General features: G+C 35.1%; 9 protein-coding genes across 10 annotated transcripts; 5 read left to right on the top strand and 4 right to left on the bottom strand.

The window, feature by feature from the left end:
* Positions 1-3,528: 3,528 nt before the first annotated feature.
* Positions 3,529-8,494, top strand: LOC145627498 (putative inactive purple acid phosphatase 16). The gene is made up of 5 exons (XM_081679906.1): positions 3,529-3,912; positions 5,545-5,769; positions 5,911-6,187; positions 6,645-6,816; positions 7,791-8,494. The coding sequence occupies exons 1-5, from the start codon at positions 3,669-3,671 to the stop codon at positions 8,127-8,129; spliced, it is 1,257 nt and encodes a 418-aa protein (XP_081536032.1). The 5' UTR covers positions 3,529-3,668; the 3' UTR covers positions 8,130-8,494.
* A 318-nt stretch (positions 8,495-8,812) lies between these two features.
* LOC145639814 (MLP-like protein 34) lies at positions 8,813-10,160 on the top strand. The gene is made up of 2 exons (XM_081691146.1): positions 8,813-9,068; positions 9,656-10,160. The coding sequence occupies exons 1-2, from the start codon at positions 8,885-8,887 to the stop codon at positions 9,934-9,936; spliced, it is 465 nt and encodes a 154-aa protein (XP_081547272.1). The 5' UTR covers positions 8,813-8,884; the 3' UTR covers positions 9,937-10,160.
* Positions 10,161-11,301: 1,141 nt separating this feature from the next.
* Positions 11,302-20,750, bottom strand: LOC145639806 (uncharacterized). The gene is made up of 4 exons (XM_081691142.1): positions 19,407-20,750; positions 14,475-15,046; positions 14,162-14,381; positions 11,302-12,723 (listed from the first exon to the last, which is right to left on the bottom strand). Exons 1-4 carry the CDS (start codon positions 20,619-20,621, stop codon positions 11,383-11,385), a joined length of 3,348 nt encoding a protein of 1,115 aa, XP_081547268.1. The 5' UTR covers positions 20,622-20,750; the 3' UTR covers positions 11,302-11,382.
* A 3,284-nt stretch (positions 20,751-24,034) lies between these two features.
* Positions 24,035-32,172, top strand: LOC145639840 (DNA repair RAD52-like protein 2, chloroplastic). 2 transcript variants are annotated; one of them, XM_081691171.1, is made up of 5 exons: positions 24,035-24,194; positions 24,542-24,976; positions 25,077-25,114; positions 30,891-30,982; positions 31,837-32,172. In XM_081691171.1, exons 2-5 carry the CDS (start codon positions 24,657-24,659, stop codon positions 31,969-31,971), a joined length of 585 nt encoding a protein of 194 aa, XP_081547297.1. In that variant the 5' UTR covers positions 24,035-24,194; positions 24,542-24,656; the 3' UTR covers positions 31,972-32,172. The 2 variants fall into 2 exon arrangements, with proteins under 2 accessions (XP_081547297.1, XP_081547299.1); XM_081691173.1 differs by having other exon boundaries at positions 24,044-24,194; positions 24,654-24,976.
* A 905-nt stretch (positions 32,173-33,077) lies between these two features.
* On the top strand, positions 33,078-37,054 carry LOC145639828 (uncharacterized). Its single transcript, XM_081691157.1, has 4 exons — positions 33,078-33,676; positions 33,763-33,928; positions 36,101-36,513; positions 36,661-37,054. Exons 1-4 carry the CDS (start codon positions 33,175-33,177, stop codon positions 36,834-36,836), a joined length of 1,257 nt encoding a protein of 418 aa, XP_081547283.1. The 5' UTR covers positions 33,078-33,174; the 3' UTR covers positions 36,837-37,054.
* A 2,213-nt stretch (positions 37,055-39,267) lies between these two features.
* Positions 39,268-41,026, top strand: LOC145639833 (uncharacterized protein At4g14100-like). The gene is made up of 2 exons (XM_081691163.1): positions 39,268-39,855; positions 39,965-41,026. Exons 1-2 carry the CDS (start codon positions 39,363-39,365, stop codon positions 40,132-40,134), a joined length of 663 nt encoding a protein of 220 aa, XP_081547289.1. The 5' UTR covers positions 39,268-39,362; the 3' UTR covers positions 40,135-41,026.
* A 374-nt stretch (positions 41,027-41,400) lies between these two features.
* LOC145639821 (protein NRT1/ PTR FAMILY 6.1-like) lies at positions 41,401-44,243 on the bottom strand. Its single transcript, XM_081691153.1, has 4 exons — positions 43,904-44,243; positions 43,414-43,631; positions 42,715-43,295; positions 41,401-42,403 (listed from the first exon to the last, which is right to left on the bottom strand). The coding sequence occupies exons 1-4, from the start codon at positions 44,139-44,141 to the stop codon at positions 41,569-41,571; spliced, it is 1,872 nt and encodes a 623-aa protein (XP_081547279.1). The 5' UTR covers positions 44,142-44,243; the 3' UTR covers positions 41,401-41,568.
* A 1,761-nt stretch (positions 44,244-46,004) lies between these two features.
* LOC145639846 (uncharacterized) lies at positions 46,005-49,835 on the bottom strand. Its single transcript, XM_081691177.1, has 7 exons — positions 49,550-49,835; positions 49,283-49,454; positions 49,139-49,188; positions 48,154-48,454; positions 46,816-47,004; positions 46,499-46,681; positions 46,005-46,398 (listed from the first exon to the last, which is right to left on the bottom strand). Exons 1-7 carry the CDS (start codon positions 49,726-49,728, stop codon positions 46,153-46,155), a joined length of 1,320 nt encoding a protein of 439 aa, XP_081547303.1. The 5' UTR covers positions 49,729-49,835; the 3' UTR covers positions 46,005-46,152.
* Positions 49,836-51,509: 1,674 nt separating this feature from the next.
* LOC145639853 (uncharacterized) lies at positions 51,510-55,199 on the bottom strand. The gene is made up of 5 exons (XM_081691183.1): positions 54,779-55,199; positions 53,223-53,586; positions 52,944-53,014; positions 51,926-52,024; positions 51,510-51,791 (listed from the first exon to the last, which is right to left on the bottom strand). Exons 1-5 carry the CDS (start codon positions 55,103-55,105, stop codon positions 51,705-51,707), a joined length of 948 nt encoding a protein of 315 aa, XP_081547309.1. The 5' UTR covers positions 55,106-55,199; the 3' UTR covers positions 51,510-51,704.
* Between the last annotated feature and the right edge of the window lie 1,379 nt (positions 55,200-56,578).

A 56,578-nucleotide genomic window follows, 5' to 3' on the forward strand; every position in this document is an offset into this window, starting at 1 on the left:
TGATATACAATTCACAAATGCTTTTTTTTTTTTTTTTCCTAATCCATTCTTCGTGATCAATCTAATCCATTCTATATTAGTTTTAATGATGATTATTATGTTCTTTTCAGTCCAAAGCCATGAGCCTTTCAACGACTGCCCCATTTTTCTTTGATTGCTATGTGTTGATTGAGCGGTTGAGCCACTTGAAAGCATCCAAACGACTGCCCCATTGTTGATTATTTTAACAACAACTATCAATTTAAGTACGTGTTTTGAAAGCAATTACCTATTAAAAAAAATAAACTACCACAAAATTGTAAAAAGTTTAAGTAGCACTACTACTCTAACAATTTTGGCTAGAATCTCCAGCATTCAGGACTCACTTTTTTATCACTTTTTACCTTTATTTATAAAGGGTAATTTTGTCAAATTAGATAGTGATTTTATGAGGTAGAGGTAAAAAGTGGAATCTACCTGCCGAATATTTAAGTTGGAATTATTAGAGTAGTATCTCTACTTAAACTTTTTACAACTTTGTAGTAGTTCTTTTTTTAAAAAAAAAAAAATATTAATAGGTAGTTCTTTTTCAAAACACGCGCTTTAATTGGTAATTTTTTACAAAATTTCTTTATCAAGAATTGATTTTCCGTAGTTGTATTTCTGTACGCATAAGGTTTATATATACAACCTAAAACAAGAGACTAGGCCGTTAACATTGGCCCATTAGCTAAATACAATATTAGGGCTTAATACCCCCTTCAAGTTGGAGTACGCAAATCACAAATGCCCAACTTGCCAAGTAAATACAAAAAATCTTTTTTGCTTAAGGCCTTAGTTGATATTTCCGCGAGTTGATCAGTTGTCTTCACATGTGACGGACTAATAACCCCTTCCTGAATTGCATCCCAAATATAATGACAATCAACCTCAATATGTTTAGTGTGTTCATGAAAGATTGGATTCCTGCGCAATATATAACGTTGATTGACTATAACAAAACATGATCATCGCGCGTGGATGAGAGACCCCCAAACTGTCAAGTAGCACCTTCAACCATTTGAACTCTGAAGTAATTTCTGCCATTGAACATTCTCTGCCTCCGCAAAAGAACGAGATATCGAATGTTGTTTCTTGGTCTTCCAAGAAATCAGAGAGCCACCATGAAGCACCAACCAACAAAATCTGGACTGTCTCGTCAAATTAAAGGATCAACTAGCCTAATCCGAGTCACACCAACCTATCAAATGTAGATTGTTATCTGAACTCAAAAGGATCCCTTAACCCGGACAACCTTTCAAGTAGCGAACCGTACGAATGGCTGCCTCTTAATGATCTTGTCGAGGTTGTTGCATGAACTGAGATAATATATGAGCGGTATAACCCAAATCTAGTCTAGTGAAAGACAAACAAATCAAACGACCCACAAATCGACGTTACATTTCGGGGTCATCAATAAGAGGTGTCTCCGATTTTGCCAAAGTATGGTTTTGCTCCATCGGAGATCCGGCCTAATCAGATTTCATAATGATATCGAGAGTATATTTCTGTTGACATAAAAATATATTTTCAGGACTTCGTGCAATTTCAATACAAGATACTACTTCAAAACACTCAAATCTTTCCTATGAAAATAGTCACTCAAATATGACTTGAATGTTGAAATCGTAGAAAAATCATTCCTCAAAATTATTAAATCATCATCATACGTACACAAGAACACTTAGATGAACAGCCCCATGATTCAGAGTGAATAGAGAGTAATTAGAGTATGATTGCAAAAATTCGTACTTTTCTAGAGAGTAGACCAATTTAGAAAATCAACAACGAGGTGCTTGTCGTAGTCCATACAAAGACTTTTTCAGACGACACCCCATGCAGGTTAGGTACCATGGAATTCGGGAGGTGACTTCATATATACCTTCTTATCAAGGTCGATGTGGAGGAAAGCACTATAGTCTATAGACATCTGTTTGGTGCGATTCCCAACTTTTTGCAACAACAACAACCAGAAAAGCACGACGATGACCAGGAGAAATTTCTCGTTATAATCGATACTCTCGACCTAATATAATGATTATCGAATATAACAAGACGAGCCTTCAATTTTTCAACTGTGCCATCTGAATTAAGTTTGACCTTGTAAACCCATCTGCACCCGATAGCTTTCTTTTCCGGAGGTAATTCTTCCATTACGCAAGCTTCATTATCTTCCAAAGTAGATATTTCTTTTTGTATCGCCTCTCTCCACCCCTCATCTTGCATAGCCTCTTTGAAATTACGAGGCTCAACTACCATATCTACAACTGCAATAAAATACACGGTGTCGCATGGAAAATTTATCACAATTTACAAAATGTGTTAAAGGATAGTGAGTATCCGAGGAGATTGATTTTCTCCATTTTTGCATTTAAGTTTTCTCCATAACGCCTAAAGTTACGGATTTCGAGCATTAAACTTAGGTAAGGTTAAGCCTATAACTAAGATAAAATGTCGACGAGACAATAAATAATAATAATAATAATAATAATAATAATAATAATAAATAAATAAATAAATAAATAAATATTACTCTGTATTATGAGGTAGCAACACGTGTCCCTAATAAGTTATTTACATAATTACCCTCTAATTAAACGAGAAACTTGGATAAACCCTGAACATATTCTCGTCTTAATGAATAGAATAAATACTAGTAAAAAGATGATCATAGCCATTTTTTCAGTTTTGACTTTGTAAACACAAAATTTAAATCTATAAAATATAGATTCAAAATAAATGCAACAAAATGTTAATTTTATTAATTTGATAATTTATGGGTACAATCTCTAATTTGATCCTCTGATTCGATCTTCACTTTGACTTTGACGTAATTCACGGATTGACTTGATTCTCAAACGAGGGTCGTCGATGGTGCGAAACTTGATCTCGATCGAAGATTTGATGCAGAACTTTGACTTATGTTGATGTAGACCTTTGACTTGCTGTTGATGTAGACCTTTGACTTGAATTCTTGATTGAGGGCCGACGAGGCTTGATTTCAATCAATGACTATTTGACGCAGAGGTTGAACTGATGTTCTTGATGATTTGAGGTTCTTCTTTCCTTCATGTCGAGGGCCGTTGAGGCTTGATCTCTTCCACGGGTGATGTTCTAGAATAGAACGGCACGTCGAATGCTTGTTGTTCTTCCTCTAGGTTTTGAGAGGATTTCTTTGGAGAATTTTAGAGTATTTGATGAGAAGTTTTCTCTGGAGAGGTTTTAGAGTATTTGAGAGGTAACCTTTATTTATAGAGAAAGACACCCTAGGGTTAGGGTTTGATGTACAATGGAAGTGGGCCTGCTTGATTATTATAACCCATTTTTAATGGGTTTCAACTATTAAATAATCAATTTAACTAAAATAACTAAAATGGATCAATTTAATTAATTCACCCAATTTAATTAATTTTAATTAATAGTCAAATTAGCATCAAGTCAATAAATTGACTTTTGACCCATATAAATCCAATGTGGCACTTATATAAATTTTTCGTGCCTACAGACTTCCCAAACGTTGATCATGAATTCATGATGATGAATTGATCACTGAACTACTTCCTTGTCAATTTTCTCCAAACTAAGTTCATCTTTCTCAAATTCCACTATTTTCTCTCAATTTTTATGGGTGTAATAATGAAAGAAGAAGAATGAAGCCATCCTACTTTTTTCTGTTCTTCAATTTCCCTCAAATTTTACTATTTTTACTAAGCACCCACTTCCACTTAACATTTGGATTGATCAATTTGCAGTTTAATAAGACAAATTCATCCTTCAAAATTGCAATTTTTGCAGACTTGCATTTTGGGGAGAATTCCTGGACTGATTGGGGACCCCAACAAGATGCCAACTCTATCAATGCCATGAACTCTCTTCTTCATCACGAAAACCCAGGTCCTCTTCTTTCTTTCTGTTTTTTCTTTATTTATAACTTATAAGTAAATACTTTAATTGAAGAAAGTTTGGAATTTTATTTATTTCTATTTTTGTAATATTGTGGTATTGTTGTGTTGCTGAAATTTATGAGTGGGTTTTTTTTGAGTTTGGATCCTGGGTTTTGATTGATAATTTTGAATTATATCTGGGTTTGTTTGTATTGAGATGAGTTTATTGATGCTAACTTCTGTAAATTCTTGGATTGGTAAAGGATGGATTAGTTTGACTATAATAAGAAGGAATAACCTGTTGACTATCTTGATGTTTGAAATTAGAATACAGGGTTAGAATTGATGTCAAGTTTTTTTTATACATAAAATATTTCTTGAGATTTTTCAACTTATTGGTTAAATTTTAGAATTCACTCGGCTTTGCAAATTTTTTGCCTGGTTAATTGATGCTTGAGCTCATGTATGATATTATGTTTGTTTGTTGATTTGTTGAGTTTAGTTACACACATGAGAATTGAAGAATTGAGTGCAAATGAACCTCATAGATAGAATGTAAGCCTAAAGATATGAAAGAAAACTTAGAGTGATGTAATTTAAGCTTAAAGAGAGCATGAAGGAGCGCGTGAGTTAAAGTTATTGGTATAATGGAAAAGGATATGGGATGGCGTTATAGTATCCCCAGTTCCCCACAACACTTGATTTATGTTTGTTTTCCTCTTTGGCATAGTATTCCAAAGGAGATTTAGTATTATGGTTGCTGGTTGCTCAGTTTAACATGCTAATGCTATAACCCTTAAGGATATGTTAGTATGTTACTTTATTGTACCGAGAGCCACAAAGGAAATTGGTGTTGATGAGATTTGAATCATTCAGTGCTAGGGTGCCAGCTAGCTTAGTTGACGTTAACACCCCTAAATTTGATCATGTAAACCTTAGCTTCAGGTATATCCCTTCCATATCAACTTTTTTTTTTAGCAAGGTTGATTTTGTGGTTGAAAGTCTTAAAATAGAGTTGCTGTTTTTGACTATAAAATTGGCTCAGTGATCTTTGAATTGTGATAGTGCATCTGAGCTTAAAGGCATATAAGTCCTAACTGAATTTGTGGAGATGCAACTTATATTTGAGTGGCATGCTAATATTAAATTATGATGTTTGCCTCGAAGAACATCCAAATACAAGGCCTGTGGTGTTGCATTTGAGCTTCAAGGTAAATAACTCATAAGTCTTACCTGAGTTTGTGGAGATGCAACTCATGTAAGTCATTGTCATAAATATGACTGTTCCTAATGGTTCCATAAGCTTTTGGGGTAATAAAGTTTGCAAAGGACATGGTTAGGATTTTTAGGTTTCTTCTTTTTGAGTTATTAAGACTTAATACTTGTACTTGACCTAGTATGTAAATGTTATACTCTTTCAAATAAGTCTGAACCAACTATGCTTTTTTACTCTGCTGATACGCGATAAGTAGATCTGGTCATTGTTATGGATGCAAATTCAAGCTCCTCCTCCTCTTTTTGCTAATTAGTCCTCTTTGATTTGTTGCTATTAGTAATAAGTGACTATGAGTTTCATGAAAAACTTCGATATACCTTAAAGTCTGTTCTTGTTGCTTTTAGCTGATTGTGAGTTGCGTGCCAGATTTTGTTGTATATCTCGGAGATGTCATCACAGCCAATAATATACCTATAGCAAACGCTAGCCTATACTGGGATCAAGCTACTTCACCCACAAGAGAACGTGGCATACCTTGGGCCGGTGTGTTTGGTAATCATGATGATGCCCATTTTGTGTGGCCCAAGGAATGGTTTTCAAAAGAGGGGATTCCCCCTTTGCATTGTTCTCAGCCTAACACATCTCTCATCGGTACACATCCTATATCTTCTCATGGTGACAAGTTTAAAATAATTCACTAAACTAATATCTAACTGTAGTTATAACCTTTATTGATGGAGAAGACAGGAACATCTGTAATTGTTGCATTATACGAATTATTATTTATTTCAGGTGATGGAAATTGCAGCTTCATGGGTACAACAAGATTGGAGTTAATGAATTATCAAATTGGAAATGACATGCTTTCATTCTCTCAGCACGGACCCAGAAATCTTTGGCCAAGTGTATCTAACTATGTCCTGCAAATCTCGTCGTCAGAAAACCCAGAGTTACCTGTAGCTTATATGTATTTTCTTGATTCTGGAGGAGGTTCTTATCCAGAAGTAATTTCAAGTGCTCAAGTAGAGTGGCTCAAAGGCATATCTGAAGAAATTAATCCCGATTATAGGTACTAAAAACTAAAAACTGGAAGCTTAGATCATCCTTTCATACATTGCCCAAATTCTGTATGAAGTGTAAATAATGCAATTTTTATGCTCACTAGTCACTACTTCACCTACAGATATGAGATATATGGTATAGTGTATAGGGCTCTTATGTTGAATCCATTTTCAATGAAATCGGAAAACTTACTTTTCGTTGACTGTGGGTTATAATCCTCTGAATTTAAAATAATACTTAAAATATTTGTGTTTCTTTGTTATTGTGTAGTACTATGTTTTTCAGATCAAAAAGTTTAATAGAAATAGCTTCTATTTTTATTATTGCAGGGAGGCTGTATAAATTTGATCCCTTACCCTGCCTTAAGCAAAACTACAGAAGTGTTTATGAAGGCATTGGGCAATGTTAGTTTTGTTTTTCTTTCATTAGATGGGAATCAACGGAGCTTTGTAAAAACTTTGCAGGGTTCCTGAAATTTTCTTTTGGCACATACCTAGTAAAGCGTATCAGAAGGCTGCCCCTTGGTTGTTTTTCGTTCCTCAGCCTTGTGTGGGATCAATAAATAAGGAATGGGTATGTACTCAAGAATCTGAGGAGGGCATCATGAAAAATTTGAAAGGTCGGCCTTCAGTCCAGGTAATGTCATGTATACATGATTGCTTTTCATTATACTTGATACAAAATGGCAGTTGGTGCTCTGGGAACATATTAATATATATGCTTGCTTTGCCTGAGTAATGAGTTACTAATATATAAGAGGTTCATTCAGAGTATTTATGTCTGCAAATTTTCTTTGACCTTTGTACTTGGAGCAAGGTACATGTTGATAGAGATGATGCTATAGATGATATGTTTTTGGATCATCATTTGAGTTGCATGACTGAAATTCACCATCATATAGTATTTGAATGCGGCCATTGTTTCATAATGTTTTGAACTTATTTGCATTAATTGAAATTCCCGTTCATGCTTATAATCGACTGCAAAGGCAGCAAAGGCATTATTTTATAACTTTTGCAAGTACCTACCAGTCTTTGGAGAACTGCTATAGCTCCTTTACGAATTTGAAGGTGTGTGAACATAAGGATTGTTACATATTTTTTCTGACAGTGGGTGATGGATCCTCATGTGAGAGTTGGATCCCCATGGCGGGGCTTAAAGGTGTGGATTTAGTGACACCACAGTCAACCAAAATTTTCAAAAAGGCTTGTTTTATGCATGAGTGCATGCAAGAACTTTGAAGGTTGTTGTAGTGTTGTAGCCTCCTGAACTAGTAGCTCACAAGCAATATTGGCTGGATACTAATCGAAGTAACATTAGATGCATAAGTCATTTTTTTTTAATAATAATAATATCTTAGGACTTCTGTTAAAAGTTCAAAAGCAAACTACTTAACTTTGTCTTAACTCTTTAATGTTCATAGAACTTACCTTTAGAATTCTGTTTAATGAACTTGGTAAAAGTTCAAAGGCAATGATCTGTTCTGTTCTGTTCTATTCTGCATAAATATTAGGTCCAGGATGAATTGGTCCACCAAATACACCCTTTTGGCTGTTTTGGGCACACCTGGAGTTTATATATATTGAGCCATTTTCTTGCCTTTGATGCAGGCTGTATTTGTAGGGCATGACCATGGCAATGATTGGTGTTGCCCTTACAAGAAACTGTGGCTGTGCTATGCTAGACACACCGGTTATGGTGGCTATGGGAATTGGGCTAGAGGAGCTAGAATTTTGGAGATAGTTGATCGGCCTTTCACCCTCAAGTCATGGATCAGGATGGAAGACGGCTTTGTACATAGTCATATTCTCTTGAGCTCTCATGCTGCTTATCCAGCCCCTATTTTCCTTTTGTTGCTTCTGCTTTTGGTTCTTTTCTTCGGAATCAAACCCTTTTACCGTGCTGATCTTATTTCAAAAGCCAAAACCTTCATATCACCAATTGCATAACCTAAAACTGAATGTATTATGCTGCAATAGGTTGCACATCCTTTCATTTCCCATGCAGCATTCAATATTTCAAACACAGATTCACTGGACTTCTGTAGATTACGGCGACTTATTTTTCATATGGTTTGGTCCTCAGCAATTTTCATTACACTACAAACTCATACTATATAGCCATTTTCTAGGAGAACACTTGTGTTCCTGACATCCTGTGCAGTTGTAAATAGTACTGTAATTATCAAATTTGAATTATTGTATGCATCTGTTTATACAATTACTGGTATGAGTACATGTTTGTTCTGCAATAAGAGTTGAGCCACAACACAAAGCACAATCTGTGTTTTAAGAGATTGGGCATTTCGAAAATAGAAATTACGTCGCAGTGAACAATAATAATATTTTACACGGTACTTCATTGGCACCTTTTTATATTTCTATGAATTCTATTTTTGACATTATTCTTATTTTTTCTGTTTCCTTTTAAATAAAGGAAATAAAGGAATTATTAGTGGGAATAACCGAATAAGTAATCTATTAATGCGTTCATAGCAAGCTCAAAGTTTGATAAAAGGAGTGGAGCAAAACGAATAGCATAATTACAACCAAATTGTCAAATATTCTTCATAAATAATGCATGTTTTTTAAATCTTCTATAAATATCTATCTTACACTCCTACGTTTTCATATATATATACATAGTCACTAATTATAATCAAGAAGAAAATTCTAAAAATTGTAGCAATTTAAGTAAAAAAAAAATGGCACAGTTGCGAAAATTAGAGGGAGAAGTGGAGGTGAAATGTTCAGCAGAAATGCTATTTAAAATGAACATGGCTAAACAACCTAATATTCCCAACATTTGTTCCAACATGTGCAGGGTTGAAGCACACCAAGGCAATTGGGAAAGTGTGGGTAGCACCAGAAGATGGGACTATATTATTGGTAAACTTTTCTATTTTTTACTTGAATCTTCTTAATAATCCTTTTCTTTCCTTATATTTATTTTATTTCAATCATTAACAAACAAAAAAAAAAATTACTACTGTTTATGTGTTAAATATAAACATATTCTTCTGTTTGGAGTTAATTGTTAAGCATATTCTTGATATTTAGTTAAAAAGTTCATAAAAAATAATAAATAAATAAATAAATAAATGTGTTAAATATTTTGGGACGAAAGAGTACACTTGATAGAAGTTCCTATTAATTTCCATTTGATGGTCTTAAGTATTATTACCTCCGTTTTTATTTAGTTCACACGTTTTGATTTTAGCACTATTCACACACCTCTTTTTGACCGTGTTTTGTGCTTTATATGTAATGAAAAATAAAGTCATGTGAGATCTTGTTAGATTCGTCACGTTATATACTTTCAAAATATCAACTTTTTATAATTTTTGTTTGACGATAATTTAAGATATTAGTGATTGAATAAGTGCATTGACAAACATGACTAAAGAAACGTGTCAACTAAAAAGAAACGGAGGAAGTATGTTTGAATCTAATTTATGATTGATGCAATTTAACAGATGGGAAGTCAGAGTACCTTATAGAGAGGATTGAAGCAAATGATGAGAAGAACAAGATCATACATCGTAGTGCAATTGATGGAGATATAATGAAAACTCATTACAAAACATTCTCAAGCACATTGTGTATAATCCCGAAGGGACATGAATTTTGTGCAGTAAAAATTACTCTAGAGTATGAGAAGATGAGTGAAGATGCTCCTGAGCCTCATCAATTGCTAAACTTTGGGCTCGCTATCTTCAAAGATCTTGCCCGTCACCTTACTAATAATGCCAATTGAGGGCAAACCAAAGCCACCATTTGTTATGAAATAGCTCGTGTAGTATTTGATTTGTACGGAACAATAATCAATGAACAAATGAATGTTGAAAAAGCAATAGAAAAGATAAACAAAACACAAGATTTTACGTGTTTGATCAACTAAACCTATTCAACTAAATCTATTCTATAGGGGGAGGATTCGAGAGTTTTTCGTATTGGGACTATACAAGGAGTCTTTTTGTACGTTAATGAATTACAATGGTTCTTTTATAACATAAAAAACACCCTAATAAACTCTTAAATTACTCTCCAATCAATACGCTAATAGATGTTATAAGAGCGTCGCGAAAATGACAACTCATCAAGCGTTGAGGAAAACATGCGTCACAAATCTGCGCAACCAGGCGCCACGGACGCACTACCATGTGCGGACACACCATGGTCACCAAGTTTTTCTTGCTTGTAGTTTGTCGACTTTGTAATCTTTTCCACAAAAACAAAAACAAAAAAAGAGGAATAGAATCGCACATTGGTTTGGTTCAAGGCACCTATTATAGGTTGAATTAATTGAAGTCCCTCCGCTAAAATTGGGCTGTATCATCCATAAGGATATCATAGGGATAGCTATGCCCCGAAGTACTATTCGGAGTTCCGGATTGCCTTTTCTGGGGAATTTTTCATAAAATTTGTTTTTGCTTTAGCACCCAAACAAAGTCAGCCATCATCACTTCTATCACTATAACAAATACCCCAGTCTGTACATGCCTTCAAAGCACCTTATTTGAGTTCTGCCACACTTCATGCTCCAACAATTATCCTCAAAGACAAGACATGTCAGCAGCTCATTCCAAATAGTTACTGTCAGGCTTTGTGTACTTGCGGCTTTTTCTCAATGCCAAGACACACGCTCATCCAAGTTCACAGATTTCTTGGAGGCACAATCATGGAGGCAGACAACAAATACGGAGACACCACACAATCAATTTAAAAGGGAATGCAAAAAATCACAATATTAATGCATCGGCATGATATTTTCAGGTGCATAGAAAATGTGTTGGCATTTTCACATCTTGAAAGCAGCAAGTCATGTTGTTCAGCCTTCCTACAACTCCTCCCCCACCCCCCCACCCCCCCAACACACACACCAACGCTCAGCTGTCACCATTTTAGGTCACTTCTCTCAGGTGGAGTGCACAGTACCGCTCCGTGAGTAGTACACTAACAGGTGCTTCAGGCATAGGCCAGCATAATATAAGTAACAGAAAATATGATTTAACCACAATTGCACAGCAAAGGAACTTGCATATATTCATTTTAGAGCGCTAATATATTGATTTCAAAATCAACAGCTGCCCAAGCAACTAATGTACAACTCAAACTATGCTAAAATGATGAGTGGCCAGAGACAAACCTGAAATTCCCATCTGATGATTGCAAAAAAGTATTGTACAAAGTTTGTGCATATCTAGATGTATTTTAATCCTGAAATGTACTGTTGTCTTGATATTAGATATTGGGCCAAGGAATAAATAACTCCCAACAGCCCTAAAATTTTGACCTTGATCACATCTGTAATTATGATGGCTGGCAGATTTAAAGGTAGAGTAAGCAAAGGGGCCATATCTTTCTGCTTTGCGTAGCTCCACACAAACTGGTTAAAAAGAATATGGCTTGGGAATGTCAGAATCAGGAGAGCCACATTTTTCACTGCAAAAAACCAGTCTGGTCCACCTATCTCCAACCCCCAACCAGCATTTCCATGCCACACTTCTTCCCAAATACTGTGTAAAGCAGTTAAGACTAAATAGGATGAAATAACAACAACAACAGGAAAGTACCGCTGTTTATCACCAAACCCAGCAACAAAATCAGAATCCTGATTGAGTAGCAGTAAGATCGGAGCCAGCAAGAATATAGCACGATTTGAACCACCGGTGAGATTTACATTCAAGATCAAGCATATTGCAAAGCACAAAACAGTAGCAACATTACCAACTGCAGGCATCCAGGCTCCCTCGGCAGCCATCCTCCTAATAGTGAATGTCGGCGTCATGGAAGCTCTACGCTGCTGCAAAAATCTCATTTTGGCAGGCAAATTTGCCAAACTGCTTTGACCAGATTGACTCGGCTTATAACCACCCTTTTCAACAGCTTTCTCCCGCACTAAAGAAGTCAGCTCAAACTTTACTTCCAATGCAATAAGCATAAAGATTGCAGCATATAATCCAAGGAGTGACGTCCTTGCACCCTCAACAGCCAATATTGTAGTTAGTCTCCTTTCTTCTTCTGTGATATCTCCACCATCTACAAGGCTTTTAATTCTAACCTGACCTTCTAATAAATAAGTCACAGGGAAAAGTGCAACAAGGAGAGCAAAAACCCATGGCAAACCTTTTGTGCTAGAAGCAGATGGGAAATGTGTGAAGACAACAAACACCGAGGTGCAGATCATAGTCAAAACAATTAGGGCTTGCAGGACAACAGCTTGAGGGAAGAACTCAAAAGATATGTAGACACCCGCAGCAATACCGACAGCAATGGAATAAAAGGTTCTTAACTCAACAATGTACTTGATGGGGATTAAGGAGGTTGTTGCAGCAAGTGTGAGTAATATAGCCACAATAAGGAGCCAAGAAGGCCATGTAGGTCTCTCTGCCACAAAGCCATAGATAGAGATGTCATCTCCAGTCAGATGAGCAGCTTTAATGAGGTCAGAACGATAAGTCCATGAAAATGGGATGGGTGGCTGCAGCAAGATAAAAAGTAGTCCAGTTGCCACCACCATTACTAAGCACCTTTTGGCAATCTACGCAAAGAACAAGAAGAAATCATTAGAACTTTACTAATTATGACACCCCTAACCCAGCATGAAATTTTCGCTGATGATTCAAAATCTAAATAAGTACATAATGTCACAAACACAGTTATGTATAAAATATAACCGAATTGACAAGAAGCATCTATCTGTATCTCCTTAACAAACCTTCATGTGAAGAACGGGTAAAGCATTTACAGCTAAATTAATAACAGAATAAAAGCTGAACATTTCATGCCTTGAATAAAGTATCTTGTAGATGGCTCTCAAGAGGTAAGGTTCAGTTCACATCACATATTGGTATTTCACATATCACAATTCACACAACATCATGGAAATAAGCTTCTCGGAGCTGATTACAACAAGTAAAGTCCAAAGTATACATGACTATTAATCAAGCATTAACTTATGAAACTTCAAGGACCTTCGAAGTACAGGCATCACTAGAAATATCTCCACAGAATGCACTAATGCAGTAAGGCACTAATTGGAAATATAAACTAAAAAAATATTACTTTGAGAAGAAACAATTTAGCACATTTTCAAAATAGATAAACTAATAACAAAATAACATGCAAGCCCAACTATCATGGTAGATATCACCACAGCTGAACAGGTATGGCTATCATAAATATTGTTTTATAGAAGTATTTGTTACTGAACCTGCAAGAAATTCTACCTGAAATACCGAGACAGAATCACTATCTGTTGCAAGTCATATTACACGGTTATCGTATCACGTAATAACGGACTACCATGACTAGATTATGTATATCAGACAAGAACTTCCATTTTCTAATGATACTGTATCCCTCAAAAAGCATAATGGATGAATTGATGAAAAAACAACATACAATTTTCTAGCCAACAAACAAGAAATGTAATGTTTCACATAATTCTGTGAATTTAACATATACAGTATCGAATGCCAGATATCTGGCATTGTACCAGTTCCTCATGAACTGAAGTCTAAGAACTTAAAATATGCAAGGAATCAGCCTAAACCTATTATCCGTTTTACTAATGCTAGAAGGCTCAAGAATTAGATGGAAGAATGCTGAGTTGTCAGGTTGTTAAATTCAGTTTGGGAAGAAGGGTAAAATAGTAATCTCTAGATAAGTTTGTTATGAGTTTGTTATTTCTAGGCTGGCATGCTTAAGGTGTGTTAAGCCTGTTTTGGGATTAATTTTGGGGTATTAATAGGTGATTGGTTTAAGGGGAATGTATGAAGAAATTAATTGAGTGATTTGTTTTGGGAGAGCTCCTTCCTCTCGAAAGAAGATCTGTATTATCGGATACTCTGTTCAGTAATATATCTATCATTCCCTTGGCTGCCATTAATTCAATCTCTCTAGCTTGCTATCTTACTGTTTCTCATACTAATCTCTAGCAAAATATCTACAACAACAAACGACAATAAGTACCATACCAGCACATGAGAGAAGTGGAGGGCAACAATAGGAATGCAAGCCACTCCTATCAAAACGATGCAGAAACCCAACAGTAAGCCATCAGCTGGAGGTCTGCCGTACCACCATTGAAGAGATTCAAAAATGGCTTCACGACAAAACCAGACAGCCAAAGCAACCACAAAAGCATGCATATATCCTTGCTGAGGTTTCATCTTTGATGCTGTTTTTGACTTGTCCCTACAAAATACAAAATGAGACAGTTCATTGACTGACCAAAAGTAGCAAAGTTCATAGCAAACTTATGAAAAGCTCTTGAGATAGAGTTGATACTTGTAAAGAAGCAAAGGAGGAGAGATTGCCAATAATAGGACAGCTGAGACCCATACAACTGACTTCGACGTGATAAATAACATTGCTAGCTTTGAAGCATACAGACAAGTCAAGATCCAGACTGCCTTGGGCCCAATTCTGCTATCCGAAGTAAGCCTCCTTACCAGGGCCAAGCCCAGAAAAGTTGTTGATATAACCATGTAGCTTGGGTACATCACATCATCCTCCAAACCAAAATAATATATGCTACTGTAATTGAAGAATCGATTCTCAATGTGGCATAGCAGCACAGCGTGGCTGATTAAAGCAGCCTCAATCAAGAACTTAAACTTAGGAGGGAAAAGGGCCAAGCCAGGAATAGCCATAGCAAGGACAACACCTGCGACGATGAGCTTACAGAAGGATTTCAGAGACATGCCTGCCAACCATATGTTGAGATCCCAGAAATTATGCATCACAAACCACATAACCATCAGGCTCCCAAGCACAAGGAAAGCAAAATATGACGGCAAAGACTTCTTAATGAAAAAACGAGCGAGGTAAAATCCAGACACTGCAGGAAGCGGAAGCAGCTGCAAATAATGGAAGGGATCAAGTTAATGTAAAGAAATGTTAACATGACTAGAAACAAGTTATAGCTATCATTATACACATACAACAACAACAACAAAAACAAAAACAAAGTCTTAGTCCCAGAATGATTTGGGGTCAACTAACATGAACCGTCATAAGGAATCGTACGATATAAAGAAATGGACATAACAAAACCATCATTTAAAATAGTTTGAAAAAGGTGAGTAAAGTAAGTAAACGAAAGAGCATTTAAGAAAAAATAAGGGAATTTTAAAGGAAAATCAAGAATAAAATGCAAGAAAGTATTAAAAGAGAGTTTAAAACTTCAAGTTGAAAACATAAAGGTTGGAGAAAATTTTGGAAAAGGAAAACAGTACAGATTGGTGAGCTAAACCTAAAATTTAAAACGAAAATAAATCTAAAAGTATATATAATCATGACTCGTTGTTGACGTGAATTTTTTCTCCCTCCACACCCCCTATCCAACACCACAATTTCCTCAATCCCCAATGTACCCATGTCACTCTCAATTACCCTGTTCCAAGTTTTCTTAGGTCTTCTCATACCTCTCGCGATCCCAACACTTTGCCATTCTTCAAGCTTCCTCACCAGAGCATCACTCGGTCTCCTTCTTACATGGTCAAGCCATCTCAAACGATTCTTCCTCATCTTGTACACAATATATGTAACCCTTACTTTCTTCCTTATTATCTCATTCCTTCATCGTTTCTTTCTTGTATGACCACACATCCATCACAACATACACATCTCCACCACATACATCTTATGCACTTGGCAACACTTTACAGCCCAACATTCGGTACTACATAACAAAGCAGGCCTTATTGTTGTTCGATAGAATTTCTCCTTTAACTTATAGGGTACGCCTAGATCACATAAAAACCCGTCAAACTCTTCCACTTCAACCAATCCACTTTGATCCTATGAGCTACATCTCCATCCAATTCTCCATCCTTTTGAAAAATAGATCCCATATATTGGAAGACCTCACAACTTTGAAGTTTTAACACTTTTATCATCCAAGGTGATCACCCCTACCTCGTTGTTTCCCATACCGCTAAACTTACATCATACACATAATTCTTTTATGTTCCTGCTTTTTTTTTTTACCCTTTACTCTGAGGTAAAAAAATAAGTTTTGCATGTAAACACAAGTACACAACATATGCGAGACATACAAGTGTAATTTAGAATAGATTCTCTAACCAAAGAGTCATACTATGTTGAATTTCTTACAAAGGTCAACACCACCACTTTCTGGCCTAAAATCTTAAGTTACCTGCTCTCAAGGAATGGGACTACTGGTACCAAAACTTCCCCTTGACAGTTGAAAGTTTCACTTAACTACCAGTAATGTCCCAATTTTTTTACAAAAAAAAAGGGGCAATCAGCCTAAGTATCCTCTTCAACTATTGATACCAACTTGATACCCGGCTAGGCTAATAAATAAAAACAAACTTCTAAAGTTCCAAGTTCTAATAATACTCGGGTGTTATAGAACTAATATTGCACTAAAAATGCTTACATAACAATTTTTGAGACTTTGCTTATGTTATTCCACTTATTCGCATAACAAATTCATATGCACACAATTCAGATTGACTTATTTGGTAGCTTGTGTTACAATAATGATCTCAAGACAGTTGTGAGGATATACTCCGTATAAAAAAATTTCTCTCCTCTTTCTTCCTCTTTTCACAGTATTTGTTTTTATTTATGAAATCTTAATCTAGTTAAATGCATACCTTTAACGGAGTATAATTGGGGTGCATAAGACATAATGAAATTTGAACATAGAGAGAGCGAATACGAAACAAAAAACAACTATGCTTCATGCATTTTATTACAAAACAAACAAATATCAGTTGGACTTTTCTCTACAAAATCATAATACAAGCTACCACTAAAGCATGATAAAAGGCACTCACGTAACTTCCCCAATTAAATAAATTAGAAGGCCTCATATGATACGACAAGTGTCAAGGTTGGGGTATCAAACCCATATGATACCCACAATCCCCACATCTCTATCTCCCTCTACTCTTCTTCACCCTCCTACTCATCCAAATCCCAATCCACCAATTTGCCTCAGTGCCTTCTCTATTTGTCTTATTCGCTTCCTCATAATCCTTCTCAGCCTAACAGCCTTTCTCCTCCTCCCTCTCCCCATGATCTTCCATAGCCTACTCCTGATTAGCAACATGCTATTTGTCTTATTCGCCTCCTCATAATCCTTATCAGCCTTTCTCCTCCTCCCTCTCCCCATGACCTTCCATAGCCTACTCCTGATTAGCAACATGATGAGTACGATGGTGGTAATGATGATAATGAAATACAAGAAACTACCATATTTCTAGACACTTTTTTTTCTCAACACTATTCCAAAGGTGGAGGTTTTTCTCAAATCCTAGCCCCCAAGTTTTAGGCATGGGTTTTGAGTTTTGTGTCAATTTTGGTCCCCAAACAAGTATACCTTTGTAGATTCTAAGCCTACACATAATTTTTGTTTTGGTAAACCAAAGAACCCCAAAGTAGGAAAGGTTTTGAATATCAATAGGGAAAGAACATGACTAGAAATAAGATTCTTAGCAGGATACGATAGTTTGGTACATTGGTCATTTGTTATAGCACTGAAAAAGAAGGATTAGTGAACAATATCTGGCATGCACAACTTATTAAAAGTAAAAGCTTACAGGCTAGTAAATCAGATGATGAAAATTACTCAGCAACATGATTGGCACAGGAGCAAGATAGTCACATACTCCTGAATATTTAACAAATTATTCTAGGACCCCTTAAGTCTTTATTTAAATGAAACTTATTTATTAAAACAATAAAGAGAGCAGCATGTGGACAGGCCTGACAAGGTGTCCTCACAAAGAAAGTATAAACAAATTAACTCAATTCCTCAATATCTCCGGAATTAAATAATCTTGGATAGCCCTATCCACCTTGGTCCATAAAGACACTAACAGCATTAATTTGTCCCACAACAATTAGTATCCCTTGAGTCTAAGTCCCTTTCCCAAAGTTAAAATAAGATTAACACGTTTATCCTTTTTTTTTTTTTACAAGAATAAATATAGTAACAAAAGCTTGGATGGTTTATCCAACATAGAAATAAGGATTGAATCATCCAACATAACATCTGCCCACTTGAACATGTGACATCAATGAACATCATATTCATTCATCTCCACTTACAAACTTTATCATAGATCAAATATTATCTCAAAGGACCTCTTAGAAACTTATATGGCTTCTCACCAATTCCTTCAACCTAGATAACTTCACAAACATGAAACACTAGATGCATTCAGGATCTTGGAACCTAGACACAAGTTATGAGGCAAAAGGCCAAGGCTAAACAAAGAAAGTCACACAAAACTACACAGTTACACACCCTAAGCCCAAAGATATTTGCCTATTGTTCCTTTCTAGAAGTCCCGAACTGCGGGCATATTTTCTACTTAAAAAAATACCAAAACTTTAAAAAAGATACTCCCTTCGTTCCATAATATTTCAAATACTTCTCCGGCCATGGAGTTTTAGGTGATAAGTTGTCAAGACATTATCAAATTATATTTAATATGAAAGTGAATGTGAGGAAATTGTAGGGCCTTATATTTAGAAAAATGAAGGAATTATAGATTGGCTGAAGATAACTTAAAAAATAAAAAATAAAAAGAACGCAACCTTCTTGCACCTTTAGTAATGCCCTATATTTGGTTACCAATGAATGTAAAAATAAGTCATGAGCTCTTAAATCTCTACCACTCATACCAACAAGAGCTCAGTGACAATGGGTCAAAAGGAAACCTTCTTGAATGTTCACCACAATCCTAGTCAAGATTTTTGTAAAGGTGTCATTTAATTAAGGATACATATAAAAGTGAAACCCTATAGTATATTAATGGAAATTCATGTTACTTACACATCATTATAATTAATTCGGTATACAATGATGCCCTTAAACCACAAGCTAAACAGTAAACAGTAACAAGGTGTAAATTTCTGTTGATGGAGTATAGAAAAGGAGTTCACTGAACGCAGCACAGTCATTTAACTTTAGCTAGAAGAATTATCCTTATCTATACATGAAAAATCCAGTAAAGACTGATGAACAAGCAAAAACTGATGTCAAAGAATCCGAGTGACTTGGGATACATATGCTATCAATGATTAGTGAGCTATATTATGACTCAAAAGCAGAGACATTTATGTAATTTTCAGTCATCCAATCCATTAATCAGTAGCAAACTATTCCTTAATACAGTAATGAATTCCATAGCACTGAAAAAAAAAAAAAAATTAAAAAGACAGAAGTGCAGAACATACCCAAATGGGGAATCCCACAACAAGAGCACCAGCGGCACTAGATACAGCAGCCAAGGTAAGAAAGGCTATAGAAGAGACAGCATCAGCAATCATACCCAAGGCAAATGCACCAACAGCAGCTGCTCCGCCGAGCAATGTAACAGTAACAAGGAAATAACTGAAAGGAGGAGGGACCTGAATGTAACGGCCGAAAGAATGGAAAACAACCCTGACTTCCAAGCAGATGACAACAACCAGTAAAGCGATGGCCCCGTTAACGACACGTATACTTTGCAGCTGAGCAGGATTCTGAGTGAGCCACCAGAGAGAATTCCGGGTGGATGCATAGAGCAAAAAGAGAAAAGGGACAAAGAAAAGAAGGAAGGCATCGGATATAGAGGAAGCGGAAGAAAAAATGACAGTGTAATGAGAAGCAATATGAAAGAGCAAAGGAAAAAACAACAAATGTAGAAGATGAAAACAACTCTCAAGTGGACCAAGAATGAACATGTCATCAGGCAATTCACCACCATGGTAACGCCGCGAACCGGCCTCGGGTTCCGCCTTAAACGACGAAGGCCGAGGAAGCGAGAAAAGCCAGTAGAACACACAGCTAAAACACATGAGATAGTAAGAGGAATTGGACATACCAAGAGCAGAAACAGTAGCCCAAGTGAAGATAGAAGCAGCAACAACAGGAACACAAGCAAACAGAAGCTTCTCCAAAGCAAGCACAGTAGAAGGATTCTCAATCTGAACCCATTTGAATTGAAGACTCGACCAAACACCAACGAGGAACGTCGTTTGAGAGCACAACAACGACGCGAGAACAGCGAGCCAGGTAGAATTGAACGAAGAAGAAAGAGACGAAAACGAGTTGAAGAAGAAAGCGATCTGAGCGAAGATGAGCGAAAACCAAACTCCGAAGAATGCACCAGGTTTGTAATTCAGGGAATCGAGAATGTACGAGCACATTAGACCGAGTGTTAAGACGGTAACGACGGGAGCACCGCCGAGCTCGAGGAGGAAAGCAGCGCAAGGGACAAGTGCAATGGCGATCCGAGCATTGTGAGCGAAGGATGAAGGAATGTATCGAGGATTCTTCAATCGATCGGAGGATGATGATGATGATGATCTAGGGTTAGGGTTTGGTCCGCCATTAAAATGGAGGGAAGAAGGTGGTGAAAGATAAGGACGATGATACTGTAAAGGGGATTGGAGCTCCGGTGGTAGCATCTTGTTTTCCTCCGGAAATAATTGAGTGTTGAGATCTGAAGGTAGTGACTCCGGTATTGACCAAATGAGAACACTAGTCCTGTTTCAAAGGAGCAATCTCTATTTTTTTGGTGCTACCCATTTCATGCTAGATGCAGCTTCTGTCTTTTTTTAGTTTTTACATCTAATTTATCCACCATTGGACTATCCTTATAGATTCAACTTTTACCCAAATCTGGTCAAAAAATTGATGGTGCTTTTTTAATTGAATTGATGAGTGATAATTCCTTTTGAGCTTACGCTCCGACCCGAGGGGCATTAGGGCATTAGGGCACGTGGAATCCCGGGTGAATTGAAATTATTCCTATTGAATTGAAATTATTTTTACCGAACTCATTTTTCTTTAAAGAAAAAACAAGTTGCGCATTTCATTATTATAGATCAATAATTCGCCAAAGTGATTAGATTTTGAGAGAACGGACCAGAAGATACAAACTCATCACAACCTCTAGCATCTCATCTTGCTACATTATGTGCTAGAGCATTGCTCGCGCGCTTGATATGAGAAATATTAAAGGAACTAAAACAGACAGAAATCCTAGCAGTATCATCATACAACAGATAAATTGAAGAAAAACCATTTGTCACTACTAGAAAAACATTTATTTGCAGCAATTATAAATGATTAATTTGCTGCAGTAGCACATTGGCTAAATCTTACTAAAAAAGATTTTTTGCAGTAGTTAATTCCATTATCCCCTACTAATAAATAGATTTTTTTATATTTAATTAAAAATGCTATACCTAGGTTTTTATTTGTTTAAATTGCTGCTAATATGTTATTCAACTAACAAAACAAAAAGCCTAAAATCTTTTTTGTACTTGTAGAACAAACAAAATTGCACCTTAAATTGCTACTCAAAGACTTATATATACATAAACTTAACTATTTCCATTAATAAAAGCTTGTAACATTACACTTTCGTCAAAAAGTAAAAAATACAATTGGACAACATCAAGCATTTCAGCATCTTAACTTAATACGACAGGAGCACAACCGCAACAAACATCAGCAACAAACAATATTACAAATTCTAAAATCTGATTACCGAAGTAGTAATAGAAGGCGGCAGCAACAGCAGTGATGTCAATCAGGCAGCAACAACAAGGCCGTCAATCAGGCAGCAACAACAAAGCCGTTGAGCAGGAAGCAACACGCATAGTGTCTAGCAGACAAAAAATTTATTGCTTTTTATCTTGCATAAAATATTAGCAAATAATCTGAATTATTTTTTTTAAAAAAATAAAAAACTTAAATTTATCATATGTAATTATGCATATAACTTAGGAAAACAAAGAAAGATGGAGGCAAGAGGAACAACTGTGCCAGACATTCCTAATGTAGTAGCATCATTCACAAGAGGATCCCAATAATTGCATACATTATACGGTTAATCTATATACTATGTACAATGTAACATTTAAGGGGCATTTTTCAAGCATCTAAGGTATGAAGTATGAGTTTAGAATGAGTGAAACCCATACCTATTGTTTGTTTTTATAAAATTCAATTTTGAAACCCATACCTCAAACTCCCAAGGTATGGGGTTTTGAAACCCACGGGGGGAGGTGGGTATGAGTCATACCCATAACTTTTTTACTTCAAATTAAAAGAAAAACATATCATTCCCAACTCAAATCCAAAAAATGGAATTAAGTATCAAGCTCCAAACCCATACCATCTTGGTTTCATTCCTTATTCCAAACCCATACTAATATTTGAACTAAACGCATAAAGATATTTCTAGCCAATTAGGTTCTTCATTCCTAAGATTGACACTTGACTCATTTTACACATTTACCAAACTTGTCACTAAAGTAGGGGTCATTATGTAAGCATGAAGTGATTGGTTTGATTTAATATTATACTCCCTTCGTTTTTTTTTAAGCTAGAGTTGAGATTTTCCAATATACATATATCATCATTGAATTATTATTATTATATTTTTTTTACCAATATATAATCATATAAGAAGTAATATATTGTTGGATTTGTCATAATGTCTATATATAATATTTTTTTACTAATCTCTTATTAAAAATATTGAATGGTCAAAGTTGTTTCTCGGCAAATGTGCAAATTTGACTTTTTTTTTGGACTCTATCTTATATATATGTAAAAAAAAAAAAAAAAAAAAAAAAAAAAAAGAGAGAGTAGTACTTGTTAGATTTAAAGCGTTTTTTTTTGTTTTAATTTTTTTGGGAGTTCCGCGGGGTTCACCTTTTGGGTTAATCCGAATTCGGAGATCAGTTCTGGGTGGTTAGGTTTCAGTCCCATCCTAATTGTTGTTAGATTTAATGTTCTTTGTAAATGTACTATGTATGAATTTTTTTATAATTTTTTTTATTTAAACTAACATTTTTAAGAGCAATGTAATTCGAGAAGAAAGGAATACGACCCTATTCACTTCACCATAATATTCAGTAAAAATAATTTCTATTCAGCAAAAATATTTCCATTTTCGTAAAAATATTTCAATTCAGCAAAATTAAGGTAAAGTGAACTGAGACTATTTATTATTATTATTATTATTTTTAATTACACCCTCTCTCTTCAAAATAGTGTGTAATTTTTATTATTTTTATTATTATTTTTTTTTCAATCAAACATTGTGTAATTAAATTTAAGAAAACTAGCCTTCTGGCCCGTGCAATGCACGAGTTATTCATATAAAATTGTATTGAGTGATAAGTGAGGAAATATCAGTAAGTCATTATAGGGTATAATATGTAATCGAAAAAATTGTATTGAGAGATAAATGAGGAAATATCAGTAAGACATTATAGGGTATAATATGTAATCAGAAACATGATTAAAGAAATTAAAATTTTGGAACTTTAATTGAAAAGGAGGCTTAAAAAGAAGGTGGAAGGGCTAAAATTAAAGAGAGAATAGGAAAAGGTTGAATTAAAGGGGAGAAATGAAGTGTGTATGAAAGATGAAGTATAAATTTAATGAAAGAATTAAAAAAAAATGGTGTAATAAAAAATTAATAGTGTAAGATGACATGTGACACTATGGTTAGAGAAGTGTAATAGAATTGATAGAGACATGTGTCTTTCTTAGTTTCTTTATACTTTTTAAATACTACGGAGTAAAGTATAGATTTGTTGCAATAAAGGAAGTACAGTCGTACAGAACTAATATTATACTGTAATAAAAAATGGTGTAATAAAAAATTAATAGTGTAAGATGGCATGTGGCACTATGGTTAGAGAAATGTAATAGAATGGATAGAGACATATGTCTTTCTTAGTTTCTTGGTTATACTTTTTAAATATTATGGAGTAAAGTATAGATTTGTTGCAATAAAGGAAGTATAGTTGTACAAAACTAATATTATACTGATCTGACGGTTGACGTTACACCATATATGCGTGTCATGAATCTTCCTCCTACGTTATCATTTTAGATCTCCCTCACAATTTCTCTTTTTCATCCCACTTTCTCTCTCCTCCATTGAAGCGCGTACTCTGAATTCTCCATTGGAGGGGCTTCTGAGTTTTCTCTACTCCATTGAAGCAGCTTCTGAGGTAAGATGTTTTCAATTTTTTGTTTGAAATCATCGAATATTCACAATCTAGGGTTTATCGTTTTTGATTGTTAGTATAGTCAATTAGGGTTGGTGAACTTGTTAATCACTGAAGTTGTGAAAGATTACAATGATCGATTTGTTGCTAGGAATTTGCTATTGCAATTTTTGTTGTTATTCTTAAACGAGAAGCGTTTTATGTGATTTTTTGGAGCCTAATTTGATAATTGCGTCAAACATTGTGAATTTGGTTGTAATTTTTTTTGATTGATGTAATTATGTTGTGATGATTGTAGTGCTATATACATATATTACCTCTATTTTCATGTGTATATTCAATTTTTGTAGCAACCGAAATTAAGGAGTATACAAGAAATGAAAGTCAAGCAAAATCAGTAATTAGGCGTAGTAGGTGAAGAGAAAGTCAGCAATCTCAGCATATTGTTGTCTAATCGTCTAGGTGATGGCACTCCGAAATGCGAGTTTGTTCCCGAAATCAGCTTCAACGGATAATCGGTTCCAAGTAAAGTTGAGGTCTCCCTGCAGCTTTTCTTCTCCTGTAAAAGTGGGTTACAAGAAGAGGTTAATAGTGGCAGCTCTAGATAACAAGAGCAACGTTGGTGGCGGAGATGCCAAGAAGGGTGCAGTCCCCAACTCGAATTATGTGGTACCACTTGATAAATCTGCATCTTGCATCACTCGTCCACTTGCTGAGATCCTCCGAGATCTTAACAAAAGGATTCCTGATAACATCCTCAAACCCAACTCCAAAATTATTCCATGGTCTGTCTCCACTATTTGTTACTATGTTTTATTCAAATTTCATGTTGTTAAGTGTTTAGGTCTGGGTATTGATTTCATAATGTTAACATGCTATCATTAGGTACCACGCTAATCGAATGTTGAGTTTCTATGCCCCAGGTGCGGTACCCTCTCAAACCCTTATTATTTTATTATTATTATTATTATTATTATTATTATTATTATTATTATTATTATTATTTATCAAACATTAAGCTGAGTATTAGGATATTAAAATTTGTTATGTATACATGACATTAATATTCCGAGAATATTGTGTTTCCTAGAATTACTACGCTGGTCATAATCCAAATCTCTTGATTATGATGTGATGTTATGTGTGTAAGTTTGGGACTTGTAAGCTTATATTAATATGATAAGCTCTCATAAAAGATAGATCTTTTGGGAATAAGGCTTGCACTTGTTAAAGCTTATGAAGTATTAGAAAAGGAATGGTGGATAAGGGCTACCAAGTTTATCACACATGTAACAGTCTATGTAGCCCCATTCTACTAAGGCCTTGTTTAGTTGGCACAAGAAATAAATTCCCTTGGAAGATTTATTTCATGGAAGTTGTTTGGTTGTGACAATGGAAAGTTGAATTTCCCATGAATTTTGATTGACCAAAGACAAAAGGGTGAGATAAAATTCCCATGAATTCCAACTTTCTCCACTTTTGCTTTTTTGTGTCAATCAAACAACTATCTAATTTACCAATTCCCATGATTTTTCACTTCCTCCATTTAATTTTGTCAACCAAACAAGCACTAAGTTCTAATAAGGGGCTGAAATAAAGGCCTTCGTACATAGGATACTTTTTAAGTACACAAACGTACTTTGATGCATAATATAATGAAAAGGGTGAGAGAAAAACAAAAAACAAATATGAAATTAACTTGAATGTCGTCACTTAGATGAACGTGCATTCCTCAAATATATGAGTTATTTTCCCTCGCCACCATTGGCGGGCTCTAACCACACCATCATCACCATTGCTATAACTTTGTGTAATTAACTATTATCATCTTTGTCTTTCCTACCAAGCCACCACGACACCACTTAGCGGTTATTCGACAATTTTTATTTTTATTTGTGTCTATCATTAATCGTTAGATTCCAATGTAGAATAAGATGGCAGGACATAAAAGTAGATAAGATCAGCTTTACTTTTTATTGATAGAGTAGTCAAAGGCTTAGATTGGGAATCACAAGCAAACCCGACTTGACTTTGTTAAAGATGAGGAGTTGTTTCTCCAAAATAACTAAGGAAAAGCAAACAGGAAAGCAACGTAATTTGAATTTACATTGTGGTGGGATGAGGACTTACAAACATGGATAAGATTGAAGAGGATATTGTTACATACAAGGATGCCAAAGCTAAGGCAAAAGGAGCAGTGTAACAAGCAATGGAGAAGTAATATTTTGAGGTTTATGACAAATTAGATTCGAAGAAGGGTGAAATGTTTAAAGAAGACAAATGTTTAACAAGGACCTTAGTACCGTTAAATGTGTAAAAGATAAAATCCAGATGAAGACATTTAGGAAAGATATAGGGGATAATTTGTCAAGTTGTTCTATGTAAGTCAAATTGTTGTCTTTGGAGACATATTTATTGAGGATTTTAGATGTTCATTGAAAGTGATGGTAGAAAAAAAAAGCATTAGAGAGTGAAATTATGAAGCAAGTTAGCCATTCCCTATCGAGGTTTGGAGATGATTGGGTCTAGTCGACTTCATCAACAAGATTTAAAGGACTAAAAGGATACATCAAAATTAGTGAAGGAGCACATTGGTACCATCTAAAAGAACAAAGTGATAGACTTTAAATTTGAGGGATAGAGCTCATGAGTCATTCCATGAAAATAAGGGAAATAGTGATAGACTATATATGGAGGAAATGTATAATTTGGGATTATGTTGAGACAGTCTATAATTGAAGGTATTCATTTGATAAGGCAAACGAATAAGTGTTTTTTTTTCCAAGGGTTAGGGTTTATTATTTCAATCCTTTGACCAATATCCATTGTTGCATATAATTTTCTTTGTTAATGAATCACATGATTCATGAGGTGGGCGAATGGAGATGGATACATTCAAGAGCTATTTTGAGTGTGTTGTGAGGTGGTCAGGTGTAGATGGAGATAGATTCATGTAGCCGACCCCATTTATGGGATTAAAGTTTTGATTGATTGATTGATTTTGTTTTAAGGTCAAGTGAGAAGGGAAGAAGGGGGGGGGGGGGGAAGTGGATTTGTGATAAGGTGTCAAGAGATGCCCTTTGTTTGGAAAATCCTTAAATGGATATACCTTACATGTATATTGAAATAGATAATGATAAGTATTAGAATGTAAAAGTAAACCTAAGGACTTGCGATAAAATGAAGGATTTTCCTACTATGATTGGACTACACCAAAGCAATCCTTAGCATTGAGCTCTTTCTCTTTGCAGCTCTATTGGATATGTTTTGACAAGGTCTATTGGGGGTAAAATTATTAGTGAATCCCCTACCTTAAGCGTTAGAGAAAATCAAGTCAACTCCTAAACATAGTTCTTAAGATAGTAGTAACTTATAAGGAAGGGTTTTGATTTGTACCAAGTACCTTAATGAATCTTTGGAAGCGACTTTCATATTTCTTGTGATACCTAGCATTACATGATTGGCTCTACGTGTATTGAGACTTTTTCGACCGGCTTCATGATCTTAGGGATTTGACACCCTTTCAAGTAGCATGGGCCTTCATAGCACTACCTTTCCATAGGTTGAAATCGTCATGCATTCCATGGCTTTACTTTTCTTTTTCCTTTTCATGGACATTTTGTCCGCTCTTTATATCTCTCTTTCCCGATAACCTTGTTTTTTAGCTTTCCTTAGCTTATCTCTCGATGGGTTATGATGAATAAATGAAGGCCCTATGCCCCTAATGTAGAGTCAAACATTTGGTTTGCCTTTGTCCAAGATGTCATTTGAACAATTTGTCAAGAAGTGCTTGCAGAATCAAATAATAAAGAACTGTGTTACTATTAAAGGTAAAGTTGTGATCTGTATTGGCCAGGAAAAAAATAATGAAGAGTTCCTTTATATGTTACCAAGGAGGCATTGTTCAGGTCGTAATGTGAAGTTCCCCCTAATGTAGGGAGAAGGATAGTTATGTTACAAGGTTTTCTTAGTCTGATGGTGAATTTTGTTTGAAGTTCCTTTGAAATGCTTGGTTTACTATCTGAAGTTGTGCACTTGTGCATGGGAACCTTACAAATTTACAGTAATGTGGATTGAATTCATTGTATGATAGGGAATGAAGCATGCACTTGTTTTTTTTTTTTTTTTTTTTTTTTTTTTTTTTTTTTACCCAAAATAAAAAATCCATTTGATCAATATATTCATGTTTAACCAAGTTCTTTTTTTCTCTTCCAGCTAATTTACCCTATTGTTGATTGAATTTTACTCGTTGATTACACTCCCGACTCCTCAAATAAGTCCACTTGGCTATTTTTTGTGGGACTAAAAGAGTGACTGCAATGGTTGATCTCCCATTTTTCTTTTGATTTTGTCAAATTTGGCTTTTAGTCTAGCAGAGTATTTCCCGTTATCATGGAGATCAATTAATGACAAGGCTGATCTAAAAGGAGCTTAATATGCTTTTAAAGTATCTAGAGTCCTTTGGCCATCTTATGGTTTCGAGTTGATGGCTTAAGCTTACCATTGGCATGACTAAAGATTGTTGTTGTCTACAGGTCTTTTACTATTTTCTTGGGATAAGTTAGAAATAGTATGCTTGTTGTCTACAGGTCTTTGTTTCTTTGCTGCTAATTATGAAACAATATGGTTTTCTTTGACTGAAAATAGTTTGAAATAATTGGAGGCGGGTATAGTGCTTTTTGGTGATGTTAATATGGCAGAATTTTAGTGATAGTGCTATTAGTTTTTGCATTTTTTTTAATCACTTGGATTTTAGCTTTATGGTTAGCTTTCATGGCCTTATTTATTTATATATTTATTTATAAAAACCTTGTATAGGTATTTATTATTTAGGCAATGAAGTAGATGGGGTATTAATGCTGCATATGTTTCTTTCTTTCTTTCTTTATTATTATTTTTTAAATAGTTTTATTTGTAGTTGAAGCTTGAAGCTGGATTAGGTTAAACTGAAAGTCCTTTGGTTTGCCGATTGTACTTATAACTCTGTCCACTTCTTGCAGTGTGATCCTTGATTTTGCTGCTTCTATATTTTTCTCATTGTCTGTTGTATAAGATACTGTACAGAATATTTGCAGGAGTTTTAGTTTGTTTTTGCCTAGTCAATTAATTATGATTTCTTCTGTTCCCATTTCCTACCTTTTTGGCTGTCTAGTATGGAGTGGGGGCAGAAACAAGTAAGCTCTGCTCCAATCCAATGAAAAGAAGAATATAAATGGAACAATTTGACGTTTGCGTTTGTCAATGCATGTTCTGTATCATTAATAACTTATATTGTATGTTTGTATAAATTATTAAAATATGATATAGTAAAATATACATAAAGACTAATCGAACTACATCTTATATCACAACATTTTTTGTATATATTATTAAAAAACAAAGGTCAAAGTTAGTTTTTCCTCCGTTCCAAATTAGTTGATACGTTTCTTTTTGGCATACGTATTAATTGTGAGAGTAGAAGATGCATCACATAAATACCCCTTATATACAAATTAATTACCCACCCATTCTTAACTCGCCTGCACATCAACTAGCCACAGCCACATCAACTTACCTTCACTTTCCTCCATTCCTCAACCCCACCACTACCTTCACAACCACCAAAATCCACCCTCTTCTATCCATTGTTACCACCGACAACCCATATCTCCAAAGAAATCAACAACTCTCTAAATCTCCTCCTTCCTCTTTCTCTCTCTTCTTCAACCAATTACAAGCTCCCTTGAAAATTTCAGAATTTTTGTACATCCTTCAAATCCATTGTTGGTTGATTTAATTCAACACTTTTATCAAACTTAAACAATTTGCACCCAATTTTATTTTTTATTTTTTATTTTTTTATTTTTGTCTTTTTAATTTCTCCAATATTTTGGTATGATTTAGAGAGTAAATTAAAGAAAAATAGAAGGCATAAATTCAGATGCATTACATTCATATCCTAAAATCAATGAAGATTTCTAGATTTAAGCAAAGAGATCGAAGTAGAGAAGGGAGATTGAAGATAGAGGCTAGATCCATGCTCTTTCTACTATGTGCTTCGCTGGATAGTTGGGCATGTTACTAGGTAGACAGGATAGAGAAGAGATCAGAGGATTGGTGACGTTGTGGTGGCGGCGGTGGCAGCGGCATTAATGTTTTCGGTGGAGTGGGGAGGATGACAATGGAGGAATGAGAGATCAGAGGATTGGTGAAGGGAGGGGAGAGAATAATAGAAATTAGGAAGGTTAAAATTGACATATTAATGTATAGAACTTACCCAAAATAGAAAGGTATCAACTCAAAGAATTTCTTTTAAAAGGAATACGTGTCAACTAATTTAAAGTATACACAGTTCAAAAATCAAATTGCTGCGAATATTTGATAAAAATCGTGATCAACTAGGAGATGATGGTTTAAACTCTTTGCATGACCAGAGAATATTAAAACACTCATGGATCATGTGATACCATTGATATTTATTTTGGTGATAGCAATGTCTGTAAAATGGCTTCTGTCCACATAAGGGGATCAGTAAAATCAGTTGAATGCTACTTTTCCATTGTGATGAATGAAAGGTTGCTTGATTTGTTTCCATTAGTTCCTTGTTCAGAAATGAACTTAATGAAGCTAATGTGACTGAACTTCTGATGGAATTATTCACCGATGTAAGATTTTTAGTTCAGAAATGAAGCAAAGTTGATGCTCATTGTTATTGTGCAGGTTGGTGTGGAGAAGTACGTGATGCCATATTCTCTGATGATGGAAGTGTAACAGTTGTCTACCGTGTCACTATACGAGGATCTGATGGAGAGGTGGGTTTCTATCCTTGTGCTGCATTTTCTTTGTTTACTCACTCAAACTCATGCAAGATAAAAGTTTATTTTGGCTTTTTTATACGAGTATTATTAGGTGTGATGTCTGGTTCTAAGTCTTCTGACTGCAATTTATGCAAGGTATTGATATTTTACGTATTATAAATATATAATGGACAAGAATAAACGATATTCTTCTCTATAAGCCTTGTTGCATAAGATGGAGTTCTACTTATATAGCCATTCACTATTGAATATGATTATTGAATTGCTATGACAAACTTTGGATAACAGCCTTGAAGTTGTTACTATTAGATGTTGATAGATTTGTATTCACTTTTCATTGAGAAATGTTGTGTGTTTTTCAAATTTTGCTGTTTCTTGAACAATATATTTTCTTCTTGATATTAGTTTAACTTGCTGCAACATTTTGATGTAAAAATCACTTTGATTGACTTATATGAAGCATGACATTGCTTTTCTTTTTCCTAATGCCTTGCTTTCCAACCTGAAATGCATTCCCTTTGTTTGCTATACACACTATGCTGATCTGTGCTTGATGGAAGTTGTATGATACTATCGATACCTTGTTGAGCTTGCATAAGAAATAGATCTCTTTTTGTTCTCTAGATATTTGTGTCCAAGTTTATTGATCCTCTCATGGCTGGCTTTAATTTGGTACCTTACATAGTTATATGGTTTGTTTGTTCATTTCCCAATGCAACAAGCATCTTACGGGTCTCTGTGCTTAGCACACTGCTAGATTACTGATGGTTTGTGTCATAGTATTCTAGATTGATCAACACAATGGTCTGAATCTTCTGATGGTGAATTTTTTTCATTTTTAATTCAAGGCATATCGTGAAGCTACTGGAACAATATTGTCTAATGACCCAAATGCTGCTGATCCAGTTGCTGCCGCAGAAGAGATTGCCTTTGTCAGGGCCTGTGCTCGTTTTGGGCTTGGGTTGTATTTATATCACGAGTAATTCATTTTTTCCCATGTTTATTCTGGATTTTTGATGTACATACAATCATGTCTAGATAAAGGCATGTCGCATGACATCATACGCGTTGACATTGAATGAGCATCAGGTGAAAGCTTGATGCCTTTGAGTGCTGTAATTCTCTCCTGAAAGTAAAGCCAAACAATGAGTTTACAATTAGTACAAGTTACTGAAGTTAGCATACCCACCGAGGGATGATTTGTCTGAGTTTGTCTTGTCAAATGGCATGATTCAGATGTAGTTTGATAATTGATTGGATACTTGGGTATATTTATTTTAAGTATTTTAGACTGCATATATATACGCTAAAACCTTATACAATTCTATTACTATAATAGTCTCGTCTTTTTCCTCTTTTGAAATTTCATATCCAAACCAACGAGTAAATACCTTTTCAAGATTCCATCAACGATTGAAATCAACAAAAAGATCAATAATTTAACCAATGACTAGATTTTGATTAATCAAATTAATGATTTTGTATATTTTTAAGTTAAATGAAATTTAAGAAAAATTGTCACTTTGATGCCTTAAGGTTTGACAAGAGTGAGGGATAGCTCAAGTGATTAGGGCTTCCCTCCATGGGTACGATTTTCATTACCTGTTTTTGAGCACTTTAAATACTTTGGTGGTGCCTTGAAATATTTTCATCTTTAAGGAGTAAAAAAAAAATTATCTTTGTAGTCTTAATTTGATTATATTAAAAATGGTCAAAATCCCTATTTAAGGTAGTGGTTTTGCCTTAAATTGCTACTTGAAGTTCAATTATCTCATAATCGCTACTTAGGGTCTGTTCTCTACCGCATAATTTCAGTTTATCTCAGTTCTAATCGTTCAGTTCAGTTCCTAATTTCCTTCTCTCATAAACAATTCATCTCCGCTGTATTCAGTTCAGCTCAGTGTAATAAATCGAAACAGTCTCTTAAAGTAGTGTTGTCCTCAAAACAACAACTTTAAGTAAATGAAAAATTAACATGATAAATGAAAAATTAAAAGTGAAGCAATTGTCAATATACTTGTGAGAGATTTTGCCCAATCATTTTTGTCTTTTATTAACTGGAAATTAACAAGCTAAAAAGTGGGTTTATATCAAATAATGGGAAAAATATCTGGGATGATAAAACGCAGATGATTGTGGATAATACTCTGAAAATAAAGATAGAAAGGTGCACAGAATAGCCCAGAATGATGAATTGTATTCTGAAAAAGAAGACGAAGATGATGATTATGACGATGATTTTCTGCTTGTTGCTAACAAATGCGAGCAGTAGCAGAATCACAGAGAAGAAAGACGAAGACCCCAAACCAAAGCCATGGCCGGAGCAATTCCACTCAGTGTTGGTGATGAACAACACAAAGAAGAATGAATTGCAGGTTACTGATTTATGGTATGATTGGCCAAATGGTCGTAACTTGAATCTCATTCAAAATCAATTGGGCAAGTTATTGTATGATTTAGAATGGAATAATGGCACTTCTTACTATTATACACTTGATGCTACTGCTGAATGCCGGACATTGCTTTTCGAAGTGGGAATTTTGAGACCCAATTGGCTTGAAGGTGCTACTTATCTGGGTCAGAAACATATGGATGGATTTCTTTGTAATGTTTGGGAAAAAGTGGACTTCATTTGGTATTATGAGGATGTTGTTACTCGCAGGCCTGTTTACTGGCTATTTTATACTGGTATGTTTTTCTTGGTTTTGTCAGATTTTGTGAATTTGATTGGAAAGTGAAAAACCCTGAATTTGATTCGGTTTGTTATTTGGCAGGTTTATACGCTCATGTGATAACATTTGAAGAGGGTGTTGTTTTGGAGGATTCGCGGTGGCAGGCCCCGGTTTACTGCTTTAACAAGAAGGCGGCGGAGGAGGAGGAGGAGGAGGAGAAGCAGCAGGAAACTGCTGGATACCCACATCAGTTTCTTAGAGATGCAATGTCAGTAGCCTTTACATGATCCCTTTTCTGTTTCTGTTTCTGTTTCTATATGCTGTTGTTGCTGTTCATTTGTGGACTTCGCTTTCTGTGTCAATGTTGTTGAATAAATGAGATTAACTTATTAATTTATCTTGCATTGATGATCTTGATATGTTGGAAAATCACACTGATCACTAATAATTACACAAGGGTGGCTAGTAACTGTTATGACCTTTTCTTCAATGTTTGCTGGATGCCTTTCGAGCTTTTGAAATTGGATTGACATCTTTTGGACTTGAACACTTTGGCTAAGAGCCTAGGGGAATCTTTGGATTTGGCCTCCCTATGAGAAAATGATGTCAATTAGAGGGGTTGAGAATGCAGAGTCATATCAGTTGTAGGCAGGGAATTCAGTTAGGTAATTTGCATGAACACCTGGGCTTACATAGTGTGGCTGTTCCTAGATGGAATTGCTTGTAGGCAGGGAAATTCCCATTTACATAGGAATGTTGCCATCAATCTTTCTAGGACTCTTTAGAAGTGTCGGAACTTTTTTAGTATTTCAGATTGGCAAGTAAAGCTTAACTATGTTTACCTAGTATTAATAAGATCATATCATTTTTCCAATTGGACCATATGGTGGTGTCTGTGCCTGGTTGAGATGTGACCTTTTAAACGAGATATTACAAGTTATGTGCAACAAGAAAGAATTGTACTCTGAAGAAGAAGATGATTATGATGATGATTCTCTGATTGGTGCTAACAAATGCGAGTAGTAACAGAATTACAGACTAAGAATTAAAACCAAAGGCATAGGTGTGGCAATTCCACTCAGTGTTGGTGATGAACAACACAAAGAAGAATCACTTGCAGGTGACTGATTTATGGTATGATTGGTCAAATGGTCGTAACTTGAACCTCATTCAAAAACGATTGGGCAAGTTACTATATGATGTAGAATGGAATATTGGCACTTCTTAATATTTCTGTAATTCTTTACTGAAGTAAAGTCAAACATTGAGTTTACGATTAGTACAAATTAGTATACCCATCAGGGGATTTGTCTGAGTTTGTCTTGTCAAATGACATGATTCGGAAGTAGTTTGATTAGATACTTAGATATATGCTTGTTTACTCCGTTTTTCAAGTAGTATTTTGATTGGATACTTGGATATAGCTATGCATAGTATAATTTTAGGTTGCATACATGCTAAAATCCACAATTCTATTAGTAACCTTATACAATGATACTATGAGTCTCATCATTTACCTTTGTTTTGAAATTTCATATCCTAACGAACGAGTATATACCTCTTCAAGATTCCATCACCGATTGAGAAATCAACAAAAAGATCAATAGCAATTTAATCAACGACTTGATTTGTTATTCATCAAATTAGTGATTTAGCATATTTTTAAGTTTAATGATATTTATGAAAAAAAAATTCAGTTGATGCCTTAAGGTTTGATATAATTCCTCTTTGGTGCCATGACCTTTTAAACTTTGTTTCACTATAGTGTCTTGTGGTTTGAAAATATCACTTTGTTGGTGCTTAGAAATATAATCAGTATATTAATGCTCATTTTAAAACGAAAAAAAAATAAATTACGTTTGTAGTCTTATTTGATTACATTCAAAATTGGACAAAACCACTATTTGAAGGAGTGGTTCTGTCTTAAAACCGCTACTTAGGTACCATTCAGTTCAGTTCAGTTCAGTTCTTAAGTTTCTTCTCTCATAAACAATTCAGTTCAATAAATTAGAACAGGCCCTTAAAGTAGCAGTTTATCCCATAACAGCTACTTGAAGTAGTGTTTTCCTCAAAACTGCCACTTTAAGTCCATGATAAATGAAAAATTAACTGGGGGGCGGCCTCCTGAAATTATTGTCAGTAAGAGGTAACAGATGCAATATATTATGGAGTAGTATTTGTGATAGAGATTTTGCCCCATCACTTCTGTCTTTTATCAACTGAAAATTGACAAAGTAAAAAGTGGGTTTATGCGAAATAGTTGGAAAGAAAGCAGGGATGATAAATTGATAAGACACAGTTGATTGTGGATAATACTCAAAATTGAGATAGAAAAGGTCCATTAGACGAGAATTATAAACTGTATTCTGAAGAAGTATATGAAGATGATGATTATGATGATGATTTTCTGCTTGATCTTAACAAATGTGTGGAGTAACAGAATTATAGAGAAGAAAGCCGAAGACCCGAAACCAAAGCCATGGCCTGAGCAATTCCACTCAGTCTTGGTGATAAACAACACAAAGAAGAATGAATTGCAGGTGACAGATTTATGGTATGATTGGCCAAATGGTCGTAACTTGAATCTGATTCAAAAACAATTGGGCAAGTTACTGTACGATGTAGAATGGAATAATGGCACTTCTTACTATTATACACTTGATGCTACTTCTGAATGCCGGACAGTTCTTTTCGAAGTGGGAATTCTGAGACCAAATTGGCTTGAAGGCGCTACTTATCTGGGTCAGAAACATATGGATGGATTTCTTTGCAATGTTTGGCAGAAAGTGGATTTTCTTTGGTATTATGAGGATGTTGTTACTCGCAGACCTGTTTACTGGCTTTTCTATACTGGTATGTGTTTTTTTTGGGTTTTTAATTTTTGTTTTTTTGGGGGGGTTTTAATTTTTTTTTTTTTTTTTTTTTCTTCTGTGGTGTGCTTGATTGTTTGTTATTGAAAAGTGAAAAACCTCGAAATCGATTTGGTTTGTTATTTGGCAGGTAGAGCTGTTCATGTGATAACCTTTGAAGAGGGTGTTGTCCTGGAGGATTCGCAGTGGCAGGCCCCGGTTTACTGTTTTAACAAGAAAGAGGAGGAGGAGGAGCAGCAGCAGCAGCAAATTGATGGATACCCACATCAGTTTCTTAGAGATATAATGCCACTGGCCTTTACATGATTTCTGTTTCTGCTGCTGTTTCTTGTGGTTTTTCTGTTTCTGCTGTTTTGTGTGGACTTTGTTTTCTGTGTTAATGGTGTTGAATAAATTAGATTAACTAATCAATGTATCTTGCATTAGTAATCTTGATTTATCAGAAAGTTACGCAGCATCACAGCATGTCTGCTCACTAACAATTAGACGAGGGTGGCTAGTAACTGTTATGATCTTCTTTCTGATGTTTGCTGGTTGCCTTTTGAGCTTTTATAATTGGATGTGTGGGAAAGATCCCTTAGACTATAACCTGACATGTTCAGTTTGACATCTTTTGGAATTGTACACTTTGGCAAAGAGCCTAGGGGAATCTTGGAATTGACCTCCCTCTGAGAAAATGCTGTCAATTCTATTGAGAGAGGGTTTGAGATTGCAGTCATATCAGTTGTAGCCTTGTAGGCAGGGCATTCAGTTAGGTATTTGGCTTGAACCTGCCTGGACTTAAACACTGTAACACTATAAGAGGAAGTGTGGCTGTTTCTAGATGGAAGTTGCTTGTAGGGCAGGGAAATTCCCATTTACATAGGAGTGTAGCAGTCAATCTTCCTAGGACTCTTAAGTTTCGGAACTTATTAGTATCCAATATGGACAAGTAAAGCTTAACTATGTTTCCCTAGTATTTGTAAGATCATAGTACGGTATCATTGTTTCAATTGGTCCATATGGTGTCTATGCCTGATTGAGATGTGACCAGAAAAACAAAGGCTTAAGCTTTAGATTAGTAATTGCTGCAACCCTGCTGGAAAATGAACCAGAGTGATGATTATCTGTCAGTCTTTGATCTTGGATTCGTTGTAGGGGTAGACTCTTTAAAAGTATCTAATAATCTGATATGGTCACGTCAAGCTTCTCTATGCTTCCCCATTACTTATACGATCATACCCAAGCATTGATATATACATGTCTAACATGAATACATCAATACAAGTGGAGGGTTGGAGGGTTGAACTGTTGGAGCTACAATGATCAAATATGTAAGCTGCTACGATATGGTCCTGGACTCCTGGGTTACTCTATGTGAAGCTGAGAGTCTGACTGGCATCTTGTTCATGGTCGGCCTGCTTTTAGTAGCTGCAATAGAGCTGGATGAATTATTGTTGCAACACCGGAAGGTAGCTCTTTTGTAAGATTGAGATGAGCAGTGAGCTGTAGAATGAAAAGGCTTGTAACTGGAGATTTTACTTGCTTTTGTCAGGACCATGGAAAAAGAGAGAAATAGGTGTACCTGATACTTAGCAGAAACAATGGAAGGGAGTAGAATACAGCTCCTTGCTGTCACCGTTTGAAGGGCTTGCCGGGGACCAAAGGGTTGATTCAGTCTCCGGTGAGCAGATTTTTGAAGAATAACATAGAGCGAGTTGGGTACTTGGGTGTGAGGCTGTGTTTGATTCCAATTTTTATTCATTTTGCTTACTGAGTTAGTGGTGACATAATTATACTTTAGTGCCTTGTGGTTTTAATATTTTCACTTTGGTGTCATGACCTTTTGAACTTTGTATCACGCATTAGAGCAACTCCAATGGTAAGCTAATTGTGAAATTAGCTTGCCATGCCACCTAGGATTGCAAAGCTAATCTACCTTGTAGCTAATTAATCCCACAATGGTTAAGCTAATTTTCAATAATTTTTTTTATTTATTTAATTTTTTTTAATTCTCACAATTTGCTAAGCTAATTAGCTTAGCTAAGCGAATAGCTTTGCCCAGCTAATTTGGTAATGCAATTCCAATGGTTAAGCTAATTATTTATTAGTTTCATAAATTGCAAGCTAGTCCTAATTTTACACTGTTTATGGTGCCTGTTTCATGATTTCATTTTGGTGCGCTGATTCGCCTGATTGTATGTCTTATTTGCATTAAAAAAAAAAAAATCTTATCTTGTACAAATTTTACCATAAGGGGATGTTACTAGTTACTGGTATGTTTTATTTGCAACAAAAAAAAAAAAAAAAAAAAAAAAAAAAAAAAAATCTTTCTTTTGCAGTAATTTTTTTGTGTGTAAATTAACCAATAAGCCAATAAGTCGTTGCTTTAATAAAAATTAACACCTTAAATCATACTTCGTATGATAATAACTTATAATCTACGGATTTTTCACGAAATACTCTTGTGTTATCACTTAATTTACCGTATAGCTATCAAAATTTTCAAATTCACCATATACTCGTGAGTACCTTAAGTAATTAACTCCGTTAGTTATTAAGGTTAATTATGCTACTTGACAACCTCTGATTAGTTCTCATTTAGTTAATTATGTACTTCCTCGTTTCAATTTTTAATTCCCGTGAAATTTGACAAATGGGAAAAAGATTAAGGGTCCGAGGAAGAATATACGGAGTACAGTATAAAACAGAGACTAGGCCCCATCATTTTGTCATTTATTACCAGAAATTAAAGTGAAAAATGTGTTTATGACAAATAATAAAAGAGAGCTAAGATGATAAGACACAACTGTTTGTGGATAGCACTCTAAAATAAAAGATAGATAGCCAAGAATGATGATTTGTATTCTGAAGAAGAAGATGAAGAAGATGATTATGATGATGATTCTCAGCTTGTTCTTAACAAATGCGACTAGTAACAGAATTACAAACGAAGACCCAAAACCAAAGGCATGGCCTGAGCAATTCCACTCACTGTTAGTGATGAACGTCACAAAGACGAATCACTTGCAGGTGACAGATTTATGGTATGATTGGCCAAATGGTCGTAACGTGAATCTTATACAAAAACAGTTGGGAAAGCTTTTGTACGATGTAGAATGGAATAATGGCACTTCTTACTATTATACACTTGATGCTACTGCTGAATGCCGGACAATGCTTTTCGAAGTGGGAATTTTGAGACCAAATTGGCTAGAAGGCGCTACCTATTTGGGTCAGCAACATATGGATGGATTTCTTTGTAATGTTTGGGAGAAAGTGGACTTCATTTGGTACTATGAGGATGTTGTAACGCGCAGACCTGTTTACTGGCTCTTCTATGATGGTATATTTTTTTTTGGGTTTTGCAGATTTTTTTTCTTTTATGATTTGCTTGATTGTTTGTTATGGAAAGGTGAAAAGGCCTGAAATGGATTTGGTTTGTTATTTGGCAGGTATAGCCACTCATGTGATGACCTTTGAAGAGGGTGCTGTGCTGGAGGATTCCCGGTTGCAGGCCCCGGTTTACTGCTTTAACAAGGAGGAGGAGCAGCAGCAGCAGCAGCAAATTGCTGAATACCCACATCGGTTTCTTAGAGATACAATGCCACTGGCCTTTACATGATTCTTTTTCTGTTTCTGCATTTTTTTTAAATCATGCTTCAGCTGCTGTTTTTTGTGCTTTTTCTTTAGTTTTCCTTTGGGTTTATTTGTGGACTTGGCTTTGGTGTCAATGGTGTTATATAAATAAGATCAACTTATCAATGTAAATCATGCAGCACGGGTCACTAACAATTAGATGAGGGTGTTAGAAGACCAAGTGGGGTGATTAGTTGGTGACTATTACCGACGGTCAGATTGCCATATTATTGGATTTATTGCTGCAATCCTGCTGGAAGTGATTATATGTCAGTTAGTCTTTGTTCTTGGATTCTTCGTATGGTTAGACTTTTTAACTGATATGGTCACATCAACTCGTCAAGCTTCTCTATGCTTCCCTATTACTTATAAGATCATATTCAAGCATTTATATATACATGTCTAACACTAATATATACATCAATACAAGTGGAGGGTTGGAGCAACAATGATCAAATATGTGAGTTGCTATGGTATGGTCTTGGTTTACTCTATGTGAAAGCTGAGAGCCTGTCTAGCTCGTTGTTCATGGTTCGCCTGCTTCTGGTAGCTGAAATAGAGCTGGATGAATTAAAGGTAGTTTTTGGGTATGATTGAGATGAGCACTGAGCTGTAGATCAGAATAATGAAAAGGCTTGTAACTGGAGATTTCATAGTAGACTAGTGGGTAGTGGATCTTTGCCATTTTTAGAGTTGTTGCAATATATTTGGGACAAATAAAAAAATTGTATAGTATTGCAATTAATTAGGACAGAGTAGTTTTTGATATTGGTAACAAACAACAGGAGAAACAGATTTGAAAATTGTCTAAATGAAGCTCATTGAAACTATGGCAAAGAGCCAAAGATCATTTGAAAATAGTCAGGTTTCGGTTTTGAGATGCTTATAATTTGCAATTTTAGATGTAGATATAGATATGCAGGATTTACACTCTGGCCGACATCTATTTTTGCTGTCCCAAGATGTAATAAGACATCATGAGGGCACACGAACAGTTCAGACTGCCTAAGAAGACGAGTAATATTGTAGGATGCGTCTTGTGGGTACTTTGGAGGGACAAACTAGATCACCTACTTACAGTTACTATGTAGTCATATAGAATATTTGCTTTGCCTGCACCATGCTTCCTGTCGTGGCAGTTGCTACCATCAAATGCAAAACTTAGAAACTAATTCACCCCGGAATGTCTGTTGACATAATAGGTAAACTACGGAGATAGATTCTTCCTTTGTACATTTCTATTTGGTGTAACTATGGAGTAAAAATGAACCTGTTTGATGTTTTGTTCAAAGGCTACAGAAATGCAGTATAATAATAGTCAAATACTGGACTTATAATTAAAATCAGTCCTAAATCAACCTGATTTAACAATATATAATCATCTTATATATAGGGTTGAGTTGGATGCTCCTGCCTTCTATTATTGTACCGGGTGGACCGCTCTGTATTTGTATTTGCTGGCTGCATAGAGGAAACCACAGAAATTGATAATACTGAGTCCTGTAAGAAGCCAGTAAAAATAATCAAATCTTCCTGTGTTGATATTCTGGGATAACCAAGAACGTCCCTTTGATTCGTTATCTGCTGTGGCAGCTTTAACAATGTTGTTCAAAATGGTTGCAGCAAAGCAACCCAAACCCCCAGCAACTGCTGCATAGGCGGATCCAATGCTTCTCATGGCATCAGGAGCCTCCTCGTATAAGAACTCCAGCAATCCCACGATGCAGAAGACTTCAGCTATTCCGATGAGGCAGTACTGTATTAGCAGCCAAAAAGCACTCAGATCTGGCATTGGACTGAGAAAACTGGACTCATACCCATTTTTTATTGCATAATTTCTCCTGTACCTCTCAAACACCCCAGCCCATGCGACTGAGAGGATGGAGATTACCATGCCAATGCCTACCCTTTGAAGCTGAGAGGCTCCATGAGGATGTCCTGTGATGCGCCTTGATATAGGGACAAATATGTAGTAATAAAGGGAAAGCACAAAGAAGATGCTTAGGGCAGGGAACACAGGCATACAGGTCACTGGGACTTTGAGACGGCCTATATGAGTATTCAAAGTATATGCTTGTTGAACTGACAGAGTCAAGAACTCTGTTAAGATGAGACTCAGCATAATCGTGCTAGCTGGTATAGGCAAGAGTTTTAACAGGATTTTGACTTCCTCCACTTGAGTCACTGTGCAAAGCTTCCACGGGTTTGGATCTGCGCCATCTTCCGGCAACTTTAGGGCCGCTTTGTCCAAACATCTACAGCGCACAGCAGTATGTATGTTCGTTATTATTATTAGGAAAATGCTATACATAGCCCTTAGGGCTACATAAAACCATTATAAACACTCTTGAAAATTGTTTAAATTTAGAAAATCATGACAAAAACACAGTAATTCCACTGATCTTCGCGTGTTTTTGTCATAAATTCCTAATTTTATACAATTTTCAAGAGTGTTTTTAATGCTTATACATAGCATTACCCTTATTATTATTGTTATTATTATTACGAATTAGTTTGTGGGACTGACTGAATGATGGTTAATAAAAGCAGGAACATGGTCGTTTACCTGAAATCATCAGTGTGTTCAATTTTTGCACTACCTTTGATAGCAGATCTTTTTCCAGGAAGCTCATACAAGCCAACCATCTCACTGCTGGTGAAAGAAGCATTTCTTTTTCTGAAGGCTGCAACAAGAACTTGTGCGACTCGTGTCAAAGGGCTGCCCCCGGGCAACCTATGCCGGTAAGTAGGAGTGCCAATAAAGAATAGTGCATTAGAGATGCCCATACCCAAGGCTAATGAACCAAACGCGGATCCCCATCCGTAGTGCATTTGTATATAGACGACTGCAGTAAACGCTATGATAGCCCCAGAGGTGACAGACAAGTAGAATACGTTGAAGAACTTGTCTAGGTGAGCCTTGTAATCTCTACTTCTTTCATCAAATTGATCAGCTCCGAAGGAAGAGACACACGGCCTTATGCCTGCTGCTCCGAACCCTGTTATATAGAGAACCGTGTTAAGGAATAGCATTTGCCATGGCTTCGCCGGCTCACAGGTTCCTAGAAGGATTGCTATTTGATCACATTGTTCTTGGCTTGGCAGAAACAACTTCATAGTTGCAATTAACGTTATTCCTGTTAACCCCTTCAAATTCAATGCATACAAGAAAAATCAGAGGAAAATTTTAACTAGAAAAACAAATCTATTGGAAATTGCAGGAGATAAAGAAGAGATAATCTGATTCATGTACAAAAGTTGTTACCAAAAGATATATGGTTGTAAAAATTGCAATAGTCCAATATCGACCAAGATAAGCATCAGCTAGAAAACCACCGAGCACAGACGACACTTGTGATATTCCCAGGAAATTATTGACAGCATTGGCAGAACTCGAAAAGGGCCGATGCATAACATAAAACATAAAAGCAACCATGTTCACTGATAAACCAAAGTACGCCATTCTCTCAGCCATCTCATTTCCTGCAAGAACGGGAAAACCAAGAAAACCTAATCATTTGGGTATTACTTGTGAGATATAAAATATTTAAAAGTTGCAAATAATATGAAACGGAGGTAGTAAGAAAAAAAAAAAAAAAAAAAAAAAAAGTAGAGTAAAGCATCTCATTTCCTGTAAGAACAGGAAAACCAAGAAAACCCAATAATTTGGGTATTACTTGTGAGATATAAAATATTCAAAAGTTGCAAATAATATGAAACGGAGGTAGTAAGAAGAAAAAACAGAGTAAAAGTACCGAAGATGAAAAAGGCAGCAACCCAACCACCCGTCTTAGAGATATCAGCTTCAGACATGGGTTTCCTGCGAATGTTAACAGGAGTACTCCCTACAGTATAACCTCCGCCAAGTGCACCTCGTCTGTCATCGGACTCGATGAAATAAGTTCCGAGCTTCTTTCGTTTACTAAAATTTTGCAGAGAAGTTGGTGTTCCAATGACTTGATCTTCAGGAGACCTGATTTCTTTACTACCCATTTCAGCCCCAGAAGTTGTAACTTGTTATTTCTCAACACTAAGATAATAGAATTAGGATCATGACAAAGTTAATTTTGTGCTTGGTTGTGGTACAAAAGAAGTGAGGGATGCAGTGTGTATGTATGGGCCTTTTCTATACAAGATGCATCACATTAATGTTGAGATAGCAAAGTCTGTTAGTTGATGGTTGACAGGTATTTAACTCCCTTCACCACACTTATCATTTATGTTTGTCATATCAATTTCTTATTTTAAATTAATGATTTTTTTTTTATTATTATTTTTTTTTTTTAAATTTTATTTATCTCAGTATTTTTATTTTGTACAGAAATAAAGGATCTTATATTCTTACCTCCGTTTTTTTAGTTACGGAATAACACGTATTCCTTTTTAAGAAATTTATTTTTAGTTGACACGTTTTCTTTTGGGATACGATTTTTCTCTTACATTTACTAGTGTACCCCACTTGTTTTATTATCCTCTCCCCTCCCCTTAATATGTGTGTTTAAATTATACGTGTTAACTAAATAGTAATGGAGAAAGCATATAACAAAAATGGGCAATCAAGTTGGTGGGAAACTCATCCTGTGACTTCAACCCCGTCAACTACAAAAGTAGAGGGATTTCCTTACCTCCTCTTCTACTCTCAAGTGCGACCTGCAAAGCTGGACTGACTTAACCTGTGAAAAGAGTTGATTTATTAGATTCCGTAATTATATAAATATAAATTGCATTAAAGTCAATACTCACATAAAACATTTATCCGTAAACAATTAAAAAAAGTGGAGTGACTATTAACTTCATAATGCGGCTAGCAATTACAAGAATAATTATTAGAGGCTACATGTTGAATAGCAGTAGAGTTATTTGCCCACTGACCATAATAAGCTCTTATTTGTTGGTTGTTCGCATTTATGATCCAACTGCAAGCCCATTTATATATTTCCGTAGAAATACAAATGCTGGTTTGCCCTACATAGTGACTATTGTGGAAACTTTGACCACCACCTCATTATTGTCTACTTCACCTCATTTTAGATGATAAAAAGTTACTACTCTGTATTTTACGTATTTTTAGGTAATGTCTGAAATGCCCTTCCTACGATCAGGTTAAAAGTTTCCTTTTTAAAAAGGGAATGACTGAATGAGAGATTTGAGAATATACGAATGGTAGATGTTTACAATTGTGCAAATTCTACGTCACATTCACACTTGTACAACAATTAAAACAGTATGAGTATGACTTTAGTAGATAGTGATTTATGATTGGGTATGAACGTGTTGTCATACTACCTCCGTTGACAACACTACTTCCGTTACAGGTTATGTGCAACGATTTGATATAAAGCAGAGAGAAAAAATGTCTAATCGTTGCACATAACCTGTAACGGAGGTAGAATGAATGGTAAAAAAATATTCACCGTTAGTAATAGCCGATGGATTTGAAATCATATCAACTTCGTCTCATCATTTTAATAATTCAAAAATTAAAATACGGAGTATTCTATCAAGGCAAAGCCAAGATCAATGAAAGGATTAGCAAATATTGTTACGCCAACCAACTTAAATTAATTTTAGCAAATATTCAATACGTAAACAAAACAAATTAAAAAATTAAGTTCAAAAAAATGATGGGAAAATAACCTAATATCCTGTATGATGGTAACAAGAATCATGCTTTAAAGATAACACTAGGGTAGCCATGGCTCGTTCTCCGGTTGTCTGAAAATGCTGCTTGTCTTTCATGGAAAATATACTAAAAGCCTAACACTTTGATCTTAGCTTCTTGATATAATTATATGAAAATCACACTGCAGCAAAAACTTCATGCCACAACTAAAACATACGCAGACACCCCTATCAGGTAGCAAGATCCACTTCACTTTTATTCAAATCTTAAACAGCATCAATATATGATTTTTCCTCTTTTTGTAAAGGAAAGATGAAAGCATTAGAACCACTTATACACTGACTAAAATACATGATTTATTTCACACCCGACGGCACTCACTCATTGGTTTACCAAGTTCAGGGAGTTTGCTTTCTCTTGCAGGGTATCAAGCAGGCTATCAAAGCTCTTCTTGAAGGAGTCTACTCCTTCAACTTCCAGCTGAGAGCCAACCTGGTTCCAATCGATCCCCAACTTCTCAAGTGCACTATAGATACCTTCAGCCTCAGAGACGTTTGCATCGATGGTTCTAGAGACTGTTCCATGGTCAATAAATGCTTCAAGGGCCTGATCCGGCATGGTTGAAACCTGAAAAAAGAGGAGAATTTTGAGGTTGAGTCCCTTCAACCATTTACATGAAGTACTAATCACTTCAAAATATCTAAAGATAATTTAAAATGCAACTTACAGTATCAGGGCCAATCAGAGGATCAACGTAGAGAGTGTCTGAGTAGGATGGATTCTTAACACTTGTAGAAGCCCACAATAGTCTCTGCTTCTTGGCACCTTTTTTTACCAATGCTTCCCATCTTGGACCAGAAAATTTCTTCTGATAAAGTTGAAAAGCCAGAGTTGCTTGGGCCACTGCAGCCTGTATTAGCAAAGATGTCATAAGGTCATATTAATGAGTGATCATATAAGAACATTCAGAATCCTCAAAGTATTGTAATTGTTGCCAATCATGTTACCAAAATTGAAAGAACAAAAGAAAGGAAAACATGTTACCTTCCCACGGAGATCAAGAGCTTCTGGGGTTCCTATCTTTTCAAGCAATTTGTCAATCAGGGAGTCAACCCTACTGACAAAAAAGGAAGCCACACTTGTCACTCTGGAGAGATCACTGAGACCAGAAGCCTCCAGCCCATCTAAGTATGCATCTATCACAGCCTCGTACCTGGAAAGAGAGAAAATAAGCTGCGCATTTGCACAGAGCCTCATAGTTAAAATGACATGATAATATTATATAAGATTCTAAGCAATATGAACATAAACTTGGGTCCTCATGCACAATAAATACAATCTTGCCACCTCAAAATCAGTTTCAGAATGAAGTGCTGTTACTGTGCAAGCTAGAGAGCATCAAAAGAAAAAGCATATAAACACACGAGTGCCAGCCATTGATTTTATCACATACCAAAAAAACTTATGTATCAGAATACAGAATCTCAATTGGCTGCAGAAAACTCTGTTCTTTATATCAAGGTATTGCCTATAAAGTTGGCATATAATCTCAGTATGATTCTATCACACCAAAGCAATCCATATTGAACAGGGTAAGATATGTCTCTACTAAAAAGGAGTATCCTAAAAACAATGGCTGAGGTCGAGATCACAATTTACAACAAATGGCGGCCAAAGTAACATCTCATTGTATACCTTAATGCTTTATAATAAGTATATCTTTTAAGAGGTTCAAATCGCCCTTATGTATTTGCAGTAAAGATTACTAACCAATACTTCTCTAAAATCATAGTTGAAAAATTACTTTAAAACATATTGTCTTAATTTTGTGTGATATACGCGAGTGGTTCTAAACTTTTGTTTTGACTTTAATACTTCTTTCTATAGTAAGAAAGTTCACCTAGTAACCACATACACTAAAGGGTTTAACTTTGACACCAGACCATACTGAATGATATTAAATGGTCTGTCCTGGAAGTTGCGTTGTGATATGAAAACTTGTGTTATTGAATAACTTTATGCAGCACCAAACTGAAAGAACTATATAAAATGACCTTTACTCAAAGAGGCTATATATTTAAGCTGATGGTTCAGCATGAAGCCATTTCAAGTTCAGTTTAGCTAAAAAATGGAATGAATGTTGAATTTATACTTTACATATACAATTTACAAAAACCACAATCTGATTAGTTAGAATAAACCTTTTGCAGATAGACAGTCATGGAAAATTAAGTAAGCAGAAATTTGAAGAGTATAGTCAATTAATAGCATGCCAGAAAAGCAAGATAAGTGATCGACATAGTGTTACATTCAACATTTGGTAAGATTTCACAGTTGATTAAATTGACAGGCAGTATATTCTCTAAAGAGAAAGTAACTTACAGTAACATTGACACTTATACCATTGGCAATAGTTTCCTTTATCGAAGGGATGCAGGGAGCAGTAGCCGGAATCTTTATGTAAACGTTTGGCCGATTCACAACTTTATGAAGCCACTTAGCAGCTTCCACAGTGCCTTGAGTGTCATCTGCAAGTCTAGGAGACACTTCAACAGAGACATAACCATCAGCTGCATCTGTTTGATCATATATGGGCTCAAAAAGTTTGCATGCATCTTGAATGTCCTTGATTACTAGCTCCCAGTAAGCACTCTCAATATCTTTTCCAGATTTAATAAGTTCCCTGCATATTAATTCCAAAATAATATTTAAAAAATGAGTATGATAATAAAAAAAAAATATTATACTCAAAATCATACTCACATCTTGATTGATATTATATCTTTGCACCCAATGTGCTCTATTTTATCATTCAAATCAATAACACTATTAAAAAAAACACTTACTACTACTTCATTCCATTAAGTTTTCCTTAATTATCTTTTAAGTATCTCTCTCTACTTAAGATCATTTTAAACCCAATTACGCTTTAATTCATTTTGATCAAATAAATAATGATATATTGGCCCAAGTAAGTCCACAGTTGATTTTATTGCGCTCTATCGATCCCTTTAAAATTACTTATAAAAACAACTCATTTCCATTGCTTAGAAAAAAGTAGTAATCTTGAATATCATCAAAATTTTACAATTGCTTAAAAATACCATGACTAAAACGAAAAATAAAAAATAAAAATCCCAATAGTATAATAATATCAAGTTGTTTAAATACGAAGTAAAGTATCATACAGTCAAAGAACTTTATTGTGCAAAATATACCACATATTTGATTTTTGTGACATGAATATTGCAACTTATGGAGTTATATACTATTTACACACTCTGATATGAGCTTTTATTAATAATGTAAGTGTAAGCAAAAACCAGAAATAAAAATCAAGTTTTATAAGCATCCGAATAAAAGATACCTGAATTGATGATTGTAAGCATCTGAAGAAGAAATGGCTTTCTGGAAAATCTGGAAACAAAGAACACGAAATAAGTCGAAACTCGAAAAGAAGTAAAACAACACAAGCAGATAAATAGATGGATAGAGTAAGTCGATAGAATACCGCGGGATTACTGGTGACACCTCGAACACCATTAGCAATGTAAGGGATCAAATCAGTAACAGGTCTGCAAAGATTATCATACCAAGGACTCTGCCCTTCCTTTTCGTATAATTCATGCAAACTCGTCCTCTTGATCGGACTTCCATTTCCACCAGATTGCGTGCATTTCACTCTGTTCAAGTTCAAATTCAAACTCAGATCATCAGATCAAGCAAGAAAGATCGGAAGAGATGAATAATCATCACAAAAGAAAAGAGAGAAACTTACAGAAAAGGGAAAGATGAGGTGCGATTGGTTGGTAGGGACAATCGAGATGATGAAAATCTGGATTTGTTGAAATCAATCATAAAACATCTTTGAGTAGTTGAAGATCTGCTATTCAACTTTGATGATGATGAAGAAGATGATGCTGTAACTGGGTTTAGAATCTTTGATATTGTCGCCATTGATTGATTTGAAATTGGGGGTTAGGGTTTATGAATGAGAAGGAAATGAAATTAGCAGGAATGTTTATTGTTTATATATTACCCACCTTATTTTTGAAAACCAGGTTGGTTGTTGGGAATTGGGAATTGGGAACAGAGTTTGGTTTTTCTCTTGCCTCTTTGGTTACCTCATGAGCTGGGTTGGTGAAGGTCAATTTCGGAAACTTGACCGTATTTAAAAAAATATATATATATAAAAAAAAATTGAGTAACGGAAAAGATAATTTACAATAACATACTCGAGGGGACAAGGGGTTTCATTTTAGGTTATTTTTTTCATAACTAGTTACATTTCTAAATTTAGTGAAACCTTTACAAATTTTGCTGCAGTAGCATATTGACAAGTCTTTATGTTTGGATATCAAAAAAAAGAAACCTTTACAAATTTTCTACCAGTAATAATTATCATTTAAAGACACTGATTAGTAATTACTCACATTATAATGCGTTTGATATAGCGGATAGGGATAAGAGAGATCAAATGGGAAAAAAATGGAGGAGAATAATTATATTATCCATTATGCTTTCAGGAATATAATGTTGCACCCTTATCCTTATCCTTATCTCCAAGACCCCAAATCAACCCTATCCCCTAAACAAACATTTGATTTCTTCTATTCCTAACATCTTATTCATATCCTTCCCTTTATAATTTTTCAGCATGTCTTGTGTGTGGTCGGTTGTACCGTGTGGCCCCTATAAAAAAAACAAAGTTACCTGTAAATCTGTAATACTGACCGAGTGACTCCTATACCACTGACCGAGTAACCCTTATTATACTAAAGAAGTAACCCTTATAATGACTAGTCACACATAAGAATTTGTGTCAATTCTTTATTGTCTAGAAAATCACTCCCTTATGTTTTAGGTTGAACTAAGTATTAGTGTAGTACTTGTTTAGATTAGCGAGATCCCAATAAGTGAAATCAATACTAGCCAACCAAGATATCACAAAAATATCAGTTATTCAAATTTTTAAGCTTGATACTTCATAATTTAAAGGTGAGGTTACTCTTGACAAAGATGTTACCATAGTATCCATGCTGTGGATGATTAACAAAATGCCCTTCTTCATTCCCTGATGTAGCTTTGTGGCTTATTTTCTTTAGAAATAGAAAGATTCAATGATTCATCATCGGCCTTACCCCATACTCCAGTAATCCAATGAAGTAACATAAGATTCAAGGTTTTTGTATGCCGCGAGGCAACGAAAGATCTACCTGTTTTTTTTAATCAAATTTTGACAATGTAGATATTCAATATGACTATATTCAACTTCCTCATACTAGGTTATATACTTCGTAATAAAGAAAAGCCAAATCAGAGCTATGAGCGAGGAGCGTTGACTAAAGCAGCAGGTTCTGATTGATACTAGTTATAACAGCACTTTATATTATTGCAGAACCTGTTGCATTCTGCAATAACAAAGAAATGGTTCCTTTTAATCAAATAGTCCCTTTGCCTGGAACTTCACAGATATGAAAGATTTTGTTTTTCTCTTCTACAAATGTTTTCTACAGAGCAACATGTTTCTGATGGTCCTGGGATAAAAAGTTCATTGGTTGTTGCCTTTGGTAATTGGATTTCACAGAGAGAGCCGGACATTGCAGCTGATGCAGGAAATTTTACAACAATAATGTGCAGGGGGAGTATATCAAGGCAACAAGGCGTTCAGGCCAGAATTTCAGTATCTTACTATCAAGAGAATAGACTAAGCTTTTAAAGAGACTACAAGAGGAACATAATCAGGAAGTTATTTGTGAAGAATATATATTAATTTTCAACAGCAAGATACCGATACCATGCTTAAAATTTCATGGATGGTACTGTATATAGTAAGTTAGTTACAGACCGACAAAATGGTTGAAATACTTACAAAATTCACATAGATTATTGCTTAGGAAGCTAGGTCTCAAGGTAGACGTGAACTAAAACCTTCACTGATTAAGCTTCTCAAGCAAAACTGCCTTCTCCTCTTCTGGAAGAGCGTTAAACATGAATACAGACTTATCACCTATGTCATCCTGCAATTTCAGGAAATTGGAATTACAACTTCTCAGGTCATCCTAAACTAAAATTTAATCTGATGAAGACTTCTAATATGATACATATAATAAAAGAGAACAAAAATTTCCAAATACAAAGGAAAGATACGTACCTTTACAGGTTGAGTGAACTTCCTTCCAGCAAAAACGATAAAGAGTGCCATCCACACACCTAGGAGACTCAATTTCACTGCATCGTCTAATATGCCAGTCTGTTACAAGTCATGTCAAGCACACCAAGGCCCAAATTAACAACAGTAGGCAACTATATTATTACATCTGTGCTGAGAACCGCAAATACATCACAACATGTATGTATAGCAGGAATATATATATATATATATATCCACAATATTTTCAAAAGACAAGTTTATTCTGTGCAGGTTAGTTTTTGCAGCTCAGAATTACAGCATATGAGTATGAAACAAACAGAGAATTGACATAAATCACAGAATATATCCTCAAACACCTCTCAACTCTTAAGAAAGGGACAATCCTATTCCCCAAGGGTCAACTTTACATAGCTTCTTTAATTTGGCAAGTAAACCTTAGGAATTGCTGACAAAAAAAGTTCAATTATAACTAGTAATTTATCTCATTTAGCTATCTGCACAATTTTAATTCATCCTGGTTATTTTCTGTCACTGAGAATTACAACATACGAAGTTTATAAGAAAATATCAGAGAAATGACATAAAATACTAAAATATTCTCAAACATTTCTCAAGAACAGAATGATTCTCTTATGCAATATAGTCCCTGTAACAAAGCTTCAATAATACGGCAATTAGCAAGTAGATCCTTAAAGCAGAAAATAACCTAATGAATAAGCAGCTAGGAACGACTGAAAAAAAAGTTCAGTCACATATTAGTATACGGCTATTATAAGGTAAAAATTTCGGAAAAAAAAAATCTTGAATGGAGGAACAATAAGATTTTCTGTCGATAGTAACATTAGCACTCAAGCACAAAACACTAACAGGAAATATATATCCAGTTTACGGACCATAACCCACACCAGCAAGTCCATATGAAAGCATCATAACATACTTCAAGGGTTCTCCCTTTTTTGGCTGAGAAAGATACCAATTAAATGCAAAATGTAAAGTTCACTTGCAAGAGTAATAGTACCAGGTGTCCAAGAAGACTGATAGGAATTATAAAAGTAAGGACAGCAGCTTCCAACTTCCCATAGCAGAGGCCTATGTGAGAAAACAATGGTTAGTCCCAAAGATCGGCAAAAAAAAGATGCAGTTGGGATCATTGATAAAGACAAAATACAAAATGGCCAAGATTTCCTGATGAGTAGTTTTTTTTTTAGTACCAGATATTGAAAGCTAAATAAATCAATGATAAAGATTGGTCAAGAAGTCGAGAATGAGAAGTACACCAGATATTCAGGGCACTTGCCTTCTTTGAAAACCAGTCCTGTGAGAGAAGCAAAAACAGGACCCACGAGCCATACAGCAGTTGGGTTATCAACAACATATTGCACCAAGCCTTCACCAGCCGGTTGAGCAAGGGCCGTATAGGTGACTAATGAACCAACGGTACCTAAGGCCCAAAGTGCTTGCAGGGTGCGCTTGATTTCGGTTACATAGATGTGAATCAAAAATAATGACAAACCCAGTCCAGTGGATCCCAACAGATAGAACAGATCTAAATTCTGCTTAAGGATGTCGCTTAACAAAGAGTTATCAGGCAAAAAAGCTGTTGAAGAGGCAAGAACAAAGGAGAGAGCTGCCGTCACAAGTCCAGACCTATATAAAATCACCTTTGGAATAACATACTAGAATTAAAAGGGTTGTCATCAAGCTTCAAGCATGATGAAACATCACCAAAACATAAGTACTAAATTGATAATGAAATCACTCTTGATCAAGAGATGTAACATTAATAACTAAATAGGACCATCATTTTTCAACTGGATGACTAGCTAGTGGCTGGCTGTAGATACAAAGAACCTTCACCAGATGGTAACTCTCACCAATCCCAAGTCCCCAAATAAAAGACGCCAAAAAAAATAAAAGGCTTCAAACAAAATGAACATTAAGGACTACTCGAACAAAAATTCTCAACAGAAATAGGTTTAGGGCAATATTCACACATCAAAGCACCCAAATGGAATATAAGAAAACACAAAGGCTCTGTTTGTTTTGGCGGAAAACATTATCCTAGAAAATGATTCTCACTCTCCATTGTTTGGTTATTAGTAAAGAGATGGAAAACAATTTTACCTAAGGTGAAAATAGTTCTCCCAAGAGTGGAAAATGTTTTCCTTTTAAAAGGATAATATGCCACATTTTCCTCCGAACTCCTTAGTCCTTACATCCTTTACCTCTGCACTCATCAATCTTCTCCGATCCACTCCTATTTCTCCCTTCTAATATACGTAGTATATAATTTTTCTTTGAAGGAAAGCTATTTATACAATTGTGTTTTCCCTTGAAGCCTAAGGCTTCGTTTATTTTGGTGGAAAACATTTTTCAAGTTCATTTTTCCAATTCCCTTTGTTTGTTTTGGTTAAAGTGTATAAAACAACTTTTCGTTTATTTGGTGGAAAACATTTTACTTTTGTAAACAAGGTATGCCACATTTTCCTCTTTATTCGTCACTTGTATGTTATTTCTCATTTTCTCCTCTATCCTACCCTCCCTTTAATTTCCAATTTTCTCTGTATGAACTTTCAATTAATCAAATAAACGGAGATTGGGATACCTCAAACCCTTTTTCACAATCATATTTTCCATTACAACAAACGGAGATTGGGATACCTCAGAAGATGCTACAAATCCTATCAACAATTGTTTTAGTATAAGCCTTAACTAAACTTTGTATAATCAACTTTATAAAGCAAGGAAATCATAGTAATAATAAACCGAATTAGAGTTTGAGACAATAAATAAGAAAATCAATTAGTTAAAAATCTTAGAATAATACAAAAAAAATAAAAAGAGAGTGAAAACCTCACGAACGTCAGACGAGTCGATAGTCCAGGGACCGTAAACACCTTGAAAGACGTTTTGGGTTTGATCAATTGCTTTGCACTGAAATTGACGGGAATTTCTAATACTTCCAATTTCCCCCAATTTAACTTTACCAAAATCAACTATTCTGCTGCTTTCTCCAAACTTCAATTTCAGTTGAGAATTTTGCTGACGACGACGAAGAAGAAGATGATGATGATATTGTTGCTGACAAATAGTGTTGATGTAATTCTTCTTCCTGATTCTCGTCATCTTAAACGGTCGACTCATAGTTGCTGCTGCTGCCCCTATTGCTGTCGTTTCCATCGCAATTCTTTCTCAAGCTTCAATAGGATTTTTTGTCTGGTTTCTTTTATCCTTTATGAGTAATTAATTGGAACCACCTCCTCGCTTCTTCCTCTCTCACCCCAAATTAAGTAATTATATGCGCTTTGTAGTAATATCATTAATTAGCACTTGTAATTAGATTATCCCCGTGCAATGCACGGTTTTTAACAAAAAAAAATTGTAGTGTAGCACTTTTTAATTTTGATATAAACTCATTGAAAGGAGATTTCTTGAAATGAATATACGACTATACAGTATATATAGTAGTTTAAATATTTCATGAATTTTTTTGTACGTTTGAATATTAGTGATAAGGAATTGAGGAGAGTTTATAATACCGAGTAGATCTTTAAATCAAAAGAAAGGTATAAAGTTGCTATTCAATTTACTACACTCCGATTTTCTAGATTAATGTTGTTGATTTTTTTTTTTTTTTTTTTTTTTTTTTTTTTTTTTTTTTGTTAAAAGAAGTTGTTGAAAGCATTTACTTAGCTTAGCTTGTTTATGAAATATCACAAAAAAAAATTAAAAAAATATCATAATTAAAAGTATCACAAATAAATAATGACATCATCAATGGTTTTAGGCGGGAAAATATTTCATAAGAAAGCGACACGTATGCAATTTTGAGGAGAAATGATGTCAGCAATGTTTTGTTTTAGTATTAGTTAATAGATAAGTACAAATTAATTACTCATAAGGGATATAATTATTCGAAAAACTATAGTGATTTAGCAAAATAACAAGTACTCACATGATTATTTTGAATTTTAATCTCTCTAATATAAAGCACAAACTTTGGTAAATTGGATGCTTGTAAATAGTGACAAAGTCAAACATAATGTTTTTAAAAACAAAAGAGTACTAAATATACTACGAGTCTGTTCACATTTACTTAGTTTCAGTTCAGCTCCAATCATTTCAGTTCAGTTCAATTTAGCTCCAATTAGTTCACTTGAGTTCAGCTCCTAATTTCCCTCTCTCATAAAATATTCTTTTCAGCTCAGTTCAATTCAGTTTAGCTCCAGTCAGTTCAGTTCAGTTTAGCTCAACTCAATTCAGTAAATGTGAACAGGCCCTATATCTTTTTTTTTATTTAGGAAAAAACAAAAAGAGTAACAATTTGATTAGCATATTTAATTTGCTTATGTAATAAGTTTTTAGCCATTATTATTTGAATTGTGTAGCATTAAATCATCAATGTTTACGGTTTTGATTTTATGAAAATATGTAGAGTATATTAACAACATACTACACAATACTATATAGAAGTAAAATTAAGTTAAAATTAGTATATAAATAATGCAAAAGACAAACGGTTAGGTTTATAATTAAATGATTACATACTGAGTTAACACAACAGTTTAGCTTTTATACTCGGTACGAGAGAGAGAGTCCACTTTACAAGTCCAATGAGGCTCCATCCCAATAGGAGTAATAGGAGTACGTTAC

Source organism: Chenopodium album, chromosome 1, assembly GCF_948465745.1.
Source record: "Chenopodium album chromosome 1, dcCheAlbu1.1, whole genome shotgun sequence".
Classification (NCBI taxonomy): domain Eukaryota; kingdom Viridiplantae; phylum Streptophyta; class Magnoliopsida; order Caryophyllales; family Amaranthaceae; genus Chenopodium; species Chenopodium album.

What these genes read in the sequence shown, in the direction of transcription:
- LOC145639828 (XM_081691157.1), top strand. Translation starts at nt 33,175, where the DNA reads ATGATGAATTGTATTCTGAAAAAGAAGACGAAGATGATGATTATGACG. An exon ending in TTACTGGCTATTTTATACTG is followed by an intron (nt 33,677 to 33,762) that starts GTATGTTTTTCT and finishes GTTATTTGGCAG; the next exon opens with GTTTATACGCTCATGTGATA. An exon ending in CAGTTTCTTAGAGATGCAAT is followed by an intron (nt 33,929 to 36,100) that starts GTCAGTAGCCTT and finishes GTGGAGTAACAG; the next exon opens with AATTATAGAGAAGAAAGCCG.
- LOC145639853 (XM_081691183.1), bottom strand. Translation starts at nt 55,105, where the DNA reads ATGGAAACGACAGCAATAGGGGCAGCAGCAGCAACTATGAGTCGACCG. An exon ending in AGGACTGGTTTTCAAAGAAG is followed by an intron (nt 53,015 to 53,222) that starts GCAAGTGCCCTG and finishes TTTCTCACATAG; the next exon opens with GCCTCTGCTATGGGAAGTTG. An exon ending in TCAGTCTTCTTGGACACCTG is followed by an intron (nt 52,025 to 52,943) that starts GTACTATTACTC and finishes GACTTGTAACAG; the next exon opens with ACTGGCATATTAGACGATGC.
- LOC145639840 (XM_081691171.1), top strand. Translation starts at nt 24,657, where the DNA reads ATGGCACTCCGAAATGCGAGTTTGTTCCCGAAATCAGCTTCAACGGAT. An exon ending in GTTGAGTTTCTATGCCCCAG is followed by an intron (nt 25,115 to 30,890) that starts GTGCGGTACCCT and finishes GTTATTGTGCAG; the next exon opens with GTTGGTGTGGAGAAGTACGT. An exon ending in TACGAGGATCTGATGGAGAG is followed by an intron (nt 30,983 to 31,836) that starts GTGGGTTTCTAT and finishes TTTTAATTCAAG; the next exon opens with GCATATCGTGAAGCTACTGG.
- LOC145639821 (XM_081691153.1), bottom strand. Translation starts at nt 44,141, where the DNA reads ATGGGTAGTAAAGAAATCAGGTCTCCTGAAGATCAAGTCATTGGAACA. An exon ending in TGCTGCCTTTTTCATCTTCG is followed by an intron (nt 43,632 to 43,903) that starts GTACTTTTACTC and finishes CCGTTCTTGCAG; the next exon opens with GAAATGAGATGGCTGAGAGA. An exon ending in GAACACACTGATGATTTCAG is followed by an intron (nt 42,404 to 42,714) that starts GTAAACGACCAT and finishes TGTGCGCTGTAG; the next exon opens with ATGTTTGGACAAAGCGGCCC.
- LOC145639814 (XM_081691146.1), top strand. Translation starts at nt 8,885, where the DNA reads ATGGCACAGTTGCGAAAATTAGAGGGAGAAGTGGAGGTGAAATGTTCA. An exon ending in AAGATGGGACTATATTATTG is followed by an intron (nt 9,069 to 9,655) that starts GTAAACTTTTCT and finishes GCAATTTAACAG; the next exon opens with ATGGGAAGTCAGAGTACCTT.
- LOC145639806 (XM_081691142.1), bottom strand. Translation starts at nt 20,621, where the DNA reads ATGCTACCACCGGAGCTCCAATCCCCTTTACAGTATCATCGTCCTTAT. An exon ending in TTGTGGGATTCCCCATTTGG is followed by an intron (nt 15,047 to 19,406) that starts GTATGTTCTGCA and finishes CATTATTTGCAG; the next exon opens with CTGCTTCCGCTTCCTGCAGT. An exon ending in CCTCCTTTGCTTCTTTACAA is followed by an intron (nt 14,382 to 14,474) that starts GTATCAACTCTA and finishes TGTATTTTGTAG; the next exon opens with GGACAAGTCAAAAACAGCAT.
- LOC145639833 (XM_081691163.1), top strand. Translation starts at nt 39,363, where the DNA reads ATGATGATTTGTATTCTGAAGAAGAAGATGAAGAAGATGATTATGATG. An exon ending in TTACTGGCTCTTCTATGATG is followed by an intron (nt 39,856 to 39,964) that starts GTATATTTTTTT and finishes GTTATTTGGCAG; the next exon opens with GTATAGCCACTCATGTGATG.
- LOC145627498 (XM_081679906.1), top strand. Translation starts at nt 3,669, where the DNA reads ATGAAGCCATCCTACTTTTTTCTGTTCTTCAATTTCCCTCAAATTTTA. An exon ending in GCCTAACACATCTCTCATCG is followed by an intron (nt 5,770 to 5,910) that starts GTACACATCCTA and finishes TATTTATTTCAG; the next exon opens with GTGATGGAAATTGCAGCTTC. An exon ending in GAAATTAATCCCGATTATAG is followed by an intron (nt 6,188 to 6,644) that starts GTACTAAAAACT and finishes AAAACTTTGCAG; the next exon opens with GGTTCCTGAAATTTTCTTTT.
- LOC145639846 (XM_081691177.1), bottom strand. Translation starts at nt 49,728, where the DNA reads ATGGCGACAATATCAAAGATTCTAAACCCAGTTACAGCATCATCTTCT. An exon ending in GTGTCACCAGTAATCCCGCG is followed by an intron (nt 49,189 to 49,282) that starts GTATTCTATCGA and finishes CTTTGTTTCCAG; the next exon opens with ATTTTCCAGAAAGCCATTTC. An exon ending in CTCTTGATCTCCGTGGGAAG is followed by an intron (nt 46,682 to 46,815) that starts GTAACATGTTTT and finishes TTGCTAATACAG; the next exon opens with GCTGCAGTGGCCCAAGCAAC.